Genomic DNA, 72,089 nt, shown 5'->3' with positions numbered 1-72,089 from the left:
CGAAAATTACCTCAAACGGGGACTCCAAATCAATATCCGAGCTCACCAACACGTTGTCCTCGAAAAATCTCACAACTTAGCCTTTTGAATCACCCAAATCGGTTGAGAGATGAGAGAGATGAGGGTTTGAAGTTTGGAAATGTTGCTGGTATATCTGCAATAAATAGCAGATTTTTCTGCAATTTTCCAAAAAATTAAAAAAACTCCGACGGGGTGCTCCGACCTCGTTTGGAACCCCGTGCACGCAAACGAGATATGCAACCATACCAAATTCGACATTCCAGACTCAACGGCGCAGTTGAAATTTCTATCAGAGGTCATTTCGATAAAAAGTGGGTCTCACTTTCAAAAGCCCTTTTAAGTCAAAACCCACAAAAGGGCTCGGAAAGATATCGAAAACCTCCAGACACAAAAGAAGGGTCAATCTAGACCAAACTCGACATTCCGGAGCTAACCACGCTGACAGAATTCTCATCCGAGCGCGTTTACTCAGAATGTTGACCAAAGTCAAACTTAGGCTTAAACTTAAAGTTAAAACGCCTAATCGCACCGACTCACACTAAAAACCTCGGGAGTCATGTCGACCATGCTACTAGCCTAAAATGACCCTTCCGGAGCTGATGGAATCGTCGGAATTGGATTCCGATGTCATCTTCTTGAACTTTTGATCGAAAATGATCGTTCAAGGTTCATAAGCTCCAAAACACAAAAACTCGCACCAAGACCAAACAAACGACCAGGTGATCGAACTGTCAGTCCCAGCAAGTCATAAATGACTTGGGGTCGCTATAGGTGCAAGAGGAGCTGGTACAAGTGTCTTGCCTTCTGTGTGTCGTTTAGAGCGTTCCTATAGCGACCCCAAGTCATTTATGACTTGCTGGGACTGACAGTTCGGTCACCTGGTCGTTTGTTTGGTCTTGGTGCGAGTTTTTGTGTTTTGGAGCTTATGAACCTTGAACGATCATTTTCGATCAAAAGTTCAAGAAGATGACATCGGAATCCAATTCCGACAATTCCATCAGCTCCGGAAGGGTCATTTTAGGCTACTAGCATGGTCGACATGACTCCCGAGGTTTTCAGTGTGAGTCGGTGCGATTAGGCGTTTTAACTTTAAGTTTAAGCCTAAGTTTGACTTTGGTCAACATTCTGAGTAAACGCGCTCGGATGAGAATTCTGTCAGCGTGGTTAGCTCCGGAATGTCGAGTTTGGTCTAGATTGACCATTCTTTTGTGTCTGGAGGTTTTCGATATCTTTCCGAGCCTTTTTGTGGGTTTTGACTTAAAAGGGCTTTTGGAAGTGGGACCCACTTTTTATCGAAATGACCTCTGATAGAAATTTCAACTGCGTCGTTGAGTCTGGAATGTCGAATTTGGTATGGTTGCATATCTCGTTTGCGTGCACGGGGTTCCGAACGAGGTTGGAGCACCCCGTCGGAGTTTTTTAATTTTTTGGAAAATTGCAGAAAAATCTGCTATTTATTGCAGATATACCAGCAACATTTCCAAACTTCAAACCCTCATCTCTCTCTAATTCTCAACCGATTTGGGTGATTCAAAAGGCTAAGTTGTGAGATTTTTCAAGGACAACGTGTTGGTGAGATCGGATATTGATTTGGAGTCCCCGTTTGAGGTAATTTTCGTAAAATACCTGCTGCCAGACCTCTCTTTTTGTGAGCTTGATTTTGGAAATTTTTTAGACTTGTTTTCTTAGCCATTTTAGATCCGATTTTGGTGATTTTTGAGGCTATCTTGAGTGGTTTTTCGAGGAGAACATTGTGGTGTTGTCAGATTTTACTGTAGATCGCCCGTTTTTGGTAAATACGCTGAATTAGCTACTGTCCCATTTCTAATTTTTGAGAAAATTGGGTTTTAGTTGCATGTTGATATTGTGTTGTTCCCGAGCCCCGAATTGTGTCCCATTTTGGGACATGAGCTGGGGGAAACTGGTTAGGACCCACTTTTGGGGTTAATTTTGGAATTTCCTGCGCGGGTCCCACGATTCCCGTTTTGACTCCAAAATTGACCCGTCTCCGTTTGTTGTGATTTTGGTGTCTAAACGACCGTATTAACGTTGTGACTCTATTTTTGATAGCGGGGAAGCGTTTCGAGACCGTTCAGAAAGGGAAAGCTCCGAAAGAGTGATTTTAGAGCGCGTGTGATCGGCCTACAGGTAGGCTACAGTTTTCCTCTCTTAGATTGAGCTCGAGAATGTGAATCCATGTTGATTAGTTGGGATTTGGGTTGGGTAGTTATTGAATCTTGCATAGGTGTTAAGAAATCATGTTTTCGGCCTATTTCTAGAATTATCGGGTAACTGTGAGCATGCTTTGTGTTATTAACGGACCCTCCTCGCTATGTGGAGTGCTTGCATGCTTAATTATTGTTTATTTGAAGCATGTTGGGCCTTAGTTTAGGTTTGACTAGGGCTTGCTTTAGAAATACATGATTCGGATCTGATAGGCCTTAGTTTTGCCCCGACGTCGCTCGGCCGACTTAGATCCCTGTAGACTGGTGTAGCAGACTTGAGTCTGATAGATTGGGCCTTAGTTAGGCGATACGCTTGCTCCGACTTTAGTTATCCTTATTTTCCCCGATGTTACGGCTTCACGAGTTACGTCGGTGACACTAGTTCTACTTCGCGATTTGAATTTGATTTTCGATTTGGTTCCAAGGATTTACATTTATTGGCTAAGTATGGACGGCGTTCCACGGACATTTACGAGTGTGGATCGATTAGGACTCTTTCAGCAGCTACATTGGCACCTTTATAGAGCATCCGGTTTAAGGTCCGGCCTCTATTGCCCAGTTACTTATATAGAGCATCCGGTTAGAGTTCCGGCCTCTATTGCCCAAATACTTATATAAAGCATCCGGTTAGAGTTCCGGCCTCTTATACTTGTTACTTGTGATTGGTTACTTGGGTATTTCTTGTGAGCATCTGGTTCGAGGTCCGGCCTCCGTACTGTCAGATTCTACTAATTAAGGTTGAGGTTCTGGTTTGATGTTCTTCGTTCTTGGGTTCTTTTATGCAATTCTCTTTAGGTATAGTTATTTTGTGTACTCGTCGGGCTTATGGGGGTCCGTTCGGGTTTTTATTTAATTTGCGCACGAGTGTACCTTCTAGGCTTATGGGGGTCCAGTTAGGTGTAGTTAGCTTATAGATTACTTTAGTTAGTTCTTTGTACACTCGTGTGCATTCCCTTGTTAGTTAGATTTTAGTTCTTGACTTCGATTTGTGTTATTCCTTCTTTTCATATTGCCTTTACTTTTCAAGTTCAGTCGGCCTATGATGCCTACTGGGTACCTGTTGTTTTGGTACTTATGCTACGCTCTGCATCTATTTCGTGATGCAGGTCCGGGCACTAGTAGCCAGCGTTGATCGAGCTTGGAGCAGACTGATCCGGGACGGGAGCGAGCACACGACGTTTTGTACTATTTCAGTTTCCATCTGTATATATAGACTTGTCTTTTACCTTTCGAGACAGTCCAGTCTTTGTTGTCTACTTTTGGGACTTTTACTCATTTTGTTAGTAGCTCTGTACTAGTGACTTCCAGGTTCTGGGAGGGATCTTTATTTGTATATATGTTTTTGGTTTGCTTCCGCCTGTTTATATTGTTATTTGTCTACTCTTGTTTAGTTTCTACCCTTACACCCATTACTTGTTGTTCCGGGTTACGGGTTGGCTTACCTGCTGGTTGGTTATAGTAGGTGCCATCATGACTTGAGAAATCGGGTCGTGACACATTCATGATTAATTAATCACATAATTGATTCGTTCTGCTATGCCCTTTTTTTCCCTTTATTTGAAATTGAATTGCATCGGACAAATTAAATTTATAGAAGACATTTGCGGAAGAAGATTTGTAAACGAAACGGAGATGTATTTAACCCATAAAACGCATTTCAGGAATGCGATTTATGAACAAAACTAAAAACACTGTTTCTTTTGATATAATTTTTTTTTAATTATTATTATTAGTACTTAATATTTTGAAAAACGGCATGAAAACTCTATTTTTAGAAATTTTAACCAAGATCATTCACCAAATTGGCAACTCGTTGTTCCTATTTATATGTCATCATTTTAGACTCCACGTCCATTAACCAAGATCATTCACCAAATTGGCTACTCGTTGTTCCTATTTATATGTCACCATTTTAGACTTCAGGTCCATTAAGAAATTAGGTAAGTTTATTATTGTACCCTTATTTAGTATTTTCTTTTAAAGTCAAGTTTTTGATAAATAAGCATAAATTAATTTATTTTGATTAATTAAATTGACCAATGAACAAATACAGTAAAACCTCACTAAATCAATACTCGGTTAATTAATAATCTCTCTAAAATAATAATTTTCTCTGGTTCCGACTTGGGCCAATGAAAAAAATCATTCATTTCGATAAGATAATAAGATAATATATTTTTAGAAGACCCTTATATCAATATTATAAATTAATAATTCTTTAAAAGTACAAATATATCTAAGAAATTTAGTGAAATATGATTCTATTATGTTCTTCTTTTTGTTAAAATTAAATCTAGTTGAAACTCATTTCTAACTTTTCTTATTGCATCCAAAAGTTTCGGTGTTGTCTTTTCTAATATCACCATAAAATTTTGAAGAGTTCTAGATGCAAGTGTTTTCTTACGCGTAACTGGTTCCAAAGGTATTGTATCATCTTCAATTTTATCATCAACATTGTTTTACTAATGATATCCACAATTTGTTCTAAGCTCTGGACCTTTGAACATGTATCATTTTCACCCATTCAATAGGTTATTAACGTCCATTTTATTGCAGTAACCGAGATCATTAATCATGATCTCAAGTTCACGAATGACATTTTCACAAGTGGGTTCTTTCAAATTCTTTGAGATTTCACCCCTAAACAATTTTTCGATGTCAAAAATCTCTTTAAATTAATAAATATTAATTTATCGATTAAATAATACCTCTACAAAATAATATATTTCATGGTCCCTCCTGTATTAATTTAGAGAGGTTTTACTATATTAATCATTTAGTTTTTCTATGTTAGTCAGATTCGTATTTTTAAGGCTAAGAACTCTCTCAAGGGCAAGATAGGAAAAATAATATAATTTATGCATTGATTTTATGAAATGACATATATTAATGACCATTTATTTTTAATAAGGACAACATATATATAAATAGAAAGAGAGAATACTTGACAAAATTGAAATGTCTAAGATATTAATGCTGTAATAATTAGTGGGAAAATGATGGATCTAAATATAACGTACATTATCTATATTTTTCCAATAAATTCTGTAGGCTGCGGCCTTCAATTTTTGTTTTACTTTGAGGATTCGTACGGGTTATTGAAAAGTATTTCTTCCATATCAAATTTACAAATTATCTACCATAATTTTTTTACATGTTTTACAATAAATATTAATTAGAAGGAGTTTTGATTATTTTATTTTTATTTACGACTTAAGATTTAATCTCATTTCATTGAATATTAACTCTCTTTACGTATCGTTATTCATTACTCTATAATTGAAGTGATTTTAGTTTTTCAATAAAATTAATTAATACTAAGGGCAAAATAAAAAAAGAATAAATAATTTTATTTGAAAGTTCTAAAATTACAAAAATTATTGAAATAACAATTTTTAAAAATCACAACAAATAATTTAAGATGGATTAGGTATATATTTATCTAAAATATGTATTTCCTCCCTGATCTATAAAATTTCGGCTCTTTGTACCTCCCATTTTAATGTTCTTGTACAATCAATTATATTCTTTATTTTTTAATTCGATGTTTAATATTAAATAAATCGACATACAAAATAAAATCCATTAAAAAGAAAAATACTCCTTATCAAGATTTTTCCATATTTTGACTATTATGTTCTTTTTTTTGTCAACTTGTTATTTTTAAAGACGTACGATTTTTCTAAGTTGAATCTTAGTCTAGTCTAACTACAATGTACGTGGATTTTCTATACAGAAACTCAATCTATATATGGAAAGGGTCGGGTATCAAAGCCCCTTGACTAAGTTGGAGTTAAAAAATTCACTTTATTATTACTCGATTCTTAAAAAGAGAAATGATTTTTTCAGCTAGTGCTTACATATATAAGAGCGCATTTTGATTTTTCCTTTACTAGTAAAGGATCCCATGATTCTCGTGGCATGGTGTTTTCTGATCATTTTCTTTTAGTGTTTCGATCTAAAGCAATATAATTATTTTTACTCTCTAATTAAGAATGTAAAAATTCTATTTTATTTAATGTAAAAAAAAGAAAGTAAAAAGTACTACTGCTTGTCTACTTTATTACTAGCTAGACCGTCTATCCAATTGTCAACTTAATTAACAACTAGGTTAATATTCCATTAATGCCACCATCTTCAAATCTTTGCATTTTCCATGCTATAAATAAAGGCAAAATATTCATTAGTTTCCTCATCTTCTTCACATTTAATTATCATAACACAAGTAGTAATAGTTATAAAGTTTTTAAGCAAGAAAAAAAATGGGATTAAAGGTATTTATCCTTTTAAGCCTTGCTTTGGCTATTTGTGTAACTTTAACATCAGAGGTTGCAGCTAGGGAGTTGGCTGAGGGCTCCACAAATACTGTGGAAATTAGTAAGCTTTCCTTCGTATACTATCAGTGTATATATATACGTTGATATTGTATGCGCGTATATACAATGTATATGCTACATTTTGAAAGAACTTATACAAAAAAAATTATCGCTATTTTTTTACAATTAAAAGGGGAGTAATTAATCTCGATAATTATGAGAGAAAAAAAATATATCGCTAATATAAAAAGCTTTTTTTTGTTAGATATGTTATATATAGTTTTGATAAAGAAATTTTTTATTAATTTTGTTTGATAAGAAATAAATTATAAGAAAATAAATAAAAGAAACTAATTAAAACTCGACAATTAGAGTCGGGTGGGTTGACTATGACCCATTGTTTAGCTTATTTTAATTTATTTATAATATTGACCCAAAAGATTCAATCCATTACCGTCCATATTTAGTTCAGATCGCCTATTTTATATCCCCTTCCTTATAGTAGTAATAGAGTCAAACAAAGGAAGATTACACTCATTTTGTACTGACTGACTCTAATTTTTTAATTTCCCTTTAGACTTAATAAAATATTGAGCCTATTTTACTAGGTTCATTCATCACTAGTATTTTCGACACATAACTTTAATGTATACATGTGGTTTTTTTCGAAAAGATTTCAATAAATATTTATGTTTTGAACGCAATAAATTTAAATCTTGAACGTGCTTATGACTATAGTGACTATCCCCACTAACATGAACATGCATGCTCATATATTGTTGCATCAGACAAATCCGAGATGGAAAATGAAGTAAATGAAGCTAAATATCCAGGCGATGGATTCGGAGGAGGTTATGGAGGGTTCCCGGGTGGTGGATATGGAGGGTACCCGGGGCGTTGGTATGGAGGAGGCGGATACTGTCGCTTTGGTTGTTGCCGGAGAAATTTCTATGGTGATGGTGGTTGCTTAAGGTGTTGTTACCCAGGAGAAAGTTGAAACTATAAAGTTACTCAAGCTATTTACTAAGTAATATGTATCGTGTGTTTTAGTAGTAATACTTTTGTTGAATAAATGGTCTGAAAAAATCGAGGGTCAATCAGAAACATATTCTCTATCTTATAAATGACTTCCATCCTCTCCAGCTTTCCGTTGTGAGATCATAGTTGATATGTTGTTGTTAGTTTTGTTGAATAAATGTATCCTCCATTCACTTATGGTCAATGAGAAATAATATAATTAATTAAGCAATTTAATATATATTATTTATAATGATTTTAAATGAGATTGTTACATAGTTCAATATGTATAACATATTGTAATATTCAAGATGTTTTTAACTCAAACTCACGTTATTCAGAGTTTATAACCATGATAAATAATAATAATAATAATAATAATAATAATAATAATAATATTTTGTAATGGGATAAATAATCCTGTGATTTTGATATAATATTTAGGGCAAATTATAGAAATCACATACTTTAAAGGCAAAATTACAATTTATCTCTTAAAAGTTTATAATTACAGAAATCCCTCATTTTCGCGTATCAAATTAGTGTATCAGCGCTTATATTATTGTATCTCGCACATCAGATTAATGTATCAACGCTTATATTATTGTATCTCGCGCATCAGATTAATGTATCAGTGCTTATATTATTGTATCTCGTGCATGTATCAACACTTATATAGCTCTAATACATTAATCTGATGCGCGAGATACAATAATATAAGTGTTCATACATTAATTTGATGCGCGAGATACAATAGTATAAGCGCTGATACATTAATCTGATGCGCGAAAATGAGGGATTTTGGAAATTTGTAAAACTTATAGGGGATAATGGTAATAAGTAAACTAAAATGTGGGATTTCTGTAATTTTTCCTAATATTTATCGTGGTTTTAGGTAATGTCCATTCGCAAATACCAAACAAATTTAATTCCGTATTTTCTATTGAAATAATCCCCTAATCAAACGATAATTTTAAACTTTATTTGATTAGAAAGTGTTAATTAGAAACAAGTCACTTCTCCATGGTCTAAATAAAATTTACTAATATATTTAAGGGGCTAACAATGTATTAATTAACCCTAAAATTTAATAAAGGTGACAAATGGTAATTTAGGTCCATCTTGTTCGAACGAAAACGGGTCAAGTAAATAAACGGCATCAAGACCCGCCCCGAAATTAGATCAAAATGGATTGGGTAAAAAAATAGCAAATAACTGGTCATAATATAACCCTAGCATTATTGAAAATTTTAATTTTAGTTAATACTTTAAGCTTAAGCTAAATATCACAGATAAAGTTGAAAATTTTAAAATAATGATAATATAGGCTGCCTCGCACGGCTAGCGGTAAGGTAGCGGTGAGCATGGTACGATATTGAAAAGTTTAATTCAGTAATTTTGGTTTACGATTTTTAAAAATACTATACCACTATCATATCAAATTAATTTGACTTAGTTCAATATTTTAAATCTCGATTTCAATATTTTACGGCTACGATAAATTGAAAAATCGATAAAGCCCAAACCATGGTGAAAAATTTCAATTTCGATATGATATGATATTCAGTATCTACCATATCATGTCCACCTTTACCGCAAAGGCACGACTTGACCCTTGCGGCCATGTGCATATGGTTAATGGCCGGGTGTCCGGCCAATGCACTAGGGCAAAGGACAATATAGGTGTGGCCAATGTGCAACAAGAGATGACGATTACGGCGACAATAACACAGTAAAATTTCACAAATGAGATTTGGTGATAATAGAATATATATATAAATATTATTCACACCTCGTGAAGATAGGAACATTATTTACGAAAGACCCTCGACTCAAATGTCAAGTTGATAATTTGTGCAAGTTGACCTTTTAAACGATATATAGACTTTTCAAGATGAGATGAAAATACATCTTGCTTTTATTAAATGAGAAACTAATTGGTCTTTAACTCTAAGATCTAAACACATGCTAGAGAAACTAATTCCTAAGTATAATCACTCTTCGTTTAAAAGGAAAATCATTAATTCCAACAACTATTCCTTAAATAATGTTCAAAGCAAACTAAATTCTAATCAATTTTGCAACTAAAGAATAAATATAGACAAGTCCTAACCCCTAATTAATAGGCTAGAATTAGTGGGGCTGGTAATTAATTAGAAAAAATTGTATTAGCTTGGGCTAGATAATTAAGATGATCGATATAGCTAGTACCATAACTCTCACAGGGTGGAGATAAAACACTAATCTTAAAAAATTATACTGTGTACCTTAGGTACCCATTCATACTATTTTAATTTCATCTGAACTCTCTTTGCTGGAAAATCATATTACATGTGTAAGGTTGAAAAATTATGTGCATTTCTTGCTCATTTTTCTTGTCTATTTTCTTGAAATAAAATATTTACAAACATAATTTGCTGTTAGTGAATGTTTAAAATTTTAAATTCTGAAACCACTTTTTGAAAGAACACCACTTTTGTTAATCTTAATTATGATATATTTCCAGCTTATTAGTCGGGCTCTAATGCAAATACCGAACATCATATGGAAAAAAAAAACATCCATAATAATAGCTTAGATTGAGGAAAATGCCATATATATACTAGTTATTTAAGATAAATCATTTTGTAGATGCTTTATTGAAAAGTCTGAGTTTGAAAAAGTCAACCAATTAATCTGTCAACTTAACTTGTAAGTAGTCCATAACATCATTACTCCGATATATACAAAAATGTTCATATGATTATTCTATAAATAGAGGCAAACTGGTCCTTAGTTTCCTCATCCTTCTTATAATTATCACAAAATCGTCAAGTAGTAGTTATATAAGATATATATGGTTTGAGACAAAAAAAAATGGGATCAAAAGCATTTTTCCAAATTGTTTTGGCTATTTTACTTGTGATAACATCAAAGGTTGCAGCTAGGGAGTTGGTTGAACGTAAGTTTATTTCTTACTACTATATATCTTAATTAATTTTAACTTCATATTAATACTATCACATATTATTATTAACATATGATCATACATACTATTAAATATTATGATCAAATATGTTGTGATCATCACAGAGTTAATAATACGTATATTAGCTTTCTAAACAAAGTAGTACAAGCTAGTTAATTAACATGCATATGTTTGATTATTGGTGCATGTAGCAAAAACATCCGAATTGCCAAATGAGGGCCCCAAATTTATAGGAGGTGTACAACCAGGATTCGGAGGAGGCGGATATGGAGGAGTATTCCCAGGAGGAGGATATGGTGGATATCGTGGTGGTGGATACCCTGGTGGTGGATATGGTGGATACCCTGGTGGTGGATATGGTGGATACCCTGGTGGTGGACGAGGATACTATGGAGGCTATCCAAGAGGAGGATATGGTGGATTTAATCCTGGTGGTGGTTATGGCGGAGGAATGTATCCTGGAGGTGGTTGGTATGGAGGATTGCCTCGCAACTAATTAATTAATTGCATGCACCTCTGATGTATCAGTTATTGTGTCCATAGTAAATATTGATGAGAAGCCGAGTGGATAACGGATGACTATGGCTATTTATATATTTTACTTTATGTTTTAGTAAAGTAATAGTTTTGTTGTTGGAAGTATGAATAAATGTATAATAAATCTCCATTCACTTACTACTATGGATGGATGGTCATGTCTTGTTTTTTTCTTTTTATATAAATGTATGAGAATCCAACTTATATAAATCTCTTTCCTTTTACATGTAATTGTCATCTATATATTTAACTAGTGAAATACAAGTCATTTTGCATTTTATTTTATTTTTGCAAAAAGCATTTGAAACTTAGATGTGTAGTATTTTATCGATTTCAAAATATATACGGAGGACTTAAATCTTAAGGTTATCAAAAAGTATTGAGAATGTATTTATACGTATGTAGTTAGTCATAGTTAGTCATACTAATTAGTCATGTTAATCCAGCTTGATTAGTTAGTTGTAGTTTGTTATAACTGTCAGTTTGTTATTCTGTTAGTAACGCTATAAATACACATGTGCATGTATGAGTTTCATTGTGAAGTCTTATTCAATAATACAGTTTCTTTTCCTCTCTTCCCTTCTTTGTATTGACTTCTCCCTCACATGTGAGTTCCTCCATTGATGCTAGTATTCCAAAGCTTGAGAACTAGCTATGAATCGCTGAATTTGACATGGTATCAGAGCCGATCATCAATATTTCTAGCTCTCTCTGTTTCTCAGCTTTCTAGCAATTATTAGCTATTGTTAGTTTCTCTTTTATATCTCCATCACAATGCCTGATACTGCTACTACTTCGTTACATGCAATTGCTACTGTTTCGTCTAATTCCATTGATACGAGTGATCCTTTTTACGTGCATCCCTTTGATAACCCTGGATCATTGATTGTTCTTGTTCCCTTTGATGGAATGGGCTATCGATCCTGGAGAAGAAGCATCCTTCGATCACTTTCTGTGAAGAACAAATTAGGATTTGTTACTGGAGATTGTAAAAAGCCTGCTACGAATTCTCCCCAATTGCGTCTTTGGCAGAGATGCGATGACATGGTGACGTCCTGAATTTTGAATTCGCTTGCCAAGGAGATCGCAAACAGTGTTGAGTACATTAACAATTCAGTCGAATTGTGGAAAGAATTAAAGGATCGTTATGACCAGGCTAATGGTGAGAAATTGTATCAGCTCCAAAAGGAGATCAATGATCTAAATCAAGGTGTGTTGGACATCACTTCCTACTACACCAAGATGAAGAAGCTGTGGGAAGAACTAAACAATTTGATCGCCAAGTCTCAATGCACTTGTGCCTGTGTTTGTGGCGCCAAGGATAGCACACACAAAGCTAAACATGATAGGCGCCTAATTCACTTTTTAATGGGCCTTAATGAAGTCTACACTGTCGTCTGAGGCAGTGTTCTTATGATGAATCCCCTACTTTCAATGGCACAAGCATTTTCAATACTGATACAAGAAGAGAAACAAAGAGAGTTTAAACCTATAAGCCAGATGTTAATGGACTTTGTCTCTCTCAATGTAGGTTCTTCTAATCCAAGGAATTTTAAGACAAATTACTCCACATGAAATGGCACCTCCAACAAGGGAAACCTGATTTGTGAATATTGTAAACGACCTGGACACACTGTTAGCAAGTGCTACAACTTGCATGGATATCCTCCGGATAATCCTCAGTCCTCCAATACTCAGAATGCAGGTCACAACAGGAACAATCAGAGGTACAATAATTCCAGGTCCAACAAAGGCAAAAAGATTGCAGCAAATGCACATGGACCTTCTGGTGATGTGATGTCTGGAAAGGGTGAAGATGATAGCAAAGAAGAACAACCTCTAAGTCTCACTAAGGAACAATATGGGCATGTGATGAATCTGCTTCAACATTTTCAAGGCAGTGAAGGCTCCAACGCTCCCAATCTTACAAGTGGACTAGTAAACTTTGTAGGTATTGTGGTCTGCACCTCTTCTGTAGATTTTGATAAACCTTCATGTATACATTTTAAATCAAAAGTTGACTTGTGGATTATAGATTCAGGAGCTTCCAACCATATGACCTTTAACCAAGCTTCATTGTCAAATCCTAAGACATTACCATACCCTTTACTTGTTTCACTCCTTAATGGATACAAAGTGAAAGTTACACAAACTGGTGATGTAGTAATCACACCCAACATCATTTTGCATAATGTGTTGTTTGTACCATCTTTTAAATACAATTTGATTTCGGTTCACTCCTTAGTGACACATCTCAAAGGTGTTATGTCATTTACTGATGCCTTTTGCTTGTATCAGGCCCCTTCACTGAAGAGGCCTAAGGTGATTGGTAGCAGCAGAGATGGGCTCTATTTCCTATTTTCAAGATGCTTGACAGTTGATTCCAAGCACTGCTTACCTGAAAAATCTTTCTATTCTAATTCTAGTAGTCTGAAAAATGTTGTACTGAATTCTGTAAACTCTTTTTCATGTAATAAAAATGAGTTACCTTCTGTGAAATCTTATTTGTCTCATGAAACTAATGAAGATCTTTTGTGGCACACTAGATTAGGCCATGTACCTTTTGTCAAAATGAGGGCTATCACATCCATACCAGCCAAATTTTCCCATAAACAACCTTTTCTATGCACTGTCTGCCCTATGGCTAGACAGACCAGACTACCTTTTCCTCAAAGTACCAAGAACACAAGCAAGATTTTTGAACTCCTTCATGTAGATTTGTGGGGTCCCTATCATGTAGCTGCTCATGATAATTACAAGTATTTTCTGACTATGGTGGATGATCATAGCGGATCCACATGGACTCACCTTTTGAGCTGTAAAAGTAATGCACTGCAGACTATAAAAGCTTTCATCACCATGATTGAAAACCAGTATTCTACCTTTCTCAAAACCATCAAACAGACAATGGGCTCGAATTCACTAGCAATGAAGTCGTCATATTTTTCCAGTCAAAGGGCATAATTCACTAGAAAACCTGTCCATACACACCATAACAAAACAGTGTGGTAGAAAGAAAGCATAAATATCTCCTTGAAACAGCTTAAGCCCTTCTTTTTCAATCCAAATTACCTTTAAAATATTGGGGGGAGTGTGTATTGACAGCTACACATCTTATAAATAGACTTCCTACATCTTATTTGAACAATAAATGTCCTTTTGAAGTCCTATATAAGAAACAACCAAACTATTCTTTCCTTAGGAACTTTGGTTGCCTTTGCTACCCTACTATTCCTAAGGTGCATAGAGATAAGTTTGAACCAAGAACAAACCCTCATGTCTTTGTAGGATACCCTTTTGGGATAAAAGGATACAAGGTATTGTGCTTAACTACCAAAAAGATACATATGTTTCTAGAGATGTGATTTTTCATGAAAATATTTTCCCTTTTACTTTATCTTTACACAAAGGCACTTTTCCTTCTGTTTTGAACTCCATTCCTTTCATACAACCATACACTAATGCAAATGATGTTGTAGACTGTGATACTACTGATAACATTTTGTCTCAACCTATATCACTATTACGCAATGATAATGATATTACTGAGCCTTAGTTAACTCATGAATTCACTTTCTCCCATGCCAGAACCAGGAGACATAGTTAGAAGATCACATAGAACCCACCAATTACCTAAGCATTTAAATGACTACTTGTATTCCTCACCCTCACACAAAACTGCTAATACATCTGCTCTTGCTCCCACATTGCAACCTTCCATCATGCCACTCAATACCATATTTTCCAATAATAGCCATGTTGAGTCTGAATAGTCAGTTACTTGTTAAAAATATATGTCATGACAGTGAATCATCATCTTATGAAGAAGCAACACTTTATCCTGCTTGGCAAGCTGCAATGACACAAGAGTTTGAGGCTCTTCAAAATAATAAAACTTGGGATCTAATTCCATTACCAGCAGGAAAGAAAACTATTGGTTGTAAATGGGTGTATAAAGTCAAACATAAAGCAGATGGTAGTGTGGAGAGATATAAGGCACGATTGGTAGTAAAGGGGTATACTCAACAAACAGGCATAGACTACACTGAAACTTTTTCACCTGTTGTTAAAATGACAACAGTAAGGGCTTTGGTTACCACCGCAGTGAAGAGAAGTTGGGACATTTTTCAGTTAGATGTTAATAACGCTTTCTTACATAGAGACCTCCATAAAGAGGTTTACATGGACTTGCCCCCTGGTCTTGAGGTACCTAGTTCCACTACAGTATGTAAATTGAACAAATCACTTTATGGCTTGAAACAAGCCAGCAGATATGAGAAGTTATCAAAGGCTCTATTCTCAAAGGGATACACCCACTCCATGAGTGACTATTCCTTGTTTCTGAAGAAATCTAATCATTTTTCTATATTTGTGGTAGTATATGTAAATGATGTGATCATCACTGGAAATAATCCATCAGAAATTCTTCAACTCAAGCAATTCCTTCACGATACTTTCAAAATTAAAGATCTTGGTAAACTTTATTATTTTTTGGTCCTGGATATATTGTATGGAGAAGGTGGTGTTATAATGTCCCAAAGGAAGTTTGTCTTAGATTTACTCAAGGAATATGGTTGTCTTCAGTACTCTAGTTTCTCTTCTCCACTCGATCCAAATGTTAAACTGAAAGCCAAAGAGGGCACTGTTCTGTCTGATCCTACATTCTATACAAAACTAGTTGGCAAGTTGAATTTACTTGTCAACACTAGATTAGATATAACTTATTGTGTCCAACACCTAAGCCAGTTCATGCAAGATCCCAGAGAACCCCACCTACAAGCAGCTTATCACTTACTCCAATATCTTAAGAGTGATCCAACCTTAGGCATTTTTATGTCTTCTGCCCCAGATTACTCTGTTCATGCCTATTGTGATTCTGACTAGGCAAGTTGTCCTGATTCTAGAAGGTCTGTGTCTGGCTACATTGTACTTTTGGGTCAAACACCTATCCGCTGGAAGTCTAAGAAACAAGAGACTATATCCTTATCTTCAGCAGAGGTAGAATACAAGTCGTTAAGGAAGGTGGTTGGTGAGCTTGTTTGGATAGATACTCTTACAAGAATTGGATGTACCTTCCTCCAAACCTATTGTGTTGTCACCACAGACCAACTGGCTGACCTCCTCACCAAAGCACTCACTGGTGTTAGACAATCTTGCATACTGTCCAAGTTGGCAGTGAAGCCTCTCATCCTACTTGGGGGGGGGGGGGGGAGGGGGGTATTGAGAATGTATTTATACGTATGCAGCTAGACATATTAATTAGTCATGTTAATCCAGCTTGATTAGTTAGTTGTAGTTTGTTATAACTGTCAGTTTGTTATTCTGCTAGTGACGCTATAAATACACATGTACATGTATGAGTTTCATTGTGAAGTCTTATTCAATAATACAGTTTCTTTTCCTCTCTTCCCTATACTGTATTGACTTCTCCCTCACATGTGAGTTCCTCCATTGATGCTAGTATTCCAAAGCTTGAGAACCAGCTATGAATCGCTAAATTTGACAAAAAGTAGTGTGGTTATTTAATAACCAAATAGAGTCTATCTAATTAGATGTGCTCCATTTCACGACCACATCATTAGCAACATTAAGCACATTAATTTTTTGAATAACTAATTTTATTATTATACTATTTGTTTATCTTGTCTTAATTTAAATCACAAAAAATTATCTTAATACAAAAAACTCACATATGAACACCAATTTCTATCAATGTAGATTTACCCAAATTATTATAATTATATTTGAATTGTTAATTTGTTTCATCAGTTATCTGTTAATTACAATTCAAGAATTTACACTCTTTGACAAAGTAATTTAGGTAACATCAGCTATCTGTTTTTACGATTCAAGAGTTTGCACGGCACAATAACCTATAAAGTACAATGGAATAAAGGTAAGATGTTAAAAAGATAACTCATCGATTCTAATTTTGGAAAAAAATTGAATAGCAAGAAGTCCATATTTGTGTCTGAATTGTTAATTTGTTTCATCAGCTATCTGTTAATTACATTTCGAGAATTTACACTCTTTGACAAAGTAATTTAGGAAACATCAGCTATGTATTTTTACGATCCGAGAATTTGCATTGTACAATAACCTGTGAAGTACAAAGGAATAAGGTAAGATATTTAAAAGATAAATCATCGATTTGAATTTTTTTTTTTTAAAATAGCAAAAAGTCTTGCCAAGAAAAAGTGATGTGATCTCGATCTAATCAATCTTTAAATCACATGAAACATCTATCAAATACATAAAAATATTAATAAAACCTATTTCGTTTGATAAAAAAAATAGATATAGAAACCAATGAGAATGAACAAAGCTTATTTAAAAAATCCATATGTCAAGCTTATATTAACAAAAAGAGATCTCTTAACAAAAACATACATTTCTAAGTGGTGGAATAGTAATTCTATTGAAAATAAGCTAAAATTAAACTAATCGTAGATTTTTAGAAACAAATTATATAGTCATCAAATAACTTTATTGTTTCTTATTTTGTTTTATTGTATTTATTCACTATATCAACTATTAAGTAGTATTTTTACATTGATAGCAATTATATCACTAAAACTTTCGAACAAATATGTTAATAATAAATCAATAAGCAAAATAAAAAATGAACTTGAAAATATTAGTGCAGAGTAATTCTTAGCATTTTATCAAAACTAAAGTATTGATTCAATAAAGAATAAAATGCGTGAATATTTTCAATCTTATACGTTCCATCGTCGTATAACTCCATCTTTCAACCTCCATTGCTTCTCATTGATGAGTTCATCCTAAGTAGGCATATTTTGCTGGAAGGAGTATGCATTTAAAAATATATTGATACTCACTTATTTGAATTATAAATCTACGATAAATAACTATTTTTAGAGAAACATTCTACATAATTTAAAAAATTTAAGTATATTACATATTAATCCAGTGATAAAACCTTTTTGAGTATGCAACAAATTTCACCCAGTATACAGCTTTGTTCCAAGAAAAAAAAAAGTGGCATATAAGTTCAATACATATATTGGAGTGAACCTTTGAAGCGTTTCTTCACTTTTTCAAATGAATCTTGATTTATCCACGATTTTTAAAAATATATTGTTGTCCACAAAATTTGTGATTTATTATCCACTAAAAGTAAAAACCGTAAAAAGTAACTGTTTGAACATTTTACACCATTATCCAAGATTTAAGAAACTGTAAAAATTTCAAATTTTAAATTGATGTTAATAATTTATAAATTCTAGAAAATTTATGGTGCTGACATGTGTCACTTTTTCCTCTCCTATTATATATAAAAAATGTAAAAATTTCAAATTTTAAATTGATGTTAATCTATCTATATATAAAAGGAGAAGAAAAAATGACACATGTCAACACCATAAATTTTCAGTATTTTAAATAATTAATAATCAATAATTAAATAAATAAATATAGACACATGTCAATAATTAGAATTAGAACGACACATGTCAACACCACAAAAATAAAATACAAATAAATAAATAATTTTTTTAACTATCTTTCCACAACCTCCTTATTTATAGCAAAAAAATGTAGATGATAATAATAATAAATTTTCAATTTTTTAAAAATCATTTCATTAAATAGTAAAATATCTTTATTATTTTTTAAAATAATTTTGAAGTAGTTTTTACAAATAAACGAGAAATAATTTTAAAAAAATTCTTTTTTTTCCTCAAATGAAAAATTGGTTACTATTCTTTGAATTTGAATTTTAAATTTACTGTTTTGAAATAAAAACATTTAAAATAATAAAAAAAGTAAACTGAAATTTTCGATAAGTACGTTAAGGATCCTATTTTTTGGGGAAATTATCAAATGTTTTATACTAAATATTTAAAATAATTTTCCACAACTACTCCTTTGTAGCAAACAGAATGCAAATTGCTTACACTAATTTCTTAAGCATAAAAATAAATTAATAGCAAGAATCGGACTCATTTTATAATGCAATTTTTTTGATAGAATAAAATTATTTATTTCATACTTTTATGTAGATTGTTGTCACATTTAAATTGTTTTCTTTAGTTTTAAATTTTTCAAATACAAAATATTTTATCAAATTAATTACTGCTAATAAAATATGAAATATATAGAGATTATATAACAAAAAAGATTTAAAATAGGGTAATGCAGTTACAAAACGAAAAAAAAAAGAATTTTTAATTATTGAAATAAAATAAAATAAATTAAAAAATAAAAATATAAGACAATTAGATAACCAGCATAACTCTCCCACTTCCGCTATATGCTCTCTCAGAGAAGTTTTTTTTTCTACCCTTTCTCCACTGATATACGTTTATATATTTCATAACCATGCAAACAATTTGTTCATTCGTAGACAATGTTTCCATGCCAATAATATGCATACAATCTTTTTACTCATTGATTTCAATGCGTATTTTATTTTTTATTTGAAAAATTTAAGAATTGGCAATTAGTGATTGATTTTGTATTTTGTGTTACTTTGATTTATTTTTTATATGATTTTATCAAAGATAAAGAATGAACGGGAAAATCTCAAAATCAACTGCTCAGTTATTTTTTGTTGAGAACCCCAAAGAACTTCTCAAATTTGTGGATGTCTTTCTCTTTGATTGCGATGGTAAGAGAGAAATCACTTTGTATTTTTACTTTTCATATCATGTAGTTTCATATAAGATTTTTTCTTCTTTTTCTATTTGAACATGTTTGAAGAAAATTTTATCGAATATTAATTATGTAAAAAAATATAAATTTCTATTTTCGTGAGATTTCACTGAGTATGTTGTTATTGTTGTTGCACTTGGCTTCTTTATGCACATCAATTGTATCAGATAATTTATACACATGATTTTAAATATAAATATAAAAATATTTACTAATAAATAATAAAGTACAATGTGTTTAGTGTTAATAATGTTAAATTTTTAAATCATCTTTATTGTGAAGCATGACCAATAACGACTTTGGGTCTGATCAATAGCTATTAGTGTTAATTATTTATGTATTTTAATAATAAATGCCTTTATTTGATGTGATTATGGAATCAAATTATCTTTAAAACTCTTAATATGACGTTATCCATAGGATTTCCAAATAAAATGATGTTATGAATCAATTTTAGTCAAGTGCTCTTTATTTTTATTTAGTATGTTGGAGGACTTATGAAATGACAGAAAATCTATCAAGAAATGACAAAAAAGTATTGGTATAAAATCTATTGTCATTAAATTTGTAGTATAATTATTATTTTTATGAGAACTTATAAATATAATAGTACATAAACTGCATAATTTCTTTTATCCTTATAATATAAAAGGATAAGAATTATTTTTATTTGAATTGGAGATGAGGTAATTTTTTTAGTTAATTAAAATAACAAAAGTTATATGTGCGCGGTTAGTTTTTTTTTTTTTTTTTTTTTTATTTATACAGAACCTTTTTGAATGTGCAATGTTGACTTTTTTAAAAGTTATTTATAAAACATATAAGATTAATTAAAAGATGAAGATTTAAAATTTATAGTTTTGAAGATGGTTATAACTTCACACTTTCTATAATGTAGATTTTTAGCAAATAGTAATGTGACAAGTGTCGCGCTCATTTAAAATATATTAATCCTCATTACATCTTCAAATTGAGTTATTATAATATCATAATTTTTTTTCCTGAAGATTGGAAAGGTAAAAGAAACAACCCAACACTTAATAGACAAATTTAAAAAATTAATAGAAAATGAATTAATTTTTACCAAAATTTCTATGTCTAAGCTATTTTTTAAAATTTCATCTAGATATCTGTTTGGGTGTATTTTGTTTAATATTAACTAATTTTTGAAATGATTACAACTTCCCCAATTAGCGATTTATATGCTAAAAATGAAAGAAAAATGAGAGTACATGAAAAGTCTAATTAATAACTATTACTAATTTACTAATGGTTATTTATGAATTTCAATGATAAATGTCTTTATTTGATGTAGCTATTGAATAAAATTATCCTTAAAAATTCTAATATTACTTGATTAACAAGATTTTAAAATAAATTGATGCTAGGAATCAATTAGAATAGAGTGATCTTTAGTTTCACTTAATATGTGGGAGGACACATGACACAACTTTAAATACTTCAATAAAAAACAAAAAAAATTATCAACATAAAATCTATTGTCATTAGATTTGTAGTTTACTTTTATTTTTGTGAGAATTTATTATTATTATTATAGTACATAAAGTGCATAACTTTTTTTTTAATATAAAAGGATAAAAAATATTTGTATTTCAATTGGAGATGAGGAAATATTTTTAAGTTAATTAAAATAACAAATAGTATATGTGGGTGGTTAGTTTTTTCCGAAGATTGGAAAAGAAAAAAACCAATTCAGTACTTGACAGATAATTTTAAGATATTAATAAAAAAAGATGGACTAATTTTTACAGAAACTTTTATCTCTAATCTATTTTTTAAAATATCATAAAGATAACAGTTTGAATGTCTTTTCTTTAAGAATATATCACTAAATTGATTGTTTAGTCACTTATTTTATATGTAAAAATAGCAAAAAAAATAATAATTAATGAGTAGTTTCTGAAATCAATTCTTGAAAAAAAAATATACGAATTCATCGGAAAATTTTGAATATTATTGCATATAACATAGAATCTGACAACAATTTTAGATAGAGAAAATATTTTAAAATATTATTGCATATAACATTAAGTTAATATGATCATATAAATAGTAATAATGTATTATTATAACCTTTTTTAAAAAAAAAATTACCATAATAAATTTTATAAATTATTCTTAATTTAAAAATATCCGCGCATCGCGCGGGCACATATACTAGTAATTTATAAATTCTGAAAAATTTATGGTGCTGACATGTGTCACTTTTTCCTCTCCTATTATATATAGATAGATGTTAATAATTTATAAATTCTAGAAAATTTATGGTGCAGACATGTGTCACTTTTTCCTCTCCTATTATATATAGATAGATTTGGGCAAAAATAACGGATAGATTTTTCTGAATATTATTTTTAATTTTTTTTTTACACAACACTGACTATAAAACAATGAATGTTGTGGTTCAATTTATCAATAAACTCGATAGCAAAAATAATTTTCCGGGGTTTTAGTGCTAAAAGAACTAACAAATTTCTATTATTTTGTGTCGCCATCTAATTAATGCACAAGTTCTTGAGTCATCTAACAACAACATATTCAGTGGAATTCCACAAGTACACAGGTTTGAAGATTCTTTAGTCATCTAAACAACTAGTGAAGTACGGAATAATCAACATAAGAATTTTACCTTGAAAAAACTCGTTGCTCAAAGGAGTAATAAAATCAACGAAAAAAAATTACGACGTATACCTTCGTAAGTGATTAGAACAACAAAATCCGACTCAATAATAACATATTTGTGCCAACTCAAATTCTGACAAGACGTCTATCGAAAATTTGCTATTTAGTGATTAGAACCATAAAAGAAAATATGGTCCAGTGTTTCAATGTCAAAGTGCTACTCTTTAAAAGTCGAAATTTAGAAATTAAAGGTATCTTAATGTGCCATATGTTTAATTAGGCTAATAGGAGTTTGTTCTTGGTCTTTCTCATAGACAGGGGCGGACGTAGAATATCGATATCAGATTCATCTGATTTTAGTAATTTCAATGAAGATTGTAAATTGAATTGGATGTTTCATTTAGGCTATTTCCTACCTTACCCTTTCAATTAATTTAGAAAATACAAACAATAAATATAAACTCAGGGTTCACTCGACGAGTTAGTTTAAGTTGAATATCAATCACATCCTACACCAACTCCATTTAGGTGCCTGACATCCTCTATAACGGACAAGTTTATTTAGGAATCAATTTTTCATGTTATGTGCTATACAACAATCAAAACGTATTTAGATAAACAATGTTGTTAGAGACAAGTTTTTACTGGAATATGAAACTTCTAGTTAGTAAATCAAGACATTTATAACATTTTTGGATACTAAAAGACGCTACCTCTGTTAGAGCATATAATATTACAATAATATACTATAAATTAAATATAGTAAATTCAAACAGCATGATCTGTTTAATTCTTAACCATAAATAATTATTATACGTTGCCATATATAGCTAATTAGGAATATGCAATATATAGTTATTTCATTTAGTCTAATCTGTCAACTTAATTAATAACTAGCGGGACTCTACTAATACAAAATTTCAAATTGATCAATACTATAAATAGAGGTAAAATGTTCATTAGTTTTCTGCAATTATCATAATTCAAATAGTAGTTATATTTAAACAAACAAAAAAAATGGGATCGAAGGCATTTTTGCTAATTGTTTTGGCTATTTTTCTTGTGACAACATCAGAGGTTGCAGCTAGGAAGTTGGCTCAGAGTTCCATCACATCCTTGAAAAAGGGTAAGCTCCCTGCGTCCTATTTTATGTAAAGGTGTTACAGTTTGAAAAGCCAAATTATTTGTCTCATAAATTTTCTTAGAAATATTTGAATCGTTATCTAAATTGACTCGTGATACTTTTCCTTTAATTAAGACCTTAATTTCGTAAATTGAATTGTTCCATTCCCTCCTTAATAAAAGCCTAAATTACCCAACCTTTAGTAACTTAGCCAAGCATGATTCGTCGAAAGTCAATTTGTCTATAAGTTGCACAAAATAAGCCCATGAAAGTATGCCATACGCAAGTAATTTGGTGGGTGAATGACCCGGCCACCGTTTTAATTACTTAGATCATTTTGATTCGTCTTAATTTAGTTCATTTAAAAATTGGGGGCGTATGATAAATATAGGGCCTAAGTTAATCTATGAAAAAACCTTGCAAAAATAATATTTTAAAAAATATATATATTTAATATGTTATATATAGTTTTTTAATAAAGAAGAATTTTCTTTAATAATTTTGTTTGTTATTACAAAAATTATAAGAATTGGAGGAGGACATTAACATGCATGTATGTGTATGATATCTGGTGCAGGAGAGGCAAGTGACAAATTTTTCGGAGGAGAACTTCCAGGATTTGGGGGAGGTTTTCCGGGAATTGGTGGACTTCCCGGAATCGGAGGAGGACTTCCAAAAATTGGAGGACTTCCAACAATAGGAGGACTTCCCGGAATAGGAGGGCTTCCTGGAATCGGAGGAGGATGTCCAAAAATTGGAGGACTTCCAAAAATAGGAGGAGGACTTCCCGGAATCGGAGGACTTCCCGGAATCGGAGAACTTCCAAAAATTGGAGGACTTCCAACAATAGGAGGAGGAGGACTTCCCGGAATCGGAGGACTTCCTGGAATCGGAGAACTTCCAAAAATTGGAGGACTTCCAACAATAGGAGGAGGAGGACTTCCTGGGATAGGAGGACCCTCAGGAATTGGTGGAGGAGGACTTCCAAGAATTGAAGGACTTCCCGGAATCGGAGGACTTCCAGGACTAGGAGGAATTCCTGGAATCGGAGGACTTCCAGAAATTGGAGGAGGAGGAGTTCCCAAAATTGGAGGACCTCTAGGAATTGGAGGAGGAGGATCTCCTGGAATAGGAGGAGGAAAAGGTGGACTTCCAGGATTTGGAGGACTTCCTGGAATCGGAGGACCTTCGGGAATTGGAGGACTCCCCAAAATCGGAGGACCTTCGGGAATTGGAGGAGGAGGACTTCCTAAAATTGGAGGACCTCCGGGAATAGGAGGAGGAAAAGGAGGACTTCCTGGAATCGGAGGACTGCCTGGAATCGGAGGACCTTCAGTAATTGGAGGACTCCCCAAAATCGGAGGACCTTCGGAAATTGGAGGAGGAGGACCTCCAGGAATAGTAGGAGGAAAAGGAGGACTTCTAGGATTTGGAGGACTTCGAGGAATCGGAGGACTTCCAGGATTTGGAGGAATCGGAGGACTTCCAGGAATTGGAGGAAAAGGAGGACTTTTCAAAACCGAAAGACTTCCTTGATCTAATTAATTAATTACTAAAGAATATCTATGAAGAATATCCATTGTGGTTATATATATGTATATAGTGTTTTAGTAGGTAATAGTTTTGTTGTTGAAAGTATGAATAAATGTATACCACAAAAGGTTGTATTGGAGTGATAAGTAATTTTTTATTCTTAATTAGATGTTTCAGACCTGGATATGCATGTAATCACCTTTGATAGGAAGCACTTTACATTCAATGTGTAACTTTATCTATATGAATTCAAATAATTTGGACTCTAATACGGATATCAAACACCATATAGAAAAAAAGTGAAATGTATGGCATTCGTTTACTATGGACGAATGATTATCATATCGTGTTTCTTTATATAAATAATAATTAAATAATATCAGAAAACTTATTACAAGTAATTATCAACCAATTATTTTATGAAATTTATAATTCTTTAAAATAAAATTGTTGACTGCACCAACCAGTTTATCGATCAATCAATTATTTTTAATGAGTTAACCAGAGTTTTAACCAAGAAAACTGGTTTTCTGAATATTATTCTTTATTTAAAAAAAAAAAAAAAAAAAAAAACAGGTTGGATTTATTCGTTCATGAAACAATAAATTTTGCGGTTCGATTTACCCTATAGTAACAAGTATTTTCCCGAATTTTGACGCTAAAATAATCGACTGATATTTGTTGGTTCCTTCATAAACTCAAATTTTACCAAATAAATTTTGAAAAGTATGTCACGTACCATATGTTTAATTTAGTCTAATAAGAGTTTGTTCCATGTCTTTATCATAGACAGGGGAGGACACCGTACTAGATTTATCTTAATTTAGTACTTTTGATATGGATGTAAATTTATGTATAAAATTGTATTAAAAAATAGTTAACAGTAATAAAAATGAATTGGTATCTTTAAAAATATAATTGGATCAATATTCTGAAAAATAGTAAAGAAAAACCACTTTCCAGTTAAAATTATTTTTAGAAATAAGGTGAATTTATTGATGTAAAAATAAGGTACGTAAGTGACTTTAGTTACTTTCACTAAGTTGGTAGAAATTTAATTTACTCCTATTATTCAGTTACGATTTACTACTTTAGTATTTTAGTTTTTCATGTTATGTTATATTATATGTTTTTTATAATAACATTGTGCTATAATAGTTTTAACATATTATCTGAATTGTGAATAATGATAATGTTATAAAGAAGCTCGATAAGTCAAGAAGATTATAACATTTTGAATATAACTAATTCTCAGCCAAATATAATTATATAATTATACTTTGCCATATAAAGATAACTAGGAAAGTGCAATATACAACTAGTCTAATATATAATCTGCCAACTTAACTAATAACTAGTCTGGTACATACATAATCTAACGATGCAACTTTTCAATTTTAGCTCACAAGAAGTTCAAATGATCAATACTATAAATAGAGGCAAAACGTTCATTAGTTTCATACAATTATCATAATTCAAGTAATAGTTATATTTAAGCAAAAAGAATATGGGATTGAAGGCATTTTTACTAATTGTTTTGGCTATTTTTCTTGTGATAACATCAGAGGTTGCAGCTAGGAAGTTGCTTCAGAGATCCATCACTTCCTCGGAAAATGGTATGCTATTTACATCGTAGTTTATATAAAGGTCTTACTGTTTGAAAAGTTAAATTATTTACTTTTTTAATATCAAATATTTTGAATCGTTAAGTAAGTTGACTGATAATACTTTTTGTAATTTTTTTTTAAAAATAAATAAATTAAGGAATCTATGCTCGTTTTCCTTATATGACATAGTAAGTGTTTAGTATATTTCAAAGAGTTTAATTTCCATAATGACACAAGTTTGGGTGGATCCGGCCTTTTAGTAATTTAGCACGTCTTGATCCGTTTAAATTCAATTCATCAAAAAGTTGCAAAATAGAGCCATATCCATGTAATTGGGCCCACCTTTTTAGTAACTTACACTGATCCTCTGATTCAATTCATTTAAAAATTGGACTGGTATGTGATAAGTATAGATATAGCTCGTGAAAAATCTTGTTAAAATAATACTTTTTAGGAGGAGGAGTACTTCCCGTAGTTGGAGGACTTTCAGGAGTAGGAGGAGGACTACTTCCAAATGCCGGAGGACTAATTTCAGGGCTTCCCATAGTCGGAGGACCTTCAGGAGTACTTCCCAAAGTTGGAGGACCTTCAGGAGTAGAAGGAGGATTACTTGGAGACCTAATTTCAGGACTTCCCATAATCGGAGGACTTCCATGAATTGGAAGAGGACTTTTCAGAATCCAAAGACTTCCCAGAGCTAATTAATAAATTACTAAAGACTATTTATGGTGTCTACTTATATATTATGTTGTGTGTTTTAGTAGGTAATAGTTTTGTTATTGGCAGTATGAATAAATGTATACCACCAAGCAGTGGAATGGTAACTAATCTTTTATCTTCAATTAGAGGTTCGAAACCTGGGTAGGAAGTCATCTTTGATAGGGAATGAATGCTTTACTTCCTAAAGTAAAACTTCACTGTCAAAGCGGAGATCAAACCCATGTAGGAAACCCAAATAAAACATATGAATAAATGTATGATAAGTGGCCGTTCATTTACTATATGGATGGTTATCATATCATGTGTCTTTGCATTATATTAATATAATAATATAAATAAATTTAAGGGAAATAATATCAGAGAACTTACTTTCTATACGTCCCTTTTCGTTTACAAGTAATTTTCATTTCTCATCCAAATAGTTACGAAAAAAAATTCAATTGAAGCTATTTTTTTTCCTGTGTATTTAATTATTGTTTTTGTTCCGTTTTACATAATATTCAATTTAACTTAAACTATTTTTTTTAATTTCTCATTCAATATCTAATATTCGTTTTGAGCCCCCCAAAAAATTTAGACATTTGCATGAAGAAAAATCATCATGTAACTACAACGGAAATGAATAACATGATTTACAAGTGAATTGCTTATGAAAAATCCATATATATATATATATATATTGACATCATTAGTTTAAAGAATTTTTGAACGATTTCTACATGTAAGTTTCATCGAAATATGGGATTTTTATGGTCTAATAGACGTCACACATTTCCATTAGTTTACCAAAGAAAGAGACAAAAACATTTAGATAAAATATCTATTGGATTAAAATTTCTCATCTAAAATGACTCACATATCATTTATACACAATATGACCATTCAGCCCCTATCTTCAACCAATAAAGTGCATAATCATTTTTTTTCTTAATAGTAATAATAAAACAAACGCCATAATCGGATCATTAGCCAACCTCCGATTAAGACGAGATATTACATAAAACTAGTAATTTCAAAGAGTCATAAAAATGGAAAAAAGAGAACCGCAGTGAAGAGCTTCATGACTCAAATTTTTAAATCCTGACTTGTCATAAATGTGTATCATTTCAAGTGAATAATACATCAAAAGGAGTTCATATTTAAAATTTGGGACTTATCAAAAGAAATTTGAGCTAGATGTCCATTGAAATACATCACCGAAGGGCTTCCAAGTTCAAATTTTGAAATTCCACTTGCAACAAATTTGAATCATTTCGTGTGAATAATATATCAAAAGAATCAAAAAATCGAGTGGAGCTCATATAAAAAATTTGAGACTATTTGGAGGAGATTTGTGTTTGTCGGGATTGAAAAAAATAATATAGCTCGTAAGAAAGATAAACTGCTGCAATGTATAAATATTGTATAACAATGTATATAAATGTAAATACATTTACGAACGTGGGTATATATCATATATACATGGTTATACATAATTATTTATACAATATCGATACATTATATAATTTATTTATACAATATCAATATATTAAGTAACTACTTATACAATATTAATACATTATATAATTATTTATACAATATCAATATATTACATATACATATATGATATATACTTACATGAGGAAAGGGACTTCAAGATGAAATAACCCTTCCTTCGTCTAATTAATTATTTTTCACCAGATAGATATGATGCTTTAACATATTTAGGTAATGAAAAAGCATAAAAAATTTGAAGATAAAATATTTTTCAAAGTTAGCCAACTGATCTGGAAGCACACCCACTCATAAACACTATTAAAAACAAAAGTAGATCTACCATAGTCGAAAATGGTGGATTTTCAATAAAAATTGATAGATTTGAGTTTCAAAAATCTCAATACTAAAAGTCGAACAATTCCATTATTTAATTTTTCAGTAAAATTATTTTTAAAAATTACAAAAATCAATCAAGATGATTTTCTTAAATTATACAATTATAAAATGCACTAAATGAAAATCAAATTGAGGTTTGTATCGTGGTAGGGTTTAGGGATACTGTACTAGCATTAAACCACCCGTCACTTGTAACACCTCAGGTTATTACGGTTATCTTTTGTTTCGTATAAAAGTTTTACGAGCCTTAATTTGAGAATTCTATTATAACTCCGCACATTATTTGATAACATCGTATTTTAATTGAAATAAAAAATTATACATAAAATGTGTTAAATATTTGTGGAAAAAAAATTCTTTGATACGATAAGTGTCGATCGCTCCTTTGCCTGGGCAAGATCTGACGACTCCTGCCCAAGGCGGGTTACGAATTCAGATTAGCTACTGTCAAAGAGGCCAGGAACGAGCTTCCGCTTTATCTAAAGAAAAAACCTCTTCCTTTCTCTCTTCCTGATCAGTGGATGAGTCGCTAGTTCAACTATCCCTCGGAGACAGGGTCGAGAAGTACCATGCATGGTTGCCCCCCGTCCTTTCATTCTATTAGTCTCACCCAGCAAGTCACCCCAACCCTACAGCCAAAAAAGGTAAGCGCCTAGCGCGAGCCTTATTTATTAGTTTAGTAAAGTCAAGCTTTGGCTCCATAAAGACTAAAGAAATGGATAAAAAAAAGGGGGGGACTTATGCATTTATTTTATAAGACTTTTTTTTTATCAATTAATAATATTTTAACAGAAATAGTAAGTCTAGTTATGTCAAAAAACTAACTACTATTATATGAGGTAGACTTTATTTGAAATAATTTTCTCTTAATTGTGATATATTCAAAAATTATATATATTTTATCACGAATCTACACAATAGCTGAATACTTATTTAACGGAATAAACTTAGTTTGGGTGTTGTAACCTCCACTGTCCACGTGGAAGTGGAGGAAGGTGTTATACAAAAGTGATTATGGGATTATGAGAACAAGAGTACCCACGGGCCAAGATTGGCAACATGATTATGGCAAGTGCTTTTCCTTGTGTGGATCCTATTTCAATGGGAACTTGATGAGTCGATCCACCTACACGTCTTGCTTTTACTATTATATCGAGAGTTACTCCACGTATTGCTTGACGTAAAACGGATAGTGGATTTGTTTCTGTCTTTTGTTGAATCTTTTTCACGGCTCGATAGATAATTTGATAAGCCAATGATTTTTATGGGGCCTATTGCCTATATTTATTCGGATGAGACACCGATGGCCACAAGTTGGCGGATATGATGTCGAGCTACCGAAAAGCATCACCATTGCTAGCATTTGGTTGGGTATGTCATGCATGTGCATCTATATATATATATATATATATATATATATATATATATTCACGACATACGATTACTCGAGCATACCATGCATATTTTACTATTACGATGTCAGATGTCGACCATGAAGGTTATTTGAGTTTCAGTTTCAGGTGGTATCTCTATTACCCTTTTTACATCAACTATTTATGATTCTACTTACTGCCTTACATATAAGTACATTTCACTCGTACTGAGGTCTCATTGCCTAGAGATGCTGCATTCGTGATGCAGGTTCATATAGTGTATAGGATGAAAAATATATGTATTTGTATTTGTATATACAGTTTTCTCTCGCTTTATACAAACACAAACACATTTTATACATTTGTGTTTGTATAAAGTGAGAGAGGCGAGGGAGAGAGTGGAGAGCGAGAAATGGAGAGTGGCAAGCGAGAAATCTGAGTAGAGAGGTGAATGCCAACTGTTTGCTACGAGTTACAATTAAATCAAACTGTGGTTATAGCATTTAATTTGAATTAATAATTTGCTATTTTATACAATTTTCTCATTAATTTAACGTAAATAATAGAGCTAAAGACCTGAAATCTTTGTATCTAATTATAAACCTCAAAAAAAATATTTCCCCATTTAATAAGCTACACCAAAAATCTTAAAGATAAATAATTAATTATAATAATTAAAAAAAAATTAGTCCAATTTCCTTCTTTTGCATTACCATTACTAACAAAAAGTGATTTTTTTGATGGTACATCTATTTAAAAAAAATTGCTATTTGGTTCTTTTTTTTCCACACTCCAACTCAAGAGAAATAATAATATTTTTATTTACCGTCCAATGTTTCTGAAACTTTCAATCTATTAATCGATGATGAATATGATATTTTAGTGAATATAACTATAAAAGGTAAGGTTCAGTATTTCATATTTTCATTAATGTCAAAAGAACAACATTAAGGTGGTCCAAATAGCCCCAACATTCTGATAATATTATCAGTGGAAAATTAGCTCTAAAAGTCTTATCATAGAAATTTAGAAAGTTATCTTATTATGCCATATGTTTAATTAGGCTAATAAGAGTTTGTTCCATGTCTTTTTCATAGACAGGGCAGCGCAAAATATTGATATCGGATTCATTTGATTTCATATATTTTTCGACATCGGTTATAAATTAGTGTGTAAAAATTTGGAAAAATAGCAATAGAAAATATTTTCGTGAGATTTCACTGAGAATGTTGTTATTGTTGTTGCAGTTGGCTTCTTTGTGCACATCAATTGTATCAGATAGTTTATACACATGATTTTAAATATAAATATAAAAATATTTACTAATAAATAAGAAAGTACAATGTGTTTAGTGTTAATAATGTTAAATTTTTAAATCATCTTTATTGTGAAGCATGACCAATAACGACTTTGGGTCTGATCAATAGCTATTAGTGTTAATTATTTATGTATTTTAATAATAAATGCCTTTATTTGATGTGATTATGGAATCAAATTATCTTTAAAACTCTTAATATGACGTTATTCGTAGGATTTCCAAATAAAATGATGTTATGAATCAATTTTAGTCAAGTGCTCTTTATTTTTATTTAGTATGTCGGAGGACTTATGAAATGACAGAAAATCTATCAAGAAATGACAAAAAAGTATTGGTATAAAATCTATTGTCATTAAATTTATAGTATAATTATTATTTTTATGAGAACTTATAAATATAATAGTACATAAACTGCATAATTTCTTTTATCCTTATAATATAAAAGGATAAGAATTATATTTATTTGAATTGGAGATGAGGTAATTTTTTTAGTTAATTAAAATAACAAAAGTTATATGTGCGCGGTTAGTTTTTTTTTTTTTTTTTTTTTTTTTAAAACAGAACCTTTTTGAATGTGCAATGTTGACTTTTTTAAAAGTTATTTATAAAACATATAAGATTAATTAAAAGATGAAGATTTAAAATTTATAGTTTTGAAGATGGTTATAACTTCACACTTTCTATAATGTAGATTTTTAGCAAATAGTAATGTGACAAGTGTCGCGCTCATTTAAAATATATTAATCCTCATTACATCTTCAAATTGAGTTATTATAATATCATAATTTTTTTTCCTGAAGATTGGAAAGGTAAAAGAAACAACCCAACACTTAATAGACAAATTTAAGAAATTAATAGAAAATGAATTAACTTTTACCAAAATTTCTATGTCTAAGCTATTTTTTAAAATTTCATCTAGATATCTGTTTGGGTGTATTTTGTTTAATATTAACTAATTTTTGAAATGATTACAACTTCCCCAATTAGCGATTTATATGCTAAAAATGAAAGAAAAATGAGAGTACATGAAAAGTCTAATTAATAACTATTACTAATTTACTAATGGTTATTATGAATTTCAATGATAAATGTCTTTATTTGATGTAGCTATTGAATAAAATTATCCTTAAAAATTCTAATATTACTTGATTAACAAGATTTTAAAATAAATTGATGCTAGGAATCAATTAGAATAGAGTGATCTTTAGTTTCACTTAATATGTGGGAGGACACATGACACAACTTTAAATACTTCAATAAAAAAACAAAAAAAATTATCAACATAAAATCTATTGTCATTAGATTTGTAGTTTACTTTTATTTTTGTGAGAATTTATTATTATTATTATAGTACATAAAGTGCATAACTTTTTTTTTTAATATAAAAGGATAAAAAATATTTTTATTTCAATTGGAGATGAGGAAATATTTTTAAGTTAATTAAAATAACAAATAGTATATGTGGGTGGTTAGTTTTTTCCGAAATTTGGAAAAGAAAAAAACCAATTCAGTACTTGACAGATAATTTTAAGATATTAATTAAAAAAGATGGACTAATTTTTACAGAAACTTTTATCTCTAATCTATTTTTTAAAATATCATAAAGATAACAGTTTGAATGTCTTTTCTTTAAGAATATATCACTAAATTGATTGTTTAGTCACTTATTTTATATGTAAAAATAGCAAAAAAAATAAAAATAATTAATGAGTAGTTTATGAAATCAATTCTTGAAAAAAAAAATATACGAATTCATCGGAAAATTTTGAATATTATTGCATATAACATAGAATCTGACGACAATTTTAGATAGAGAAAATATTTTAAAATATTATTGCACATAACATTAAGTTAATATGATCATATAAATAGTAATAATGTATTATTATAACCTTTTTTTTTTAAAAAATTACCATAATAAATTTTATAAATTATTCTTAATTTAAAAATATCCGCACATCGCGCGGGCACATATACTAGTAATTTATAAATTCTAGAAAATTTATGGTGCTGACATGTGTCACTTTTTCCTCTCCTATTATATATAGATAGATGTTAATAATTTATAAATTCTAGAAAATTTATGGTGCAGACATGTGTCACTTTTTCCTCTCCTATTATATATAGATAGATTTGGGCAAAAATAACGGATAGATTTTTCTGAATATTATTTTTAATTTTTTTTTTACACAACACTGACTATAAAACAATGAATGTTGTGGTTCAATTTATCAATAAACTCGATAGCAAAAATAATTTTCCGGGGTTTTAGTGCTAAAAGAACTAACAAATTTCTATTATTTTGTGTCGCCATCTAATTAATGCACAAGTTCTTGAGTCATCTAACAACAACATATATATATTCAGTGGAATTCCACAAGTACAGAGGTTTGAAGATTCTTTAGTCATCTAAACAACAAGTGAAGTACGGAATAATCAACATAAGAATTTTACCTTGAAAAAACTCGTTGCTCAAAGGAGTAATAAAATCAACGAAAAAAAATTACGACGTATACCTTCGTAAGTGATTAGAACAACAAAATCCGACTCAATAATAACATATTTGTGCCAACTCAAATTCTGACAAGACGTCTATCGAAAATTTGCTATTTAGTGATTAGAACCATAAAAGAAAATATGGTCCAGTGTTTCAATGTCAAAGTGCTACTCTTTAAAAGTCGAAATTTAGAAATTAAAGGTATCTTAATGTGCCATATGTTTAATTAGGCTAATAGGAGTTTGTTCTTGGTCTTTCTCATAGACAGGGGCGGACGTAGAATATCGATATCAGATTCATCTGATTTCAGTAATTTCAATGAAGATTGTAAATTGAATTGGATGTTTCATTTAGGCTATTTCCTACCTTACCCTTTCAATTAATTTAGAAAATACAAACAACAAATATAAACTCAGGGTTCACTCGACGAGTTAGTTTAAGTTGGATATCAATCACATCCTACACCAACTCCATTTAGGAGCCTGACATCCTCTATAACGGACAAGTTTATTTAGGAATCAATTTTTCATGTTATGTGCTATACAGCAATCAAAACGTATTCAGATAAACAATGTTGTTAGAGACAAGTTTTTACTGGAATATGAAACTTCTAGTTAGTAAATCAAGACATTTATAACATTTTTGGATACTAAAAGACGCTACCTCTGTTAGAGCATATAATATTACAATAATATACTATAAATTAAATATAGTAAATTCAAACAGCATGATCTGTTTAATTCTTAACCATATATAATTATTATACGTTGCCATATATAGCTAATTAGGAATATGCAATATATAGTTATTTCATTTAGTCTAATCTGTCAACTTAATTAATAACTAGCGGGACTCTACTAATACAAAATTTCAAATTGATCAATACTATAAATAGAGGCAAAATGTTCATTAGTTTTCTGCAATTATCATAATTCAAATAGTAGTTATATTTAAACAAACAAAAAAAATGGGATCGAAGGCATTTTTGCTAATTGTTTTGGCTATTTTTCTTGTGACAACATCAGAGGTTGCAGCTAGGAAGTTGGCTCAGAGTTCCATCACATCCTTGAAAAAGGGTAAGCTCCCTGCGTCCTATTTTATGTAAAGGTGTTACAGTTTGAAAAGCCAAATTATTTGTCTCATAAATTTTCTTAGGAATATTTGAATCGTTATCTAAATTGACTTTGATACTTTTCCTTTAATTAAGACCTTAATTTCGTAAATTGAATTGTTCCATTCCCTCCTTAATAAAAGCCTAAATTACCCAACCTTTAGTAACTTAGCCAAGCATGATTCGTCGAAAGTCAATTTGTCTATAAGTTGCACAAAATAAGCCCATGAAAGTATGCCATACGCAAGTAATTTGGTGGGTGAATGACCCGGCCACCGTTTTAATTACTTAGATCATTTTGATTCGTCTTAATTTAGTTCATTTAAAAATTGGGGGCGTATGATAAATATAGGGCCTAAGTTAATCTATGAAAAAACCTTGCAAAAATAATATTTTTTAAAAAAAATATATTTAATATGTTATATATAGTTTTTTAATAAAGAAGAATTTTCTTTAATAATTTTGTTTGTTATTACAAAAATTATAAGAATTGGAGGAGGACATTAACATGCATGTATGTGTATGATATCTGGTGCAGGAGAGGCAAGTGACAAATTTTTCGGAGGAGAACTTCCAGGATTTGGGGGAGGTTTTCCGGGAATTGGTGGACTTCCCGGAATCGGAGGAGGACTTCCAAAAATTGGAGGACTTCCAACAATAGGAGGACTTCCCGGAATAGGAGGGCTTCCTGGAATCGGAGGAGGATGTCCAAAAATTGGAGGACTTCCAAAAATAGGAGGAGGACTTCCCGGAATCGGAGGACTTCCCGGAATCGGAGAACTTCCAAAAATTGGAGGACTTCCAACAATAGGAGGAGGAGGACTTCCCGGAATCGGAGGACTTCCTGGAATCGGAGAACTTCCAAAAATTGGAGGACTTCCAACAATGGAAGGAGGAGGACTTCCTGGGATAGGAGGACCCTCAGGAATTGGTGGAGGAGGACTTCCGAGAATTAGAGGACTTCCCGGAATCGGAGGACTTCCAGGACTAGGAGGAATTCCTGGAATCGGAGGACTTCCAGAAATTGGAGGAGGAGGAGTTCCCAAAATTGGAGGACCTCCAGGAATTGGAGGAGGAGGATCTCCTGGAATAGGAGGAGGAAAAGGTGGACTTCCAGGATTTGGAGGACTTCCTGGAATCGGAGGACCTTCGGGAATTGGAGGAGGAGGACTTCCTAAAATTGGAGGACCTCCGGGAATAGGAGGAGGAAAAGGAGGACTTCCAGGATTTGGAGGACTTCCTGGAATCGGAGAACTGCCTGGAATTGGAGGACTTTCGGGAATTGGAGGAGGAGGACCTCCAGGAATAGTAGGAGGAAAAGGAGGACTTCCTGGAATCGGAGGACTTCCAGGATTTGGAGGAATCGGAGGACTTCCAGGAATTGGAGGAAAAGGAGGACTTTTCAAAACCGAAAGACTTCCTTGATCTAATTAATTAATTACTAAAGAATATCTATGAAGAATATCCATTGTGGTTATATATATGTATATAGTGTTTTAGTAGGTAATAGTTTTGTTGTTGAAAGTATGAATAAATGTATACCACAAAAGGTTGTGTTGGAGTGATAAGTAATTTTTTATTCTTAATTAGATGTTTCAGACCTGGATATGCATGTAATCACCTTTGATAGGAAGCACTTTACATTCAATGTGTAACTTTATCTATATGAATTCAAATAATTTGGACTCTAATACGGATATCAAACACCATATAGAAAAAAAGTGAAATGTATGGCATTCGTTTACTATGGACGAATGATTATCATATCGTGTTTCTTTATATAAATAATAATTAAATAATATCAGAAAACTTATTACAAGTAATTATCAACCAATTTTTTTATGAAATTTATAATTCTTTAAAATAAAATTGTTGACTGCACCAACCAGTTTATCGATCAATCAATTATTTTTAATGAGTTAACCAGAGTTTTAACCAAGAAAACTGGTTTTCTGAATATTATTCTTTATTTAAAAAAAAAAAAAAAAAAAAAAACAGGTTGGATTTATTCGTTCATGAAACAATAAATTTTGCGGTTCGATTTACCCTATAGTAACAAGTATTTTCCCGAATTTTGACGCTAAAATAATCGACTGATATTTGTTGGTTCCTTCATAAACTCAAATTTTACCAAATAAATTTTGAAAAGTATGTCACGTACCATATGTTTAATTTAGTCTAATAAGAGTTTGTTCCATGTCTTTATCATAGACAGGGGAGGACACCGTACTAGATTTATCTTAATTTAGTACTTTTGATATGGATGTAAATTTATGTATAAAATTGTATTAAAAAATAGTTAACAGTAATAAAAATGAATTGGTATCTTTAAAAATATAATTGGATCAATATTCTGAAAAATAGTAAAGAAAAACCACTTTCCAGTTAAAATTATTTTTAGAAATAAGGTGAATTTATTGATGTAAAAATAAGGTACGTAAGTGACTTTAATTACTTTCACTAAGTTGGTAGAAATTTAATTTACTCCTATTATTCAGTTACGATTTACTACTTTAGTATTTTAGTTTTTCATGTTATGTTATATTATATGTTTTTTATAATAACATTGTGCTATAATAGTTTTAACATATTATCTGAATTGTGAATAATGATAATGTTATAAAGAAGCTCGATAAGTCAAGAAGATTATAACATTTTGAATATAACTAATTCTCAGCCAAATATAATTATATAATTATACTTTGCCATATAAAGATAACTAGGAAAGTGCAATATACAACTAGTCTAATATATAATCTGCCAACTTAACTAATAACTAGTCTGGTACATACATAATCTAACGATGCAACTTTTCAATTTTAGCTCACAAGAAGTTCAAATGATCAATACTATAAATAGAGGCAAAACGTTCATTAGTTTCATACAATTATCATAATTCAAGTAATAGTTATATTTAAGCAAAAAGAATATGGGATTGAAGGCATTTTTACTAATTGTTTTGGCTATTTTTCTTGTGATAACATCAGAGGTTGCAGCTAGGAAGTTGCTTCAGAGATCCATCACTTCCTCGGAAAATGGTATGCTATTTACATCGTAGTTTATATAAAGGTCTTACTGTTTGAAAAGTTAAATTATTTACTTTTTTAATATCAAATATTTTGAATCGTTAAGTAAGTTGACTGATAATACTTTTTGTAATTTTTTTTAAAAAATAAATAAATTAAGGAATCTATGCTCGTTTTCCTTATATGACATAGTAAGTGTTTAGTATATTTCAAAGAGTTTAATTTCCATAATGAAACAAGTTTGGGTGGATCCGGCCTTTTAGTAATTTAGCACGTCTTGATCCGTTTAAATTCAATTCATCAAAAAGTTGCAAAATAGAGCCATATCCATGTAATTGGGCCCACCTTTTTAGTAACTTACACTGATCCTCTGATTCAATTCATTTAAAAATTGGACTGGTATGTGATAAGTATAGATATAGCTCGTGAAAAATCTTGTTAAAATAATACTTTTAGAAGGAGGAGTACTTCCCGTAGTTGGAGGACTTTCAGGAGTAGGAGGAGGACTACTTCCAAATGTCGGAGGACTAATTTCAGGGCTTCCCATAGTCGGAGGACCTTCAGGAGTACTTCCCAAAGTTGGAGGACCTTCAGGAGTACTTCCCAAAGTTGGAGGACCTTCAGGAGTAGAAGGAGGATTACTTGGAGACCTAATTTCAGGACTTCCCATAATCGGAGGACTTCCATGAATTGGAAGAGGACTTTTCAGAATCCAAAGACTTCCCAGAGCTAATTAATAAATTACTAAAGACTATTTATGGTGTCTGCCTCAAAAACAGAAGAAAGGGTGGAAAGTGAGGAAGAACTTATATATTATGTTGTGTGTTTTAGTAGGTAATAGTTTTGTTATTGGCAGTATGAATAAATGTATACCACCAAGCAGTGGAATGGTAACTAATCTTTTATCTTCAATTAGAGGTTCGAAACCTGGGTAGGAAGTCATCTTTGATAGGGAATGAATGCTTTACTTCCTAAAGTAAAACTTCACTGTCAAAGCGGATATCAAACCCAGGGAGGAAACCCAAATAAAACATATGAATAAATGTATGATAAGTGGCCGTTCATTTACTATATGGATGGTTATCATATCATGTGTCTTTGCATTATATTAATATAATAATATAAATAAATTTAAGGGAAATAATATCAGAGAACTTACTTTCTATACGTCCCTTTTCGTTTACAAGTAATTTTCATTTCTCATCCAAATAGTTACGAAAAAAAATTCAATTGAAGCTATTTTTTTTCCTGTGTATTTAATTATTGTTTTTGTTCCGTTTTACATAATATTCAATTTAACTTAAACTATTTTTTTTAATTTCTCATTCAATATCTAATATTCGTTTTGAGCCCCCCAAAAAATTTAGACATTTGCATGAAGAAAAATCATCATGTAACTACAACGGAAATGAATAACATGATTTACAAGTGAATTGCTTATGAAAAATCCATATATATATATATATATATTGACATCATTAGTTTAAAGAATTTTTGAACGATTTCTACATGTAAGTTTCATCGAAATATGGGTTTTTTATGGTCTAATAGACGTCACACATTTCCATTAGTTTACCAAAGAAAGAGACAAAAACATTTAGATAAAATATCTATTGGATTAAAATTTCTCATCTAAAATGACTCACATATCATTTATACACAATATGACCATTCAGCCCCTATCTTCAACCAATAAAGTGCATAATCATTTTTTTTCTTAATAGTAATAATAAAACAAACGCCATAATCGGATCATTAGCCAACCTCCGATTAAGACGAGATATTACATAAAACTAGTAATTTCAAAGAGTCATAAAAATGGAAAAAAGAGAACCGCAGTGAAGAGCTTCATGACTCAAATTTTTAAATCCTGACTTGTCATAAATGTGTATCATTTCAAGTGAATAATACATCAAAAGGAGTTCATATTTAAAATTTGGGACTTATCAAAAGAAATTTGAGCTAGATGTCCATTGAAATACATCACCGAAGGGCTTCCAAGTTCAAATTTTGAAATTCGACTTGCAACAAATTTGAATCATTTCGTGTGAATAATATATCAAAAGAATCAAAAAATCAAGTGGAGCTCATATAAAAAATTTGAGACTATTTGGAGGAGATTTGTGTTTGTCGGGATTGAAAAAAATAATATAGCTCGTAAGAAAGATAAACTGCTGCAATGTATAAATATTGTATAACAATGTATATAAATGTAAATACATTTACGATACGTGGGTATATATCATATATACATGGTTATACATAATTATTTATACAATATCGATACATTATATAATTTATTTATACAATATCAATATATTAAGTAACTATTTATACAATATTAATACATTATATAATTATTTATACAATATCAATATATTACATATACATATATGATATATACTTACATGAGGAAAGGGACTTCAAGATGAAATAACCCTTCCTTCGTCTAATTAATTATTTTTCACCAGATAGATATGATGCTTTAACATATTTAGGTAATGAAAAAGCATAAAAAATTTGAAGATAAAATATTTTGCAAAGTTAGCCAACTGATCTGGAAGCACACCCACTCATAAACACTATTAAAAACAAAAGTAGATCTACCATAGTCGAAAATGGTGGATTTTCAATAAAAATTGATAGATTTGAGTTTCAAAAATCTCAATACTAAAAGTCGAACAATTCCATTATTTAATTTTTCAGTAAAATTATTTTTAAAAATTACAAAAATCAATCAAGATGATTTTCTTAAATTATACAATTATAAAATGCATTAAATGAAAATCAAATTGAGGATTGTATCGTGGTAGGGTTTAGGGATACTGTACTAGCATTAAACCACCCGTCACTTGTAACACCTTGGGTGTTTACGGTTATCTTTTGTTTCGTATAAAAGTTTTACGAACCTTAATTTGAGAATTCTATTATGACTCCGCACATTATTTGATAACATCGTATTTTAATTGAAATAAAAAATTATACATAAAATGTGTTAAATATTTGTGGAAAAAAAATTCTTTGATACGATAAGTGTCGATCGCTCCTTTGCCTGGGCAAGATCTGACGACTCCTGCCCAAGGTGGGTTACGAATTCAGATTAGCTACTGTCAAAGAGGCCAGGAACGAGCTTCCGCTTTATCTAAAGAAAAAACCTCTTCCTTTCTCTCTTCCTGATCAGCGGATGAGTCGCTAGTTCAACTGTCCCTCGGAGACAGGGTCGAGAAGTACCATGCATGGTTGCCCCCCGTCCTTTCTTTCTATCAGTCTCACCCAGCAAGTCACCCCAACCCTACAGCCAAAAAGGTAAGCGCCTAGCGCGAGCCTTATTTATTAGTTTAGTAAAGTCAAGCTTTGGCTCCATAAAGATTAAAGAAATGGATAAAATAAGGGAGGGACTTATGCATTTAATTTATAAGACTTTTTTTTATCAATTAATAATATTTTAACAGAAATAGTAAGTCTAGTTATGTCAAAAAACTATCTACTATTATATGAGGTAGACTTTATTTGAAATAATTTTCTCTTAATTGTGATATATTCAAAAATTATATATATTTTATCACGAATCTACACAATAGCTGAATACTTATTTAATGGAATAAACTTAGTTTGGGTGTTGTAACCTCCACTGTCCACGTGGAAATGGAGGAAGGTGTTATACAAAAGTGATTATGGGATTATGAGAACAAGAGTACCCACGGGCCAAGATTGGCAACATGATTATGGCAAGTGCTTTTCCTTGAGTGGATCCTATTTCAATGGGAACTTGATGAGTCGATCCACCTACACGTCTTGCTTTTACTATTATATCGAGAGTTACTCCACGTATTGCTTGACGTAAAACGGATAGTGGATTTGTTTGTCTTTTGTTGAATCTTTTTCACGGCTCGATAGATAATTTGATAAGCCAATGATATTTATGGGGCCTATTGTCAATATTTATACGGATGAGACACCGATGGCCACAAGTTGGCGGATATGATGTCGAGCTACCGAAAAGCATCACCATTGCTAGCATTTGGTTGGGTATGTCATGCATGTGCATCTATATATATATATATATATATATATATATATATATATATATTCACGACATACGATTACTCGAGCATACCATGCATATTTTACTATTACGATGTCAAATGTCGGCCATGAAGGTTATTTGAGTTTCAGTTTCAGGTGGTATCTCTATTACCCTTTTTACATCAACTATTTATGATTCTACTTTCTGCCTTACATATAAGTACATTTCACTCGTACTGAGGTCTCATTGCCTAGAGATGCTGCATTCGTTATGCAGGTTCATATAGTGTATAGGATGAAAAATATATGTATTTGTATTTGTATATACAGTTTTCTCTCGCTTTATACAAACACAAACACATTTTATACATTTGTGTTTGTATAAAGTGAGAGAGGCGAGGGAGAGAGTGGAGAGCGAGAAATGGAGAGTGGCAAGCGAGAAATCTGAGGAGAGAGGCGAATGCCAACTGTTTGCTACGGGTTACAATTAAATCAAACTGTGATTATAGCATTTAATTTGAATTAATAATTTGCTATTTTATACAATTTCTCATTAATTTAACGTAAATAATAGAGCTAAAGACCTGAAATCTTTGTATCTAATTATAAACCTCAAAAAAAATATTTCCCCATTTAATAAGCTACACCAAAAATCTAAAAGATAAATAATTAATTATAATAATTAAAAAAAAATTAGTCCAATTTCCTTCTTTTGCATTACCATTACTAACAAAAAGTGATTTTTTTGATGGTACATCTATTTAAAAAAAATTGCTATTTGGTTCTTTTTTTTCCACACTCCAACTCCAGAGAAACAATAATATTTTTATTTACCGTCCAATGTTTCTGAAACTTTCAATCTATTAATCGATGATGAATATGATATTTTAGTGAATATAACTATAAAAGGTAAGGTTTAGTATTTCATATTTTCATTAATGTCAAAAGAACAACATTAAGGTGGTCCAAATAGCCCCAACATTTTGATAATATTATCAGTGGAAAATTAGCTCTAAAAGTCTTATCATAGAAATTTAGAAAGTTATCTTATTATGCCATATGTTTAATTAGGCTAATAAGAGTTTGTTCCATGTCTTTTTCATAGACAGGGCAGCGCAAAATATTGATATCGGATTCATTTGATTTCATATATTTTTCGACATCGGTTATAAATTAATGTGTAAAAATTCGGAAAAATAGCAATAGAAAATAATATGAACTTGTAATTTTAAAAAATATAATGGAGAAATATTCTATATATACAAAATTATTTACGAAATATAGCATGAGATTTTTTGCTTACCAAATATAACGTGAGTTTTTCATACAAAATTTCGCTCAAAATTTTATGCACGAAAACTATATAAAATTGGTATGATATAAAATTTCTTATAAAGTTTATGGTAGATTTTTGAGAAAAAGAATGTATATAACAATATGAAATATGTATATAGTTGTACAAATTTTCCATAAAGTTACATACCAAATTATTTTTTCTGCACAGAGTTCATGTTGATGTTGGTTTCTGAAAATTTAATACAATTACAACAATATTGTGTATTACTTTCATATAAATTTAATACAATTAAAATTTTAACTTTTTGGGTTTGTTCGAATCATCTTTTCGGTAAAAGATTTTTTTAAAATAAAAATCGTATAAATTGAGTAATTTTAGTGATAAAAAAAAATGACATTAATTGTTTTATTTGTCAATTTCACTAAATTGGGTGACGTTTTGTGTGAAATTATATACTTTGCAATATACAGCTAATTAGGAAAATGGCATATATAATTATTTAATCATTATTTTCCAACTTAATTAATAACTAGTCTGGTACATACGTACTCTACTAATGCAAATTTTCAATCTTAGCCCACACGAAATTCAAATGATTAATGCTATAAATTGAGGCAAAATGTTTCATTAGTTTTTCTCATCCTTCTTACAATTATATTATTAATTCAATTAGTATTAATATTTAACTATATAGTTTCAAAATGGGATCGAAGGCATTTTTGTTAATTGTTTTGGCTATTTTTCTTGTGATAAACTCAGAGGTTGCAGCTAGGAAGTTGGCTCAGAGCTCCATCACTTCCCTAGAAAAGGGTACGCTCCCTCACTTGTATTTTATGTAAAGATGTTACTATTTAAAAAGTCAAATTATTTAAAAAATTATTATATATAGCTTTAATAACGAATTATTTCCTATAGTTTGGTTTGTTATTACAAAAATTATAAGAATTGGAGGTGGACATTAACATGCATATGTATGATTACTTTTGTAGAACAAACAAATGAAGAAAACAATAATGCCAAATTTCTAGGAGTAGCGCTTCCACCAATAGGAGGAGTACTTTCAGAAATTGGAGCACCTATTGGATTCGAAAGACTTTCAGGAAGTGGAGAACTTATCGAAATTGGAGCACCTATTGAATCTGAAGGACTTTTAGGAAGTGGAGAACTTATCGAAATTGGAGCACCTATTGAATCTGAAGGACTTTTAGGAAGTGGAGAACTTATCGAAATTGGAGCACCTATTAAATCTGGAGGACTTCCATGAATTAAAGGAGCAGGACATCTAGGTATAAATCTGAGTTAGTTGAACAGATATTGAAGCCCAAATAGAAAGATAAAAAAATAATATGAATAAATATATCATAAATCTCCATTCATTTATTATGGATGGATGGATGGATGGTTACCATGTCTCTTTTTATAATAAATAATCTCAGAGGGATTAGGGATCATTTGATAGGATGTATACGAATAACGTTGAATAGGGCAATGCTTGCATTAGTAATGTTGGTATAGTTATGTAACAGTTATTTCTTGTGCATTGTTTAATTTGATGTATTAAAAATAGTATGCACTAAATAATTTTTATTTTATTTATTTATTTGCAAAATTACGCTCCATACTGATGCATTTATTAAAATCTCTTACATTTCTAATACCATGAATTTTAATAAATTATTTGATCATAAAAAATGAACAACTTGAATCGAATTCACATTAAACGATAGTGAGGGTGTTATTAACTCTAGTACTGAAGAATTGGGCCTGGAGAGGTTCATGAAGTATTTGGGCTAAAACAATTAAAGATATATATACTCTAAATATAGCGTGATACTATGTGGATTTTTCTCTAAGAGAATCAAAATACAAAAAAATATATAAACACACGAAAAAAGAGATTAAGTGTAGGGTTCATACAAGTGGTCAAACCAGTGCACCATTCAATTGTTTTTTTTAAAAATAAATTATACGTGCCTTCAGAGAATATTTGATATATTGTAAGAATTATACTAATTGTGTATCGAGTTTAGTCCTTTAATGATTAGTTCGCGTAATCTCTTTCTTACACATAAATTAGCCGGGAGATAAGGTCTTCGTATATACTATACATTATTATCCTCTTCAGACCGACTTATAAAACCATGCTATTGTTATTGTTATTATTATTTTGGTGCAGCTGGAAATTGGTAAATTGTAGAAAAAATAAAAAATTAATAATAAGATACTCTCGCCCTCAATATAATTTCTATAAATATTTGTTAACCTTATGAAACATTAGCTCAAAAATTCATACTACCAAATAAAATGAAGAATTATCAATCGAATTAAAAATTGAAATTTTGTTAAATCAATATACTAAAGTATGTGTCTTATAATGACTTTAAATGCTGAATATTCTTTAATATTATCTACGCATCACACTGATTCAATTTCATATTAGTAAAATTGTATACTAACATTTTTAGATATAGCTTAACTCAAGACTCTAGGTAGGTTAGAATATCTTGAAGAAAGATATCAGTATATCAAGATAGTAAATGCAAACAGCATGATCTATGATCAACTCTCAGCCATATCTACATGTACCTTGCATAGCTAAAGAAAAAAAAAATTCTCTATCCGTTTTAATTAATTAATTAATTAATTTTTGATATGGCATAAAATTTAAGAAAATAAAGAAAATTCATAAATCTTGTGGTCTTAAATTATATATTCGTAGAATATGTTAAAATGTCTTTTAATCTTCCGAAAGAGACATTTATTTTTAAAAAAAAGCAAACCAAAAGGAAAAATAAGACAAACTAATTGAAACGAATTTTTTTTTAAGAGTCCATATTCAGATTCATATCCTAAATTAAGTATTTTGATTCTTGCACTCCGAGATTAGTTTTTTTTTTTTTTTAAGAATAGTTTATAAGAAAACAAATGGAGAAATCAAAATTTGGCAAGAGTTAGGGTACGACTTTGTGCTTAGCTCATCGTAACTCAATTCATCTCAATTCAAATACAATTTTGAATATTAATCTATGTATTGATTCAACTCATTTTAATTCGTACAAAGTCAACATATACAATCCATTAGCCACCGGCCCACCCCTATTAACACGAATATCTATGATTATCGGAATGTTTCTTTCTCCCTTTTAATTTATTTATTTGATTTTGATGTGACATGGAATTTAAGGAAAAAAATAATAAATCATGAATCTTGTGGTTTTAAACAATAAATATACATAAAATATATTAAAATGTTCTTTAATCAACCATATATTTTGTTCTAAACAAACTAAATGATAAAATATGACAAACAAATTGAAACAAAAATATTATAATATAGTTAATTATTTAAGAGAAATCATTTTGTAGGTGCTTTTTGGAAAAGTCGAGTCTCAATAATCTATCAATCTTGCCAACTTAATTAATTACTAGCCCGGTACTTAATTAATGCAATGTTCAAACTTAACCTCTAAGAAGCTTATGATTATTCTATAAATAGTGGCAAAATGTTCATTAGTTTCCTCATCCTTCTTACAATTATCACAAAATCAATTAGTAGTTATATCTTAATTACAATATAGTTTCAAACAAGGAAAAAAAATGGGATCAAAGGCATTTATGCTTATTGTTTTGGCTATTTTTCTTGTGATAACCTCAGAGGTTGCAGCTAGGGAGTTGGCTCAACGATCCACCACTTCTTTGGATAACGGTATATTATTTCTGTTTCATTAACCCTATAAATATAGTCATTTTTGTAAGTTGCTCTTCATTTTATGTAAAGGTCTTATTGTTTGAAGAGTTAGATAATTTTTTCTTTGATAGTAATTTTTTCAAAGTACTCCTTTTGAATTTTAAGCTAATTAAGGTGACTTGTAGTACTTGTTTTGTTATTTTCAAATATATAAATTTTATTTTTAACAAAATGGAAGAGTCTATACTCAAATTCATATCCTAAATTAAGTATTTTGATTCTTGAACTTCGAGTGTATTAAGCTATAATAAAGACCCATTTTAAATAGTTTTGTTTGGTACTTACAAAAATTATAAGAAAACAAACAAAGAAATCAAAATTTGGCAAGCGTTAAGAGTATGACTCAATGTTTAGATCATCTTAATTACTTAATCAATCTCAATCTATATTAAAATTTTGAATATTAATTAATTTATTGATCCAATTCATTTTGATTTGTACAAATTCATCATATAAACAATCTATTTGTCACCCCTACTAACACAAATATGTATGATTATTGATGCAGAACATGCAAATGACGCCAAACTTCTAGGAATAGGATTTCAAGGATATTTAGGAGATGGAATAGGAGGACTTCCAGGAATGGGAGGACTTCCAGGAATGGGAGGACTTCCAGGATTCGGAGGACTTCCAGGAATGGGAAGACTTCCAAGATCAGGATTTGGAGGACTTCGTCCAGGAATAGGAGGAGTCGGATTTCCATGGGGAGGATATGGTGGTGGTGGTGGATATTATGGCGGTTATCCAAGAGGAGGATATGGTGGATTTTATCCTGGTGTTGGTTATGGTGGAGGAGGATATCCTAGAGGTGGTTGGTATGGAGGATTGCCTCACAACTAATTAATTAATTACATACTATATAAGGAATATTTATGAATACCCTTCTAATGTATCAGTTATTGTATTCACGATAAATATTGAGTAGCCAAGTGCTATTCATATATATATTTGTATTGTGTGTTTAATTAATAGGTAGTATAGTTTTGTTGTTGAAAGTATGAATAAATAAATGTATCATAAATCTCCATTCGCTTACTATGGATGGATGGTCATGATCATGTAATGTTTCTTTAAATAATAAATAGTTATCAGAGAATTTAATTTCTCTGCGTCCCTTTTTGTCTATAGTGAAGTTATATTTTTTTTGTTGTATTTGTCGACTATGTTTCGCTTTACGTAACACTATATTATTGTTGAGTTTTAGCTATGTAAACTTTTTTAAAAAAAAAATTAAAAAGTTTTAGCTATGTATACTTATAACCATGCATATACATTTTAGGTAATCAAATTAAGATTTTTATTTATTTCTATTTCTATTTTAATGTACCATACTTATTTTTGAACTTGCTAAAATTTAGATGTTTGAACCAAGAAATTTATCGAATAATTTTAAAGAAAATGAATAACCTGATTTACAAGTGGGTTACGTTGCTTATGAAAAAGTCTTGTTACTATTGATATGGCATTAATAACAGATTTAGAATTTAAAGTATATATAATTATATACATTGGGACAATATATCGAATTTTCTTTGATTGTTTCGATTTTTCCATTAGATAATTAAATTTTATTGGACAAGTTTGAGGGAGTCGTTGTGGATTATGCCTCTAAGATTTCTTTTTCACACACATATTTAATAAGCAAGTAATAATTGGAAATCTTTGTCTCGATACTGAAAAATGTTGACTTCAAACAATACGAGCTACAAATATTTGAGGAGTCAAAGTTAACTATACTCCAGCGTAAAGACTTTTTGTACTATCAAATCATCAAAACACATTTATAAATACTTAGCTTAATTAAAATATGAGATTTCATAATTTATATAAATAAGACATATGTTGTCTGCAATAATAGTTAAAAAGAAAGATAAATTGATAATATCTTGAAGGTCATGTCATCAACACTCGAAAAATTGACTTGATCAAAGCAAAGTGCACAAAATATGACTAATACTAAGAAATAATAATACTGGGTTTGAGCCCTGGGTGGAGAAAATTATGTTGGAAGTGTCACCTCCGAATAGGCCCTGCAGAGCGCGATTCGAATTTAATCGAAGCTTTAATGTGGACTCCATAGACCGAATGGAAACCAAAAAAAAATAAAAAATAATACTTATGTGTTGAAGAAAAGTACTAAGTGAAAACAAATACTGATGGTCCCAAGAAGATCAAGGCAACATCTCTCAAATAACTCCAAATCAAATGAAAAACCTGATCTACAAGTGGACTGCTTAAGAAAAATCACCATGCATGTATTTGGGATCTTGCTCACTTCACTCCTTCTTTCTGTCATCGGGGATGGGAACCTTGGTAGGAATGTTGGAGGGTTCTCGGCAGGTAGGTTTGATGCTAGCTTTGTTGCCTTGGCATGTATCGTTTGTAGAAAAATCACCATATATCTGGGATCTCACTCACCTCACTCCTTCTCTTGTTTGTCTCATTTGCAGTAGCGGATACATAATTGCATGTTATCAAGGGTGTCAATGATTATAGTAAAAATATAATTATTGGGTCTTGTTATGTTATACATGTGGAATTATTTTGTGTGGTGTTAGTGACACATTGAAAATTTATTATTGATATAGAAAATCTAATTATCGCTATAACAGTTATCATCTATAAATATTTTTGATAAATAATCAATAGTTCTTTTGAAAACGATTTATTATGTTACTATATGTTTTCTGTAACTATATTTCATTATAGTTGTAAAAAGTCTTTGGACAAATGACATTTATCAGTTTAATTTCATTTACCAACGATTCCAGCACAATTTAGAAAATCATGAAGATGCACTTTTAATCTCTTTCCTTCTCATTTTAAAGTAGCTTGTAATTCGTCCCAAAGATATGTCTTGCTTTCCATTTTTTCAAAAGTCAAGTTAATTAATCTATGAAATCAAATTTTATCAAATTAACTTAATATAATAAAATTAAAAGAGTTTGAGAAGTGAAAATCAATATATAATTAGTGATTGAGGAATAGTTTAATAATAAGTTGTGAAATAAGAAGAAACACATGTTCCTCATCAACAACATATTCAATATAATCAAGAAAAAGAAGAAATATACATTATGAAAATATATTATCACAATATATTGTGTTATATTTTACAACAAAATATTAAATGATCAACCATACATATGAACTGAATGACGTTTTATTCATACGACTTTTAAAGCAAGGTTTAGAGTAGCAAGACTATTACTATATTATACATCTTGCCACTACATACAACAGTTTTATAATATTACATGATGATTTGTTGTGAGATAGTTGACTTGTTATTTACTCATGGCCACCAATGAGAGGGTTGTATCCACCACTTGGAGGTTTGTATTCGTCATTAGGGGGCTTATATTTATCATGTGGGGGACTATGTTTATCACCTGGAGATTTATATTCATCACTAGGGGATTTATATTTATCGTGTGGGAGGTTATATTTGTCACCTGGAGATTTGTATTCATCACTAGGAGGTTTATATTTGTCATGTGGAGGGTTATATTTGCCACCTGGAGGTTTGTATTTGTCACTAGGGGGTTTGTATTTGTCATGTGAGGAGTTATATTTGTCACTTGGAGATTTGTATTCGTCACCAGGGGGTTTATACTTGTCACCTGGAGGTTTGTATTCGTCACTAGGGGGTTTGTATTTGTCATGTGGGGGTTTATATTTATCACCTGGAGGTTTGTATTCGTCACTAGGGGATTTATATTTATCATGTGGGGGGTTATATTTGTCACCTGGAGGTTTGTATTCATCACTAGGAGGTTTATATTTGTCATGTGGGGGTTATACTTGTCACCTGGAGGTTTGTATTCGTCACTAGGGGGTTTGTATTTGTCATGTGGGGGTTTATATTTGTCACCTGGAGGTTTGTATTCGTCACTAGGGGGTTTATATTTATCATGTGGGGGGTTATATTCATCACTAGGAGGTTTGTATTCATCACTAGGAGGTTTATATTTGTCATGTGGGGGGTTATATTTGTCACCTGGAGGTTTGTATTCATCACTAGGGGGTTTGTATTTGTCATGTGGGGGTTTATATTTGTCACCTGGAGGTTTGTATTCGTCGGTAGGGGGTTTATATTTATCATGTGGGGTTTATATTTGTCACCTGGAGGTTTGTATTCATCACTAGGAGGTTTATATTTGTCATGTGGGGGGTTATACTTGTCACCTAGAGGTTTGTATTCGTCACTAGGGGGTTTGTATTTGTCATGTGGGGATTTATATTTGTCACTTGGAGGTTTGTATTCATCACTAGGGGATTTATATTTATCATGTGGGGGGGTATATTTGTCACCTGGAGGTTTGTATTCATAACTAGGAGGTTTATATTTGTCATGTGGAGGATTATATTTGCCACCCGGAGGTTTGTATTCATCACTAGGGGGTTTATATTTATCATGTGGGGGATTGTATTCGCCACTTGGAGGATTGTATCCGTTATGTGGAGGTTTATTTCCACCACCTCGAGGCTTATATCCACTATTATATTCGCCATGTCCATCACCAAAATATCCGCCAATACCATTATATCCATCATGGCGTTCATCATTCTTGTTATCCAATTTCACTGCTACAAATATCAAATGTGAAATTTAAAAATTAGCATAACATTGCATATATGTCAAATAATTATATAAGAAATCTAATATTTCAAAAGAGATAACAAATAAAAGAAAAATAATAATAAACTTACGGGTGTCTGAGCTTATCATTGCAAAAATAGCCAAAAGAATGCCAAGAAATAGAATTGTCTTGGAACCCATCATTTTTTTTCTTCCTTTAAAGCTTAGTTATATGAATTAAAGGATGAAGAAATTGAAGCAACATTGGGTTATATTTATACTAAGAATTCAATGTATTAGAAATTGATAAATGATCACTTATCACTTATCTTGCTCAATTGGCACGCGACGTAATTAATTATATTTCCTCTGTTTTAATTTATTTGATTTTTTTTATATTCATTTAAGAAAGGAACGTAGTATAGGAACACAATGTTTATTTGCATTTGTGGTGTCCACTAAATAAAACAATTTTTTATTTATAGTTAAAATATAAAATAAGCATATATTGTTTAATTATAATTAAAAAAAATATATTTTAATAAACACATATTTTATCTTGTGATGGGAGTGAATCTCAAACAAAAGATGAAATGTTTTTGTTAAATATAATTTTAATACTTAATTAAAATCTCTGAGAGGAATAAATAACTAAAAATTATTATTATATTTATCATAATGCAAATTTGTACATATTTTTTACGTAATTTGTTTTTCTTAAACTCTCTTTTTTTTTGGGAAAATTTGAATAAACACAAACTACTTCTCCATTACTAATAAAAAAGAGTTTCTAATCTTACTTAACACAAATAGTTATAAGTTATAACCATTCAAAGAACTTTTCAAAAACACGTTAGAAAAATTAAAATACCTAAATTTAAAAGTTTTCCCAAATAGGTTTTAATTACTCAGAAAATCTTTATTGCTTTAGTTTTCTACTTCATATATTTGAAGTATTGCTATCAATTTTTGTGGTAGGTGATCGATAAGTACCTTCTATCTTTAATTATATATTTTTAAAAATCAAAATTTGAGATAAAATTTTGATAGAGAACACTTGAACCCTAAAGTGAATCATTCATGTTAGAGGTAAAAGTAGAGTTGGGACATCAAATTTATCTGAACTTAATCTTTTGATGTGAAGCATAAATTTTATAGATAAAAATTTAATCAAATAGTAACAAATGATCATATATCTGAATTCATAACTTTAAAATTACAAGTAGTTCAATGCTAAAAACCTTAACCGTTAAAGTACTCGTAAAGTTTAAATCTGTTTTTTGAGTTCATTTGAGTAAATCCACATTAATGGTGAATCATTTACTTAAATTAGTTCATTGGACACATCAAAATGACAAAGTCACTAAAAACATAGATCTACTGTAATTATCAAACGACATTAAAGGCTCGTTTGGATATACTATATAGAATCATAAGTTCAAATCACATTGATTTGAAGTCGAAGTTTTTTATATGAACATGCAATTTGAATTTTTTAAATTGTATTTTGCTCTTTCACAAACATGAAACCTCACAAATTGTGAAAATTATCAAATGCTATTATTTTCATATTATTAGTCCGTATTATATTTATGTGATAGACGATTGTCTACCTCAGAGTCAGAGTCGATATTGATAAATCATAAGAAAAGTGCTATTAATTTAACAATGTAACGTCAAGTCATTTCATATGATTAATTGGTACTAATAAAAACTATAACAAATCACAAGGAAAACTTGTGTTATGTAGTCAATATAAGAGGTTGTTTATGAAATTATCTCTAAATGGATAATTAACTCTTAAGTCTTATGTTTTTCTAAGAAAATAAAATTTAGAGACCTTTCTTTAGGTTTAAATTGATTCACATGGGTACATGGGGATCTAGAAATTTGATTATTGATTTGCATGAACTTAACGTTATTGTAGAAACTCATAAATTTTAAGTTCAAAATTTGTCTATAATGATTTGGATATTTTCGTGGGGTACTGAGGAACTAATAATGGGCTTTAATTTTGTTCATACTTTGTTATTATAGTTAAAAGCAAGGTCTAAAATTGAAAGACTATTACATCTTGCCAATTAATTCTCTATAGCGGAGTTAGGATTTTGTATCTATGAGATCTTAATTAATTATTTATATGTTAATTAGATTTTTTAATGTAAATAAGTAGGCAACTTTTGAAAATTTTCTTTCATGTTATTTATAGTATATGTTCTTTATATTAATATTTCGTTATAACAATAAAATAAATATCTGAACAAATGACATTTATTGATCGATTTTCGTTTTTCCAACAATTCCAACACAATCTAGAAAATCAAGGGGTCTCTTATAATTTCTTGCCTTTTCATTTTAGAGTAGATTGTATTTTGAATTTGGAGAGGGTGGGGATTGAGAAGTACTCCCTTCGTCCCAAAGTATTGTTAGTTACAGTTTTTTTCTTGTATATTAATACGATGAAAAAACTGTATTTTTAATAAATTTGTTGGTTAAAAATAATTTAAATTTTGAGAAACAAAAAGCAACATATAATATTAGGGATGGGGGAGTAATTTTCAATAATAAAATGTGAAATAAGAAGAAACGTACATTATGAAAATATATTCATCACATAATATATTGTACAACAAAATATTGTATGACCAACAATTCATATCATGCGTTTTATTCATACTATTGATACAACAATCTGGTCTAAAAGCAACAAGACTATTATATTACTGGTACTAATCTTGCCATTACGTACGTATACCATAGTTTTATAATAGTACACATGATGATTTGTTGTGAGGCAATTGGCTAGTCACTTAATCATGGCCTCCACCTGGAGGGTTATATCCACCATGTGGGGGGTGATGTCCGCCACCACCACCACCACCACCACCTGGGGGGTGATGTCCGTCACTGGGTGGTTTATATTTGTCATGTGGAGAGTTATATTCGCCACCTGGAGGTTTATATCCACCATGTGGAGGCTTATATTCACCATGTGGGGGTTTATATCCACCACCTGGAGGCTTATATCCACCACCTGAAGGCTTATATCCACCACCAAGAGGTTTATATCCATTATTGTATTTGTCATGTGGGGGTTTATATCCATTATATCCGCTGCGTCCGTCAGTGTGTTCATCAATCTTGTTATCTGATTCCAATGCTACATCAATCGTAAAGCTCAAAAATTAGCATAACGTTACATATAGGTAAAATATTTAGATAAGAAATTCATCAAATATATAAATAATAAAATTAGAAAAAATAATCTTACAAGTCTCCGCTAACTCCCTAGCTACAACCTCGGAGCTTATCATTGCACAAATAGCCACAAAAAGGCAAAGAAATATAAATGCCTTGGAACCCATCATTTTTTTATTCTTTAAAGCTTAATTATATTAATTAAAGGATGAAGAAATTGATGCATAATTGAGATCTATTTATAATAAGAAATGAATGTATTAGAGATTGAAGGAAAGGGCATATTTGGAAATATTAGGTGACACGTAAGTGGTATATTTTTAAAAAATTAGTAATTAAAGATGTGGATAAGTAATTTTTCGTTTGGTAGGTGAAGAAATTCTTGAATTCACAATTGATTTTCAAGCAGAAATCAGTTAAAAGTCATCCTAATCAAGATTATGTTGGAAGAAAATTCTTCACATAAATCCAAAGGAAATAAAGAACTTTGAAAGTTGAATCAATAAGAGGTCGTTTAATTTATGGGATAAGAGATAATAATGATTTCGAAATATAATATTACTTGATTTTTTAATTTTGAGATAGGATTAGCTAGACGGTATATCACAATTATGATATTATTTTTATATGACCTTCTATGATGGATAACAATGATTACTAATCCCGAGATAAAATTACCAAAATGATCAAGATAGAGTAATCATGCAAAGTAGTATCTTACTACTAGAAATTAGTATAGATAGAGTAACAAGAAAAATTATGTGAAGGTGAAGTGAAGTTATTGGTAGTGAGCAAAAGAAAAACTATCAATGTATATAGAACGTATATCATTATCGGGAGCTAAAGGAAAATTAATTTGGTAGGACATGTAAACGCGTAATTTTTTACCCTTTCCAAATTTTTTCACCGTTTTAGTCATTTAAAATGGTTATTGAGTAAGGATATATGATCGTGATAATTGTGTAAAAATCACTCTTCTCATGTAAACAAGAAAGATATGAAAAGGAGTTGAAGCCCTTAGGAATCGAAGGGACTAGACTAAAATTTAAATGATAAATGGATGGACTAGATCGAATTTGAACAAATTAGCATAGGCTTTATTAACAAATGCCCTCGTAACTTAATATATACTTATTGTGTTTATAAAGGTAGTTCGTGAAATATATGTTTAATGGATTTTATTGATGAATATTTATCGATTAGTATAAAATAGACATACTACATATGTACAATACAAAACATGTGACTAAATTTATGCATAACGTTCATTCATTAATACCTACGGTTAAATAAATTCAAACTTTTTATATCGTATGTAGATCAATTTGTGTGTATTTTTCTTAAATAAAGCAGATAATGTTGTTATTAGCTTTTTAATATTAGGCTAGTAAAGAATTCATTTTTTTTCTCCACATAATTGACACTTCACAAAGAAAAAAATCATTTAGAGAGGAAATCGAAGATGTCCTGCAACAGCTTCTAACTTCTAAGAACCACAATTTGATTATTGACTAGTATGGAGATTACACAGTCGTGTACGTACGTAGATAAAAAGGTGATCAATTAAACATTTTTTATCGAAAAATTATATTGTATATATAGAAAATTATGTTATGTTTATAAGTTTTAATTCTCGAGAAATAAATTAAAAAGTATCACCAATGGAGAGTAATATTACATATGAGTTGAATTCTATTACTTTCTCCGTCCCATTTTATGTGGCACCCTTTTCTTTTTAGTTCGTTCCAAAAAAAATGTCACCCGACTATAATCAGAAACAATTTAACTTTAAAATTCCTCTTTTACCCTTAATGAAATGAATCTCCACCACATAAATATCCAAAAATATTTTAGACTGTAAATTTCAAAAATCTTTTTTTTTTATTAAACATCATATCAAATCAAATAGTGTCATATAAAATGAAACGGAGAAAATAGATTATATAAAAGCAAAAAACTAAGAATTTTGGTTGTTGTGTTGTCGGTCATTTAATTTCCTAGAAGACTTTTCTCACAACTTTTTTTTAATTAAATAAAACGACGTTGCTTGAGTTATAAAGCAAATGAAGAGAGTTAGCCCTCCTCTTATTTAATTTTTTTTATTCGGTATTCGATATTTATATTAAAGTCTGATTATTTTAAATTTATATTGCATAAAATCTTTATTCAAGGAGGGAGCGCTTTTTATCAATAAATTTTTCATATTCAAAATTTAAATTCAAAACATCTGATTAAAAAAAAAAACAACTTCACTCGATACATCACCTTCGTTGGTAGACCCTCTTATTTAACTTGATAGTACACTAAAAGAGTCATTGAATACGTCATTTAAGTCTTTGAGTATTGACCAAATCGAAGAGAACGTATATTTGCACCACTATTTCTAGATATTTGAGGATAAGGTAGTCCTACAACTTAAAAAAAAAAAGAGGAGGATGGAAAGGGAGAAATAAGAGAGAGGTTATGGAAATCGAATTCAAATTAACAAAATAAAAATTCAAATAGTTAAATGATTGAGCTACTAGGATCTTCGTAATATGATAATTCACATATTGAATATATTATGCTATTATTATTTTATCCATAAGTTCTTGTCATCTATCCTAATTACCCTTTGTGTTTAGATTTCTTAATGATTTTAAATATTATACGCTCTTCATTATCATGCTACGTAGAAAGTTGGAAATTAAAAAATTATCAAAAAAAAATCATTTTTAAAATGAATTAAAAAAAATAAGTCAAATAAATTAAAACGAACCTATAATTAATTACGTGGCGTGGCGGCTGAACAACTGATAAGTGACCGTTTGACATTTTCTACATACGTTAAATGATGGGCCATCAACTTCTTGCACGTGGTTTAGGTTTGTCTGATTAAACAAAGACTATAAATTTATTATCAATTGAGAAATAAATTTATTTATTTTAAAATTTATAATTTAAAATAACTTGAGTTTTTTTGTAACTATAAATCATTTTAAAATATTTTTTAATTATTTTCTTCTGTTTATCTTAATATTAGGAAATTTAAAAGTGCCTAAATAATTACTCAATTATGGGTGTAGTTAGTTTTCAAGATATTTCATTTTTTCAATTAGTTTTCATGTTTTCCTTTAGAAAATTAAATATGATAATTAGTTTTGATTAAAATTATATTGACATGAGAGAAACTTGTGACTTCTAGATTTTTTTTGTATAATTTTTATGATGTTAGTCTATACAATTCAGTTTTGAGAATTAATTAAATTGACTTTTTTATAAACGAAACATAATAACTAATTTGTAACGGAGAGATGGTTACTTTTCCTTTTAAATCTTTTTTAGTTTTGTTTCCAACCGCCCTATTCTTCCAATTTTTTTTTTGTCTACTATAAACTCCTACATTATTCGACAATTATACCTTATAAATGGAGATTTTTAGGCAATGCTTAGTATATAAACTGTTTATTCTAGTATTTATAGAAATATTTTGATGACAAGAACAACAATAGCTTATGTTGTATTTTATACTCTTTTTTTTCTATTATAGTTAGTTTAGGTAAAAGATTGACTTTCATAAGTAAAAGAACATGCATGATGAGATTTTTATTTTAACATTTTTGTTATAGTGTTGATGTATGTACTTGTGTTTTACCTACTTTTACTAAAAAACTTAGTGGTGTTTTGATATGTTTTAACTCTTAATTTAATTATTTTGAATATTTAAGATTTGTAAAACACAAACAGATAAAATTTATAAATTTTATGTTTGTTTCATCTTATGAAAGAAAAAAATTTAAAATAACTTAAATTTCACAAAATATACTTTTTGATTACTTTCAAATATGAATATTAGCAAAAATTAAATCATAAATTTAGTAATACGACTGTGCGAAGCGCATATAAATTCATTAATTTTATATAAAAAGAAAGAACTACTCCCTTTGTTACATTGTATTTGGCCTTGATTAAAAAAAAAGAGATGTTTTATTTTACCTGTCCATTTTAGTAGATGAAAAAACCTTTATTACTTTTCTTTTCAAACTATCCTTAGTAGTATTAAATAACTACATAAAGTTAATTAAAAGCATCACTAATAAAAATAGTTTATTAAAATACATCCCTAATTAAAATTTCTTAAAATTTATCATATTAACAAAGATCAAATAATATGAAATAAAGAAAATACTTACGACTCCATCACGACACTTCCTCGCTATTAAAATCAACACTCTATCTATCTACCACTTGTAGAGCAAGTTGTTCATTTCTTTGGTCCATACAATAATTGCAATCCGTACGTGTCCCCTCACACCTTCAATTTATGCATTCAAAATCTTATTATAAATAGAGCCCAAAAATGCATTAGTTTCTTCATCCCTCAATTTTCATATTTCATAAGTACTAAGTTTTGAACAAAAAAAAAAAAGAATTAAGAAGAATGGGTTCCAAGGCAATTATGTTTCTTGGTCTTTTTTTGGCTATTTTCTTAATGATAAGCTCTGAGGTTGCTGCTAGGGAGTTGGCAGCTGAGACTTCCAATGGTAAGCATTTCTTTTCATTTGTTCCCTCTCTTAGGGTGTGTTCGATAAAAAAAATGTTTTTCATGAAAAATATTTTGTAAGAAAATAAGTGACTTTTTTATTTACTTTTTTGTAAAATAATTGGAAACGAAATCCCAAAATTTCAATTAATAATGATATAGTTTGATCATGACACTTAATATACATTCCTTTTGTTTCATTTTATATGTCTCATTTACTATGCATAAAGTTTAAGAATATACCATAAACTTTCCAATCTTTGCTAAACTAAACTAAAGGTGTGTAAATTATATTATAAATGTCCTATGAATTTTGTGATCTTATGTTACATTGAAATTAAAAAAATTACAATTAAATATATATTTTAGGAAAAGGAGTACTCATTTTGAGATATAATAAAAAGGAAAGTACGACATATCAATTGAAGCTCAATTCAGAGACTAGTCATGACTCATCGTACGTGTTAGCTAGTTTAATTAATCTTCACAATTCATCGATGCAGCGGTAAACGTTGATGGACATTATCATGGTGGCGGCTATGGTAAGCACTATGGAAAACCTAAGAAATGTTATAGATGCCACAAAAAATACTGCTGCTCTTATGAAGAATATGTGGCTGACCAGACTCACAACTAAATAATTAATTGTGTGTATTATTATTGTAAACTTTTGAAATTAAGTGACAAGATAATAATAATCTTGCTACTTAAGACCCTTTGCTTGTAACAAGTATGAATAAAGCCATTCATTTACTATGAATGGTCGGTCATGATGTAATGTTTTGTTGTACAATATATCATATTGTGTTAAAAATGTTTCCCTAGTGTTAAGATTTTCTTCTTATTTTTACTTAAGTATTCTATCATCCTTTAATCATATGTTTCAGGATTGAATCCTGGTCCGAATATAAAATCGTCTTTGTTACATAGCTTTTACTCGATCTGAATTTTTTACCGTGAATCAAATTTATTTAAGGCATCTCTAATTAAGGATATTGAACATCGAGGGGAAAATTTAAAATATTTAATTTTCTTGTTATTTAATTATAAAGTAAGGAAAACAATGCAGAAAAAAGAAACAATTTGTTCTTTTCTTTGTATAATATTTTAAAAAAAATATAATCACAGAAGAAATAAAATTAAAGCATGGGGGGACAAAAGACTTACTAATGTCAAATCATCACTTATTTTTTGATTTCTAATGAAAACTCTAGTCAAGGCTGAAATCGAAATTTTATAAAAACATCTCAACATATAAACAAAAATGAACACATGAGTAAATTTTAATGATTCAATATATGATACAATGTAGTAGCTTTTTTCGACGAAGGAGAATCAATTAACACTCTTAGATAAGGATGGTTACATCATTAATATTATTTGGGTGAAATTTCACCATGTGTTTGGCCATAGTATTTGGGAAATATATTTCACTTTTTTAGAAAAATATAATTTATACTCATAAGTTTTAAAAATTATCAAAACTAACCATAAGTTTGTATTACAAATCAATTGAATCTTCGTTGCAACAATAACAAATAGTGTTCATGACACTAGAGCAATGTGGTAGTTTGGAGTAAGTGCAACAAGCATCATTCCATACATCGTGAAGTAGACAAAGCACATGACTTTGTTACCCTGAGCCGATTGTTCATCATTTTCATCAACAACCATATCATCATTTAATATTCATTGAATATTTCATCACTACTTTGGTGTTCACGTGAAAAACTATGTAATACGACACAAACAACTACTATAGAGGGTGTTTTTGTAAAAGATAAAAGTTTGGGGTAAAATTTTAATTTTCAAAAGATCTCAAATAATGAGATTTGGCCCAAATACTAGAAAAAACTAGTATTTGGGAATTTGGGATATTTGCCAAATAATGACAAATTATATGGACAAATACTATTTGCCAAATTTTTTCCCAAATATTATTTGAGAAATCTATGACCAAACGGGCCCAAAATATCACATGTAGAACTTATTTTCTTTACTTTCAGTCTTACACTCAAGAAGTAATTTTCCTCAATTTTTCGTATTTTTCGATACACAGTGTGAAAGCAAGACTGAATAATGTTGACAAGTGACATGTTGACATCTTATGCTGCATTATTGTTAGTTATTGTCACTTATCCTTTAATTTGTAGACTAGAAACCGCATACACCTACGTAATATAAAAGATTGCCACGAACTTTATTTATAAAAAAAATACATAATATATAAGAGATTATCATGATTATGACATTTAATCAATTTGAAATTATGAATAAAGATTAATGGAGGGTTGTGAAGATATAGAAGCTACTAATTACTGTATTAGCTATAATATTTTATGATACTTGTTTTAAATATCCATAAATAATATACCTCGTTAAAATTTTACGTTAAAAAAATTATGATATAGTTTTTAAATTTTAAACTTTCAAGTGATTAATTTGGTAGTTTGAGCAGTAATGGAGGGTGGTTGGCGGTGGGGTGCGCGGGGGGGGGGGGGGGGGGGGTTCAGAGAAAACCTAGTCAACTTAATTGATTAGTGAGTGATTGACATTTTGCCACTTGGAATTAGGGGTGCTCACGGTTTGGATAAATATCGATCCAAATCGAAAAATCAAATCAAATCGATAAAATAAAACCGATTTTATTTGGGTTTGGTTTGGTTTGGTTTTAGATTTTTAAAAATCAGTAGTATTTGGTTTGGTTATGATTTTATTCAAAAAAAAACTAAAGAAATAATCGAATCGAATCAATGAATTATATACATATATTTTGTTAATATACATAATATATTGTTTTTATAAACAATTTTAAAAATCTTATATATGTTTTCATTAAAATTTCTTTATACTTTACTTATTGAAAGCAAGAATACCCAAGGTGAAAACATTTATCTTATTGATTTCATGTAATATGAGTGTCTGTGACAATTATTTGTGGGACTGAAAATGTTATTATTTCTTCCTTCTAGGCCAATATAGTGAATTTTAAAGTTTTATTGATAGTAAATTCAGTGATCGAAAGTTTGGTAATTTAAGTCATTGTAACTATTTTTTTGTTTTGAATGGATTGTTGTCACTTTTTTCACATTTTGAATGAATTGTTTCTTTTATTTTTGTGTATGATTAATAACCAAATAATCAAACCAAACCAAACCGAAACCGATAACCACCAAACCGGTAAATGTATATTATATTTGGTTTGGTTTGGTTTGGTTTTGATAATTTTAAAACCGATTAAGTTGCTTTGATTTTTGATTTTGACCAATAACCGATCCAAACCAACTCGTGAACACCCCTACTTGAAATTATTAATAAGTCAACTAATAAGTCATTCACCTTTAATTTATCGAACAATAAATAGCAACTACAACATGGCATTTAATTAGTAGCTGTTATATACTCTTCCAAACTCTATCTATTATTTATTCACTTTGTCCTATTTTTCTTTTATTCAACTTTACATTAATAGTGTGTTTAGTAGGTAACAAAACATTTTGTAAATTTTTAATTTGAAAAATATTATTTCAACAATATTTATATATGGTTCGATAACACAAGGATGGAGGTGAAATGGTCTCGCCGTGAGCGTATGGGAGGGGCGTGGAAGTGGGCTTTTTGGGAGCCGGGGTCGATGTGAGTTGGCAAGGGAATGCAACGGTGAAGAGGAGACAATCAAGATTTTATGTCATTTATAAAATTTGTTTTCCTTATTTTTACGAGAAAAGTCATGATTTAAGTTTCACATATAAGTCACATAAAAAATCTCTGCAGGTAATTTAGAAAATACTGAAAAGTAATAGAACATGATACATTTAATTAGGGATAAGGGTCTGAAAAATACTCCAATTTCAGTCGGATTTGTTGTTGCGATACTAAACTTTCATGAGGACCTATTACCTCCATAGACTATTTAATACCGTATTTTACATCATATATATTTGCCCACGTAGACATAAAAAATAATGCAAAATTATAAAGAGTAATGTGTCCACGTGGACATATATATACATTTAAAATACACTATTAAATAGTTCAGGGGGTAAAAAATACGGTATTAAATAGTCTTGAGAGGTAATAGGTCCTTATAAAAGTTTAGTATCGCAACAGCAAATCCAACCAAAGTTGAGGTATTTTTCAAACCCTTATCCCATTTAATTACCTTGGTAATTTAAAAAATCATTAGGTTATCGATATACATAACTTAAATGCTTTCTATCAAGATTTTCCAGGATAAGGTTTGTCCTACAAGTTGAGCAAATATTTTATTTTAATTATTGTGGTAAGATTACTACTCACAGCACTCGTGTTGAAATACCAAACTTGTCACCTCAAGCAATCCGTAAGTCTTCCTCGATCAATCTATAATCACATCATAATAATCTCGTATTACTTCCTTCGTTTAGGCTAATTCATACTAAATTTAGAATACCCAATCCTCAAGGTTTCATGACTGATTCGAAATCTGCCCAATCACCTAATTAGTGCTTTAATCACACAAAATAGCCTCTTCTTGATTTATTCTCATTTAAAAAAGATCAACCTTGTTGACACCCAATTTTGACCCTCCACAATATAAATTAATCATTTCGAGCTTCTCCAATTTCAAACGATTTAAAATAATTAATTTTATAAATTTTTTGAAATAATAATAATATAGTTTGCAAATTATTTTAACTAGTTCCGTCTTATTTTATAATTTTTAGATAATATATATGTTTTACATAATTATGTATATAATTATTATATTTTATGAATATTCAAAAATCGTCTCAAAAAGAGTTTGTTTTATATTCAATTAAATTAATTTGGTTTAAAGTATAAGTTATTTATTTTATTAGTTTAATTATTCTTATTTTATATTATTTTGTCTTATTTAATTTTGTTGATTTGAAAAGCACCTTTTATTTAAGTTACGTTATTTTAGTTATGGCCATAGTTTTAAAATAATTGTTTTTATAAAAGTAATAATAATAATATAGTTTGCAAGACTTTTAAATAGTTTGTCACTTTTCATAAATTTTAGATGATGTATATGTTTTACATAATTATGTATATGATTAGTATATTTTATGATTATTCGAAAATCGTCTCAAAAAAAGATTTTACATTTTTAATATTAGGGATGGTTATAATTTTGAATTAATGAGTTTTATGAAATTCAAAATACTTTCAAGCTATGTTCAAAATAATTTTATCATTTTTTAATAATAAATATGTATTTTTTTTTGCAATCATTTTATTTTATAAATATTTGAAAATCATCACAAAAGATTTTACATGTTAATTAAATATTTTATTAATTTACTTTAAAGTTATAGTTATAATTTTGAGCTAATTAGTTTATAATTAAGTTAATTATTTTATTTTGTTAAGATTAAGAAGCTCATTAATCAACTTATATTAATTCGTCTTAATTAGCTTTTAGCCAAATCACCAAGTAAACTCAATTTGGCTAAATCCTTAATTCAATAGCTATAATTGCAATCAATTAGGCCAATTCTCAAATCGAGTCTAACCATTTATTTAATTTTAATTCCCTTTTGCCTCCCTTCAAACTCATTTGTAAAATCAATTTTTTGGGCCTTTCATTTTGAATTGCCAGACCCGTCAGCCCATCTTTCCAATTTCCAATTCAACAAAAACATTCCCAGCCCACCATACAACCCCACCATCTCGACCCGACCCGACCTTTGTTCCCTTATAATTTCAACGTTAACAGCTCTATATGCAGCAGTCCAAAATGTCAAAGCAGCAGCTGGAATGGCGGAATCCGCGGAAAAAGCAATCGTCTGCCCTCACCAAACCATTCCAGCCCTGCCTGTTGTCCGGATCTCATGGGATTTGGGTTGAATTCTTGCACAACGAGCAGCCTTTTGGTTCTTGGGAAATCTGAAATTGGGAATTGAGTTTAAGAATTCCGATTCTATCCTCGTTCTCACTTGAATTTCGTCCCTTTCCCCCTAAGAACGAACCCTAAATCTCCTCCTATATGAACCCTTCTCATTCTCCATTGTAAGGAGGAGGGGGGAGAAAATTTTTTAAGGTATCAAAAATAACTAAATACTTACTTAATACACTTTAAAGAAAACATAGGGAGCACTCGTTTTTTTAGTGTTTTTGGTTTGATATTCTTGCCCAAATTTCTCGGCTACTGTTCGTGTTTCGGACTCGCGTGGAAGAAGCTGTTGTTCCTCTGCTCGTTCTGTCCCAATTTCGCTGCACCGTTAAAGGTAATACACACTTTTGATTCAACTATCTTTGCTTTTGAATACATTGTTAGTGTGTAGGCTGTTTACATTATGATGTTTGAGCTTATTGTGACTCACTGTTTATCATAAATCAGTCCGTGGTTGGTTCGTTTGCTTCCGAATATTGATAAGAGTTGAGGTTCTCCGTTTCCCTTTGTCTACTATTTCATCTTTTGATTCCGACTGTAGTTGGAATATGTGTATAGATGTTGGTGGGCTGTTTGTTGGTTGCAACTATGTTTCTCATCTTAGTTTTCTTCTCGTTGTCATAAATCTGTACTGATATGTAAGTGTTTGATGTCGCATCCTTCGTTCTTTCACCTCAAGTTGAAGGAATGAAGCACGACGTCAATATTTCGAGTTCTTAATGTTTTATATTTGTTGTCTCGAATCTGTAGCTGATTATTTCGACCATGTTAACTCCCGTTTATGCTGTCTATACGCAATATAGCTTATACGTGACGAATTAGTCAAGCTCCATATTTAGTTTGAACTAAAAACCTTTTCAAAATATACTGATGTCTTGTTCTTGTACATGTTTTAAAGAATGAGTTGTGTTTTTTTTTTCCTTTGTAATGGCCTATGATGATCGAGTCTCATGTCGGAAAGATTATAGCCTTACAAGTTGAGTTTTAATTCATTTTTTGTTTGGTTTTAAATGTATGTCTCTGTATGTAAAATTTGTGTTGAGGCTTACTGCAACTTTCCATATGCCCATGCTTGTCCCTTTCTTTTATTTTATTTATTTGTTTTGAAGTTCTGAAATTGTTAAAAAAGGAGAGTAAGAATAAAAATAAATAAATAAGATCACATCTCTTATTCATGTCCAATGTCCAGCGAGAAGTAACTTTGTTTGGCTAATTTTGTCTACTGTTTTGTTCAATTTGCTTAAGCTTATTCTATACATGGGTTTATTATTACCTTTCCATAGTTTCATATTGCATTTTCTTTAGGGGGCTTGGTCACCTTAACAGTTTAACCACAATAGTTTTCTTTATTGATAATTGTTTTCCTTATCGTTATCCTCGTCCAAATAAATATGCCTAAGTCCACTTCATTTAGTTATCGCTGGCCTTAAATGCTTAGCAGTCATCACTATTTGGTGTCTTACCTTATTGTGTGAAGTTGGGTTTAATTTGAGTGCAAAGTTCTTTTTAGTATTGTGTGCATTTGTTTGCCATCCTTGTATAACAATGATACAATAAACTAAGCACATGTATCTTTGCCTCATTTCAATTTTATATACATTGGTTGTATTGTATAGATTTAAAGTATCCCGCATCACTAATTCTTATCTTTTTTTTTGTGTGTGCGTGAACTTGCCTCGAGTCCTTATGGGCTTCTCCATTTTTTATGCATTACGAATTGGGCCGTGAAGGCCCAAACTTATCCTCCTCTCGAGTTAGCCCTGTTGCAAACGTAGGAGAAGTTAAGGAACAAGTTGAAGGCAATGAGACAGGGGCTGGAAATTAAATTTACAGATTCTGGAAAGCTGAAGGACAGCCTGATTCAGCTTTTTATACACTGATATACGGTCCAGCCCAGCAAATACAGGTCAAAAATGCGAAAATACAGGGCTAAGGCGAAACACAGGTGTTTGGAAGCAAGCAATACACGAAAAGGGCTAATATACGTGCCGATATACACTGATATACATCAGCTGTATACCAAAAACGGGATTGAGTAAATCCCCAGAAATTACAGCGAATTTGGCCCAAAAAGGAGGCCCAAATTCAATTTCTAACTTATTTAATTGTGTGATTATTTATTTATTTGTTTTTTTTTTTATTTGCGACTTAATTTAATTAAATTCCCCAAAAGATAAACCATATTCTTTATGTCGGTTTTCTTTAAAAATAATTCATTTTATCAACTCTTATGCTTATTCAAATATTTTTAGTCAAAACTTTCACTCATCTTTAATTAGATTAAAATAATGTCTTGTTTTGTCTACCGAGTTGATTCGAATTATTATTTCTAAAAAATGAAGCAAATAAATTTTAATTAACCTAGTTTTGTTAAAATCCTAATTGACCAAGTCGTTTCAATTAAGATCCAATTTTCCAAAAAATTTAAAAATTATTCTTTATTTAACTATGTTCATCAAAGTTAATCGAATATCGTAAAATATTATATTTTATGTTAAATTATTTTTCCTAAATTTTTAAAGATACGTTCTTTAAGAGTTTTTTCTTTATTTATTTAAATCATTTTTTTTATTTCAGAATTGTTCTAAGTTAAGGTATATATATATCTCTTTTTTATTTTATTTATTCTTAATAAACTTTAAAAATGCGTTAGTCAAAATCTTTTTCAATTGATTAATAATAATAAATAATAATAATAATAATACTTACTTAGTCATTTGCTCAAAAGGTTAGTCAAATTTTTATTCTTTAATTAATTTAAAATGATTTTCATGCTTTAATATATTAAATTGGTTTAAATTATTATTTTAAAATGAATTAAATAAATTCTAATTAATCTGGTTTTATTAATTTTTCTAATCACTTGCAATTTAATTCAAATGTATCATTTTTGGGATCCCTTTTCTCTAAATAATAAAATAATATCAAATGCATAATTTATTTAATTATTTTTCCAAAATTAATCAAATATTTATAATTATTACTTTTATGTTAAATCATTATTTTTCTAAAAATAGTCAAATATATTTTAGTCAAGTCGCAGGTCAATCGCATGTTAGCGGGCATTTCGAATGCTTAAACCCTTCTCGAAGTGTAAATTGAACCCGAACCTTCTTTGGTATTTTCAAATGATTTTTTCTGTTTAAATCTTTGAAAATTATAAGTTTTCTTAATTTCTTTAAAAAATTAAGTGGCGACTCTTTCTAAGTATTTCTCAAATTGTTTTTTTACTTAGAACATTTCCAAAAGTGATTTTTCTAGAAATAGTCAAATTACGACACAACAAACCTAATCTTATTGCCCAATTACTCTTACTGCATATAAGCCAAACACCAAAGTTTACAGTTCAAATAATTGACTATATTCACTTGGTTCATAAGAATTTAATAAATCTTTTTTTCTTCCAAACTCATGTTCCTCAACTTCCCAATCCCTAATCTTATAGTCATGGAATATACAAATTCAACCTTTAAACTACGTTAAGGAACTTACCTTCTTCTTCTTCTTCTTCTTCTTCTTCTTCTTCTTCTTCCACTTCTTCCACTTCTCTCTTTAGTTTGAGAACTAAGACTTTCAGTTTTAATTTAGTTTTTTCCTTCGTTCGTTCATTCACTGTAGAACAAGAAGAGGTCCTCATTTTTTTTTGTTTATCGCTGAACATTGCAGCAGCCTTGGCTTCCTAGGGCTTTTAGCCCAATCTCTCTCTTCTTCTTTTTTTTTTTTTTAAAATAACTAATGACTTATTTTCCCTTAACTTAAATTATAGGGTATTACATTTTTATCCATTCTTTTCTTTCTCATTTAATGCTTGAAATTATTTATGGAGATCCTTAAATGCTTCAATGATATTTGACCTGCCCTCTGTATGATCGCTTAGTTACACTTTGAAAAATTTGTCAATTATTTTTTCTATACTTGTATAATCATTGGTACATAGTTCTCCACTTGGTGAAAAGAACATAACAGAAACATCCGCTCCAATCTGGGTTGAAAGCTTATCCACATCATAGAACAAGGTCTTTTTCCTTTTCGAAAAACTAACAATGTGTGCTTTCTCAGACACAATCAACTTCAATTCAAGGTAAACAAAAGACTAAAATAAAGTTGACTTCGTCTGAGAAAGCATGCATTGTTAGTTCCTCAAAAAGGAAAAAATCTTTGTTCAGGGATGCAGATAAACATGCAACTCGGATTAAAGTAGATGTTGGTGTTATGATCTTTCCACCAAGTGGAAAACTATGTTACTATGGTTCCATAAGTATAGAAAAAATAATTGATAAATATTTTGAAGTGAAATTAGAGGATCGGTAATGAGATCATGGCGAGGACAGATCAAATGGTTTAGAGACATTTGAAGATCTCCGCAAAGAATTACAAGCATTGAATAAGAAAGAAAGAAATGAATACTAATGTATAAGATCATACACCCTAGCTTAGAAATACCTCCAAATAAACACATGTTGGTGGCAATGAATTTACGGATGGAGAAAGTTAAAAAGAGAAAAAATGTTATTCTAATTGAGCATCTCAAGTTTGATTTAAATACTTCCCCTGAACCAGAAGAGGAGGAGAGTTCTTGAAATTATAAATATCATGGAGTCAGGAATTGTAGTTCTTGAAATTGGAGCTATGTTTGGGGAAGACCTTATTAGCGTTCGAGTCATCTAATATGGTTAATTCTCGTCTTTGTTATTATGTCAATTGTTACAAGTCTTCATTCAACCATTTATTTGATATTTTAGATAATTAAATAGAAGGTTATGGAGTTCTTAAGTTATTAAGTCGGTTGTTTTGATTTGTTCCATCTTTAGTCTTTAATGAGCTTTGTGTAGTATAAGTGGTAAATCAATTAAATTCTTTTATTTAGCTAGTGAACAATGTTGAAGTGATGGATCAAAGATAATACTCGTGCACTCATTAATGTACTTTTATGTTTCATCTCTTACGATGTTTGTGCATTTACATTTTACATCAAGGCTAGCTCTCTGCAAAATTGTGGAATCTCTGAAATATGAGTTTTTCTAATATCTATTGACTTTATTGGCATACTTTTAGGATTCCAAGAGAATCTCTTAAATACATTGCTAAGTACTTGTCCCATAAGAAATTAAGTACTAATTATTATGATTTTGAAGCAAAATGCACATTAGTACTAACTACTATATAAAATATCAGCTCTATGATAATTCTACAACATAGTGTGTAGCAAAGTGATTGATATAATTTGTAATTGTGGTATTCATTGGTATTATAAGAACTTCAGAAACCAAAAAAAGATTCAACCCTGAAAGCTCGTATGTTTTTATCCCATAAAAGGTATGGATATTTACGCAGTTGTAGTACTTGCATAAATTCATTGCCATCCACAAGATAGAAACATAACATCTCAGTGATAGCCTTTTACTAATATAGCAAGCACAAAGCAACTCAAAGAGGAAATAGTGGTTAGAATATGTATTTTTGAGAAAGAGCGAAAGAAGAGGGAAGAGGGAATGAACGACTCTGAAGAAACTAGATTTAAGAGTTTTGATGATTTTGTTAAATCTTCAAAACAATGGTACTCCTTACAAGTTACAATATAGATACATAATATACACAACAAACTCTAGGATACAACATCCAACACATTTTTATTTCCTTGGAGTAGGACTTTGGAATGTAACAAAGAGGCCGGCGTAACCACTAGTACCTTATGCTGATTCAACATTCTCTACATTTAATTAACTTATAGTCATTGTTGTTTTTCATATTTCTTTAGATTCAGTTCAACATTATTACTTTGCAATTGCAATGTAATAAACCAGAAGACAATTTTGTTGGAATTCATGGTAAACTTGTACGGTTACCATGAATTTCAACAAAATTGTCTTCTTATTTATTCCATTGCAACTGCAAAGTAATAATGTTCAATTAAATGGAAAGAACTATGAAAAACAACAATGTCTATAAGTTATTTAAACATACAACAATGCCTTTAAGTTATTTAAATATATTCTGTTAATTCAAAAGAGACGCCTTGGAGTAACAATAAAGTTGTCTCTGTGTAACTTATATATCACGGGTTCGAGCCGTGGAAGCAAACACCAATGCTTGCATTAGGGTAGGTTGTCTACATTACACCCCTTGGGTTGCGACCCTTCCTAGGATCTTGCTAATGCGAGATGTTTTATGCATCGGATAATCCTTTTTTTATATAATGTTAATTCTATGCCGTGAGAGAAAAGGAAACAT

At 30.3% G+C, this 72,089-nt stretch overlaps 8 protein-coding genes across 8 annotated transcripts; 6 read left to right on the top strand and 2 right to left on the bottom strand.

Moving 5' to 3' along the window:
* The first annotated feature begins 6,440 nt into the window (after positions 1-6,440).
* On the top strand, positions 6,441-7,684 carry LOC125834968 (glycine-rich protein DC7.1-like). The gene is made up of 2 exons (XM_049514112.1): positions 6,441-6,623; positions 7,351-7,684. Exons 1-2 carry the CDS (start codon positions 6,509-6,511, stop codon positions 7,557-7,559), a joined length of 324 nt encoding a protein of 107 aa, XP_049370069.1. The 5' UTR covers positions 6,441-6,508; the 3' UTR covers positions 7,560-7,684.
* A 2,700-nt stretch (positions 7,685-10,384) lies between these two features.
* LOC125834966 (glycine-rich cell wall structural protein-like) lies at positions 10,385-11,315 on the top strand. Its single transcript, XM_049514110.1, has 2 exons — positions 10,385-10,520; positions 10,739-11,315. Exons 1-2 carry the CDS (start codon positions 10,436-10,438, stop codon positions 11,041-11,043), a joined length of 390 nt encoding a protein of 129 aa, XP_049370067.1. The 5' UTR covers positions 10,385-10,435; the 3' UTR covers positions 11,044-11,315.
* A 12,105-nt stretch (positions 11,316-23,420) lies between these two features.
* On the top strand, positions 23,421-25,062 carry LOC125834888 (uncharacterized). The gene is made up of 2 exons (XM_049514036.1): positions 23,421-23,529; positions 24,104-25,062. The coding sequence occupies exons 1-2, from the start codon at positions 23,421-23,423 to the stop codon at positions 25,060-25,062; spliced, it is 1,068 nt and encodes a 355-aa protein (XP_049369993.1).
* Positions 25,063-26,493: 1,431 nt separating this feature from the next.
* On the top strand, positions 26,494-45,170 carry LOC125834887 (uncharacterized). Its single transcript, XM_049514035.1, has 3 exons — positions 26,494-26,675; positions 44,666-44,716; positions 44,896-45,170. Exons 1-3 carry the CDS (start codon positions 26,567-26,569, stop codon positions 45,168-45,170), a joined length of 435 nt encoding a protein of 144 aa, XP_049369992.1. The 5' UTR covers positions 26,494-26,566.
* Positions 45,171-47,427: 2,257 nt separating this feature from the next.
* Positions 47,428-48,753, top strand: LOC125834965 (glycine-rich cell wall structural protein-like). Its single transcript, XM_049514109.1, has 2 exons — positions 47,428-47,612; positions 48,163-48,753. Exons 1-2 carry the CDS (start codon positions 47,504-47,506, stop codon positions 48,495-48,497), a joined length of 444 nt encoding a protein of 147 aa, XP_049370066.1. The 5' UTR covers positions 47,428-47,503; the 3' UTR covers positions 48,498-48,753.
* Positions 48,754-50,948: 2,195 nt separating this feature from the next.
* Positions 50,949-52,440, bottom strand: LOC125834886 (early nodulin-75-like). Its single transcript, XM_049514034.1, is given in 4 exon segments — positions 50,949-51,452; positions 51,455-51,720; positions 51,972-52,247; positions 52,371-52,440. Coding segments are annotated over 4 exon segments (1,116 nt in total).
* A 2,371-nt stretch (positions 52,441-54,811) lies between these two features.
* LOC125834964 (glycine-rich protein DC9.1-like) lies at positions 54,812-55,625 on the bottom strand. The gene is made up of 2 exons (XM_049514107.1): positions 55,511-55,625; positions 54,812-55,399 (listed from the first exon to the last, which is right to left on the bottom strand). The coding sequence occupies exons 1-2, from the start codon at positions 55,605-55,607 to the stop codon at positions 55,050-55,052; spliced, it is 447 nt and encodes a 148-aa protein (XP_049370064.1). The 5' UTR covers positions 55,608-55,625; the 3' UTR covers positions 54,812-55,049.
* Positions 55,626-59,856: 4,231 nt separating this feature from the next.
* On the top strand, positions 59,857-60,773 carry LOC125834969 (glycine-rich protein DC7.1-like). The gene is made up of 2 exons (XM_049514113.1): positions 59,857-59,960; positions 60,463-60,773. Exons 1-2 carry the CDS (start codon positions 59,858-59,860, stop codon positions 60,594-60,596), a joined length of 237 nt encoding a protein of 78 aa, XP_049370070.1. The 5' UTR covers position 59,857; the 3' UTR covers positions 60,597-60,773.
* The last annotated feature ends 11,316 nt before the right edge of the window (positions 60,774-72,089 follow it).

This window comes from Solanum verrucosum, unplaced genomic scaffold (assembly GCF_900185275.1).
Source record: "Solanum verrucosum unplaced genomic scaffold, falcon-dt-bn FXZP01000184.1, whole genome shotgun sequence".
In the NCBI taxonomy this organism is placed as follows: domain Eukaryota; kingdom Viridiplantae; phylum Streptophyta; class Magnoliopsida; order Solanales; family Solanaceae; genus Solanum; species Solanum verrucosum.
The sequence above is the reverse complement of the archived record's forward strand: the minus strand, read 5'-3'. Positions and strand labels throughout refer to the sequence as shown.

What these genes read in the sequence shown, in the direction of transcription:
- LOC125834968 (XM_049514112.1), top strand. Translation starts at nt 6,509, where the DNA reads ATGGGATTAAAGGTATTTATCCTTTTAAGCCTTGCTTTGGCTATTTGT. An exon ending in CACAAATACTGTGGAAATTA is followed by an intron (nt 6,624 to 7,350) that starts GTAAGCTTTCCT and finishes TTGTTGCATCAG; the next exon opens with ACAAATCCGAGATGGAAAAT.
- LOC125834966 (XM_049514110.1), top strand. Translation starts at nt 10,436, where the DNA reads ATGGGATCAAAAGCATTTTTCCAAATTGTTTTGGCTATTTTACTTGTG. An exon ending in AGCTAGGGAGTTGGTTGAAC is followed by an intron (nt 10,521 to 10,738) that starts GTAAGTTTATTT and finishes TGGTGCATGTAG; the next exon opens with CAAAAACATCCGAATTGCCA.
- LOC125834888 (XM_049514036.1), top strand. Translation starts at nt 23,421, where the DNA reads ATGGGATCGAAGGCATTTTTGCTAATTGTTTTGGCTATTTTTCTTGTG. An exon ending in CATCACATCCTTGAAAAAGG is followed by an intron (nt 23,530 to 24,103) that starts GTAAGCTCCCTG and finishes TATCTGGTGCAG; the next exon opens with GAGAGGCAAGTGACAAATTT.
- LOC125834887 (XM_049514035.1), top strand. Translation starts at nt 26,567, where the DNA reads ATGGGATTGAAGGCATTTTTACTAATTGTTTTGGCTATTTTTCTTGTG. An exon ending in CATCACTTCCTCGGAAAATG is followed by an intron (nt 26,676 to 44,665) that starts GTATGCTATTTA and finishes TGATAAACTCAG; the next exon opens with AGGTTGCAGCTAGGAAGTTG. An exon ending in CATCACTTCCCTAGAAAAGG is followed by an intron (nt 44,717 to 44,895) that starts GTACGCTCCCTC and finishes TTACTTTTGTAG; the next exon opens with AACAAACAAATGAAGAAAAC.
- LOC125834965 (XM_049514109.1), top strand. Translation starts at nt 47,504, where the DNA reads ATGGGATCAAAGGCATTTATGCTTATTGTTTTGGCTATTTTTCTTGTG. An exon ending in CACCACTTCTTTGGATAACG is followed by an intron (nt 47,613 to 48,162) that starts GTATATTATTTC and finishes TTATTGATGCAG; the next exon opens with AACATGCAAATGACGCCAAA.
- LOC125834964 (XM_049514107.1), bottom strand. Translation starts at nt 55,607, where the DNA reads ATGATGGGTTCCAAGGCATTTATATTTCTTTGCCTTTTTGTGGCTATT. An exon ending in TAGGGAGTTAGCGGAGACTT is followed by an intron (nt 55,400 to 55,510) that starts GTAAGATTATTT and finishes CGATTGATGTAG; the next exon opens with CATTGGAATCAGATAACAAG.
- LOC125834969 (XM_049514113.1), top strand. Translation starts at nt 59,858, where the DNA reads ATGGGTTCCAAGGCAATTATGTTTCTTGGTCTTTTTTTGGCTATTTTC. An exon ending in GGCAGCTGAGACTTCCAATG is followed by an intron (nt 59,961 to 60,462) that starts GTAAGCATTTCT and finishes TCATCGATGCAG; the next exon opens with CGGTAAACGTTGATGGACAT.